Here is a 70,962-nt window from a genome sequence, read left to right on the forward strand (position 1 = left end):
CTCCGATGCTGCATCTTCTAGATTCAATGTTTTGGGCCTCTTAATCCTAATGTAAAATTTCATTAATCATTCTTAAAGAGTGATTAATCACACCCTTCTGGTATCCTGATATAAATATCCCAAATATTTAAGATATTTGTTCCTTTTAAAAATCTTCTTTTTTGGTGCTGGTATATATGTAATGAAATTTTGAAATGGTAAGAAGTTTCAGAGATGTCACTTCTTTCCCTGTAATCCCTTTCCATGGAATAAAGTAACCGGAGCGTTTCTAGGATAAAAGGTTGTACAGGTAGTCCTCAACGAACAATCACAATTGAGCCCAAAATTTCTACTGCTAAGCCAGATAGTTGTTAAGTGAGTTTTGCCCCATTTTATGACCTTTCTTGCCATTGGTGTCAAGTGAATTACTGCAGTTGTTAAATTAATTAACATGGTTGTTAAGTGAATCTGACTTCCCCATTGACTTTATTTGTCAGAAGATCACAAAAGGTGATCACACGACTTTGGCACACTACAACGGTCATAAATATGAATCAGTTGCCCAGCATCTGAATTTTAAGCATGTGACCAGGCGATGCTGCAATGGTCATAAGTAGGAAAAATAGTCATAAGTCTCGGGTTTTTATGCTGTTGTAAGTTTGAATGGTCACTAAAAAACTGGTTGTAAGTCAAGGATTACCTGTATACAGAAAGACACGGCCTGTTGGAGAACAGAGCACGTGGAATAAGGAACTGTTTTAGAAAATCAAAAGAGAGTCTAAATACAAGTAGTTACAATAGTTCATTTAGTGACCATTCAAAGTTACAACTGCCCTGAAAAAAGTGACTTATGACCATTTTTCACACTTGTGATCATTGCTTTATTCCCATGGTTACGTGATCAAAATTCAGATACTCGGCAACTGACTCATATTTATGATGGTCACAGTGTCCTGGGATCATTTGTAACTTTCTAGCAAGCAAAGTCATTGGGTAACCAGATCAACTTAACAATCATGTTATTAACTTAATGATTTTAGGGATTCATTTAACAACTGTGACAAGAAAGGTTGTAAAATGGGGCACAACTCATTTAGCAAAGGTTTTGTCAATGCTGCTAACATCGGATGTTCTTGCTTTAACAATATACGAAGATGCAGCCATTTTCTCTTTAACCTGTTTGTTACTTTTAGAGTTAGAATTAGATGATGCTGGGGAGAGAGGGAAGAACGTGTATGGGGATTAGACAGCCATAACAACATCGCAGTAGAGTATTCTTCAACGTTGTTTGAAATAAGAGATGATAAGGAATGGCCAGTTATAGAACTGGAGGGAAGGTTTGCATTTCAAACTAATTGGAGAATGTGATTTATGACAGTTAATTGAAGGAGGGAATTGTGCTTTGATACTATGTGTTTAGGGGAGGGAAATTCAGATTTTGGCTTCGACCATGTACGTGGCTGATGCCATATTATTTGAATAAAGATTCTTTAAGGTAAATAATGCCTCAAAGTTCTTTGAAGAGTAACATTAGGTTTCACTTAACACCAGAAATTTGTTGTTGTGGGCTCAATTGTGGTCATAACTCTAGGATTACTTGTACTACTCTCTGTTGTATGTCAAGGCTACAATCAAGACCACCATCGTCCATGTGCTAGAACAGTGGTTCTCAACCTTTTTAATGCCGTGACCCCAACCGTAAGTCGAGGACTACCCAACCGGTTGTAAGTCGAGGACTTTCCCTGTCCGGGAGCGCCACGCACGCATGTTTCCGCCCCCTGCGCCGGCCGAGGCGTAGCTGGCAAGCGGCAGAGACGGAGCAGGCCGACCACCAGCTGGCCCAGCCCAAGGCACCCGCCGGAAAAGGGGAAAAAATGGCAGACAAAAAAAATGGCGGACAAAAAAAATGGCGGACAGCCTTGCTTGGCGACCCCTGTGAAATGGTCGATTGACCCCAAATGGGGTCCCGACCCACAGGTTGAGAACCACTGTGCTAGAAGGACCAAAGTATCCAAATATGGAAGTATCCTGTCTTCTGGCCAGCCCATTATGATACCAATAATCTTTTTGATATCTGCAAGCATATTACTATCTATCCAGTGTCTGTTCTTAATGTCAGTCTTAGCTAAATTTGTCATAAACTGTGTCAAAAAAATGAATTACTTGGACACATTACTGAGTAAGCATGGTGAACTATTTATAGTTGCTTATATAAAAAGGGAACATTAAAAGCCAAAGTTATTCTTAAAGATGGAGCCTTCTGTGATGCTGACATCATATTAACGTAATTTCAATTCTATTTATTTTTGTCTTCCCCCTCCAGATCAATGTTCTGTACAACCGCATCAGCCACGCCCAGAAGTTGTGAGTAACCTGTGTGTGACTGGGAACAACACTAATCCAACCCCTTTTCTAACTCAAGTTCCCTTCCCCTTATTTTTATACATTTTCACCAGTGGAAAGCCAATATTTTTAATGTAGGAATAGACAAGCCAAACTAGACACTGCCTGTTGTGTCCCAAGACAAACTGTGTATCTTTGTTCAATTACAGAATTTCTAGACTACCATGTGCTTTGATTGCTATATTTTCTTTTTTTCCTTTTTTTTACTTTCCATGTTTCTTACAGACTAATCAATGGCACTTTTTCCATAGCCACAAACAGACATAACAGAGACTATTAACTCTAAAACTTGTGGGAAATGAAGTTCTTTTTAGAACTACCTATACAAAACTCAGGAGGAAAACTTAATTTCCTATCAGCTATTGGGCTCATCTTGCCAACCTCCTTCTGATTTGTTTGGGCATGAGAAAAATTATCTTTTTGCTTACCCCTCCAAGGTCACATTGCTGGATGCTCTAAAATAAACATTGTTCCTCCCCTTAATGTTGGCTGAAGATTGTGTTAGTTTAGTCTAGCGTTTCTCAACCTTGTCAGGTTCAAGCTGACTGGAAAATTCTGGGAGTTAAAGTCCATGCATCTTTATGCCAACAAGGATGAGAAACTTTAGTTTACTCCAACCTATTGAAGAAAGCTGAATTAGGAAAGTTTGCCCTAAGGTTCAGGGGGGAAAATGAACAGATTACTTTGTTCTAATTCAGATGTTTCAATTTTTGTAAAATGGGTGTTTAAATGTCAAGGTCCCCATCATGGAGATGTGAATGAAGCTGCAATTGAGTTATTAAGTTATTTTGCTTCATTCTACTGTTTAAAAAGAGAGAGATGACTCCAACGTTCTAATGCATTTTCCCTGTCATATATCCTATTAGCTCCACTAAATATATGCATTTTTGCATTTACCCCAGGGGTAGTCAACCTTGGCTCTTTTATGACTCGTGGACTTCAACTCCCAGAATTCCTGAGCCAGCTATGCTGGCTCAGGAATTCTGGGAGTTGAAGTCCACGAGTCATAAAAGAGCCAAGGTTGACTACCCCTGATTTACCCAATAGAGCGTTATCATGGCTCAGCGGTTAAGATACTGGGCTTGTTGGTTGGAAAGCAGGCAGTCCAGGTTTGAGACCTGAGCTCCACATGATGGGGTGAGCTCCCGTCCTTGTCCCAGCTCCTACCAACCTAGCAAATGCGAGTAGATAAATGGGTACCACTTCAGTGGGAAGTTAACAGCTCTCTGGGATGCCATGCTGGCCACATGAGTGCCGAAATGTCTTTGGACAGAGCTGGCTCAATGGCCTTGAAATGGAGATGAGCAATGCTCCCCTTTAGTTGGTATTGACTAGCGCAGGGGTAGGCAACCTTGGCTCTTTTATGACTCGTGGACTTCAACTCCCAGAATTCCCGAGCCAGCCATGCTGAGGAGAAAAGGAGAGGTTTCCAAGCTGAGCCATGCTGGCTCAGGAATTCTGGGAGTTGAAGTCCACGAGTCATAAAAGAGCCAAGGTTATCTACCTCTGGACTGGCGGAATAAAATCTGCAGGGACTCCTTTACCTTTATTTATCCAATAGGAAGGTGTTTTTCCCCTTCAAAGTATTTGTGTATGGATGAGAGAATATTATATTGTGAGAAGAATAAAAAATATTAAAAGCGAGCACCAATAAGTGGAGGTGAAAAAGGCAGCAGACATAATTTTGAAGATGAATCTCTTTGCAAATTAGTGGTCATCAATGATTTGGGAGGCACAGCTTGCCTGGTGAATTTTAACCCTTAATATAATGGTTAAACTGGGTTTTCCCATTCCTCTTGCCTCCTCTCCATCTCTTGTTCTCTTATTTCCCTTTTCTTTTCAGTATAACTATTTCTTTGCTCCCTCTCCTCCCTCTGTCCCTTCCCTCTTCTGTTTTGCTAAAGAAAGAATGGAAACTTGAATGCTTGCATTTGTGCCTGCAGCGTATGAAAATCGATTATTGTACAGTATATATAAGATATAATAGTAGGATATATAGATAAAGGATCAGTTATTTCTATAAATTGAACTATTTATGTATTTACTGTTTCAACATGGCAGGGAAGCCAGGTATTGCAAAAAAAAAATAAATTCTTCGTTTATATGTTTTTTCTTCTACTTTTCTTGTGTGGCAATTATCTTAAATGCAAATCCATCTTCTGTTCTACAACTTTCATGAATAAATGCATATTCATATATTAGAATTTTGGTTTGAATTTCACACAAAAATTATACATCTCTGTGTGAATATTGTACAAAAATGTTTGCTGTTAATAACCACACATTGTAATGTGTGTGTGTGTGTGTGTGTGTGTGTGTGCATGTGCGTGTGCGTGTGTGCATGTGTGTGTGTGTGTATTCTCCTCCACAGCAAAAAGGGTGCTGGAAAAACCAGGCTTGGTGGTCGCTGGAAGTAAAAGGGAATCAACTCAGCATGTGGAGCCCAATCTGAAAATCTCCCTGGCAACAGAAGTGACTGCTGATTACATCTCATCCTTTCTTTCCTTGTGTTGTTTTGTGTTGAGTTGAATGCTTTCCTTTCCCACTCCCTGACTCCTCATGTGCGTCTCTGACCAGTCTTCTGCCACAAGCCACACAATAAATCAACCTCTCTTCTTCATGAAATCTCTCCAGTAATTCAATTTCTTTCTGATATCAATGATTGGTACTAATGGAACCAAATAATTATTTAATTGTTTAAAGAAACGGAGGGGGGGAGGGGGGAGAGGTTAAAGTTGTAAAGTGATGGGAACTGGGAAAGTGTATTGACCTACCTGCACACATTTTTTCGGCCCAGTTTTAGCAACATCTTTTTGTGAAACTGATCCTCTTCTGACTTCTGGTGGAGATGCAGTATCATTTACAGCAGTGTTTCTCAACCTCAGCAGATTCAAGATACACATGGACTTCAACTCCCAGAATTCCCCAGGCAACATGCTTAAAGTTGAGAAACAGTGTCTAGAGGAGTGATGGCGAACCTATGGCACGCGTGCCACAGGCGGCACTCAGAACCCTCTCTGTGGGCACACCTGCCGCCGCCGCCAGCTCGTGCAGGTCCATTAGGCCACCGCTGGCACCTGGACCGGCAGCCCCACCCAGCACAAAGGAGGCGAAGCAACTGGCTAGCAAGCTCCAGTAGAGGTGGTAGAGCACGCCCCCATGCGCTCGCTGGCCTCTTTGTGCGGGGGCTGCAGCTGCCCCTGCCTCACCTTGCCCCATAGCAATGGCACCCCCGCCCTACCCCTTGCTTCACCCTGCAAGACGAGCCTCCTGCCCACCGCCCCACCCACCAGAAACCCCCTGGATCTCCCCCAATCCTGCCCAGCCCCCACAGGCGTTCCCCCACAAGCAACATCAAGGTGGCCATGTCCACCCCGGCCATGTCCACTCAGTCTGCCATCACCACCGCAGCCACTCCCACCCAGTGGGCCACACCACCTGCCCCCCCCTGAGGGCACCACAATGCTGATGCAGCCCTGGCACTTTGAGATAAATAATTGGGTTTTGGGTTGCGGTTTGGGCACTTGGTCTCTAAAAGGTTCGCCATCACTGGTCTAGAGGTTCTATTTCCAACAGCAGCAGCAGACCTTTTTTTTTTTTTGCCCCTTTTGTTTATATCAGGAGTGAACAGTTTATCATCTCAAAGTTGTCTGAGATCTCGAAGCTCCAATTTGAGGCCTCTGGATCGCACTCCAATTATAACCTCTCCAAGACAGAGGCACTGTTTTCTAGCAGAGGGGAACTCAACAAAAATGGCAAAGGAAGGAAGGAAGGCAGGAAGGCAGGAAGGAAGGAAGGAAAGAAGGAAGGAAGGAAGGAAGGAAGGATCCTCTCTAGCCTCCCTCTCCCTCAAAAATCAAATATTAATATCTATGATATGGCATTGTCTATTTGGAACCATCCTTCTGCCATCTCTAGACACCTCTCCACCCACAAAATTAAGAACAGTCCCTGAGCCATCAAAAGCTTGCCTACTTCTGCTTTGTGTTTCCCAAACCCATATTAAGATAATGCTTATCAGAAAACAGAAGATTACAAAATAGCATAAATTTTTTTGAATGTGAAAATACATCCAGCAAATGGTTAAAAATCCAGAAGAAATAATAATAAAAAAAAAACAGGGAAAGGGAAGATGTGGCTGTTAAATACACCCTGCCTTCACCTTCATTTTTATACTGATGTGAAGTGGTACCTGATGTTACAATGCCATCTATGGCAGGGTTTTTCAACCGGTGGTACGCGTACCACTTGTGGTACATTAATGAGTGGCAGGTGGTACACAGCCCTGCCTAGCCAAGTGTAGTGGGGGAGGCGCAGGCAAGGACTTACAGTGAGAGAGTCCTCTGGAGCTGCAAAGGCCCCAGGCTCACCCTCCCCCATGAGAAAGGAGGAGGGGGGGCGGAGACAGGAGAGGCTATAAAAGGAGGCAGTTTGGAGGTGGGGGGAGAGAGAGAGAGAGAGAGAAAGCAGCAGCCTTGGGAGGAGGTGGAGTCAGCTCTAGCTGCACCGAAGGGAAAGAAGGAGGAGGACCGCCCATGAACCAATCTACAACTGCTGTGGCAGCCACCTGTGCTGGCAGCAGCAAAAAGGCAAGAAATGCAGTGGGGGGAGGGGTCGCCTTCCAAGAGGAATGAAAAAAGGCAGCAATGGCTGGAGGTGAGGCACAGGGGAGGGAGGGAGATGGAGTGTGGAAGGATTCTTATGTACTTTTGTGACTTTGAAGTTCTGGGATTTGTGCAATGTGGGGGTTGTGTTCTTAAGGAGTGTTTGGCAATTTCTATTTGGCTGATGGCTGATGTCTCGTGTTAGCTTCTATTGCTCTGCTATTGTTAGCTGTAAGTTTTGCTGCAAGGGATTTTGAAGTATTTTTCTCCTAAATGGATTTTGCCTGTAGCATTCCTTTACTTATGAATGGAGCCATTTGGGGAGGCTGCCTTAGCCGGCAACATTGTTTTTTCTTCCTTAAGTGCCGGCTATACACCTTAACTTTCCTTTCTAGCCAGTAGCTAATTCTTAAAGGGGAATGTGCCTTTTTAAGCTAGTTCATTCAGCAGTTTGTCTTTTCTGTCTCTGGAGGCTTTTCCTTGTTTGATGAATATATGGAAGAGGGAAAATACGGGGGGGAGGGGGAGGTTCAAATTCTTCCTTCAGAAGGAGATGGGAATGAGAAAAAGGAAGGCAGGGAAGGGAGGGAGGAAAGGAAGTCCCGCCTTAGCACTTGGCCACCAGCAACTCTGCCATTGACTTTGCTTGTCAAAAGGTTGCAAAAGGGGATCACATGACCCTGGGACACTGTGATCATCATAAATATGAATCAGTTGCCAAGCAACCAAATATAAATCACATGACCCTGGGCATTCTGCAATGGTCGTAAGTGTGAAAAATGGTCATAAGTCATTTCAGTGCAATTGCAACTTTGAACAGGGTTTTGTTTTTTTTTGGTCATCAAGTTTTTGACACCTTGCTAGGTGGTGGTACTCGAATATTGCCATATCCTAAAAATGGTATAGTCGGTGAAAAGGTTGAAAAGTCCTGATCTATGGAATTCCACTTTCAAGGTTGCTGGTATCATGCTCTCTCATAACAAGGCAAGGATCACCTTTCAGATCCATCTTATCAATCCCTTGAAAAAGTGAGGAGGGTCATGATATGGATCATAACCGGCAGAACTTACGTAAAAGGTCCCTTATTCACTTGATTCAATCCATGGATAGAGAGGAGTCCCAGGTAATAGCACAAGACTCTTTACAATTGTTGCTTCAGAACTGGCCCACAAAGAGTCAAGACTTGGGCAATTTGTAATTGACTTTATTAGCAAAAGGTTGTGTGAAAAGGTCCCAAGAGTCTTCTTGCCCATTTCTTTCCAATGTGGAGAGTCATCCTGGATCAGTGTTTTTCAACCTTTGCAACTTTAAGATGCATGGATTTCAACTCCCAGAATCCCCAAGTATCCAGATAAAAGTCCAAGATTATAGGGTTTATGAAGTTAGCATGATTTTCACTCTTGACAGACCCACCCAGCTGGCTGGAGCACTAAGTTGAAGTCCACACATCTTAAAGTTTCCAAGGTTGAGAAGCGCTGTCTTAAATGGTGCTATTGCATGACCATCCATGGAAGCAATATCAGGGGGAAAGTATTAGTACTGGTGCTTTACTGCCATATAGCCACTGTGTAGGCTCAAGTGGATCAGATTCACTCTGTCTTTCTTGCTTGCTTGGGATTTCTGGGTAGCTTATATAAATTAAAAGTAGTTGTCTCAGGCTTCATACAAAAGAGTTTTTAATCTATGTGTGTGGGGATATTTGTGTATATGGAGAAAAAAGGAAAAAGCTAAGGAAAACAGACTAGGAACTGCATAAATATGGAAGAAGAACAGAGATTATTTAAAATTTAGAAAACAACTAAGTAATCCGGAACTTCCAAAATCTGGAAATTAAAGGAGGACAAAGAGATACTGAACAGAAAAGAAACCTCTCTTGGAGGCCCCCAATGGTTTAAAATGAGCAGCCCAGAAATACTAGCTTTACACTGCTCATTTCTATAAAAAATTATAGTATAAATAATATACTATTTTAATATTACATTTATATAGTGTAAATAAACAATATACAGGTAGTCTTCGACTTACAACAATTCACTTAGTGACTGTTCGAAGTTACAATGGCACTGGGAAAAGTGGCATATGACCATTTTTCACACTTATAACCGTTGCAGCATCTCCATGGTCAGGTGACTTACATTCAGATGCTTGACAATTGACTCACATTTATGATGGTTGCAGTGTCCCAGGGGTCATGTAGTCCCCTATTGCAGCCTTCTGACAAGCAATGTCAATGGGGAAACCAGTTTTACTTAAAAACCGTGTTACGAATTTAACAACTGCAGTGATTTACTTAACAACTGTGACAAGCAAAGTTGTAAAATGGGGCAGAACTCACTTAATAAATTTGTCACTTAGCAATATAAATTTTGAATACCTATAGTTAGACTGCTCGCTTAGAGGGACCAACCAGAGACAATAAAAAGCACCCTGATGCTATACTTTTTCCAGTTCTATGGGTATTCGATGACATCACCCTTCAGAGTCTCTCTGTCAAAAAATATTTAGGGCGGGGACCCATAGAGACATTCAACTCCGCCCCATCTTCGGAGAACCTTTAGAAGGATTTTCAATGCTAAATCGTAAATCCTATAAAAGCCATTCTAAACAACTGTGGAAATTGTAAACGACTCGGTAGGAAATTAGGTCAGAATCTCCCTCCGGAATTAGAGCGTTTGTATAAAGTTACTATTGAAACTTTTCTCACTTCTTATGGACTTCATCTCCCAGGAGCACTTGCGGGAGAAAAGGATAACAATAGCCGCCAGGCTATTGTTAAAAAAAGAAAAAAGAAAGTTCCATAGAGATAGGAAATAGAGATCATGAACAATGGTGATACAGTTCTTAAGAGGGAATTCTGCTCCAAAGGAAAGGGCTGTAAAAGCATGTGGCGTGTATATAAATAATAAAGTTTAAAAGGCGCTTGTTCCGCTTTCACAGAAAGTTATGATTAAAGTTATAGGAAAACGAAGAGTAGTCACTCCCGTCACACCGTGGGGAGGGAAAGAGGAAAATAGGGGAACTAGGACTCCATTTCCCGTGATGCCCCACAAGCTCTTTCCTCCCTCCCCCGGCTTCATCTTGCTCCCCCCCTTCCCTTCCCGTCTGGATACGGAAGCCGAGAGGCGTTTCTTCGGCTGCTTTTCAGCCTACCGAGGAGCTGGGCCGGGAGGGCCGCCCAGCCGGGCTGGCGGCGGCGGCTGCAGCAGAGGAAGAAAATGGCGGCGCCGCTACTCTCCCTCTCCGAGGGAGAAGGCGCCCGAGCGCGCCGGCGGGAACAAGTCCGTGCCTGGGCCGAGGCCGAGGCGGCCGCCGCCGCCGCTACTCTTCTCCCGACCCCGCCTCCCGCCGATTCCGCGCCTTCACCCGCTCCCGCTGGGTTGCCGGCGTCCGCGGACGAGGCGCTGTCTCTCGCGGCGCCAGGGATGGGCTCCGGCGGCCGCCCGCGCGCGGTCCGTTTCGACGCGGCCGCTGAGTTCTTGGCCTGCTGCGCCGGCGCCGAGCTAGAAGCGGCGCGGGAGATGCTCCGGGCCGATCCGGCCGCCGTGAACGGCACCAACGCGGACGGCATCAGCGCTCTCCACCAGGTAGCCACGAATGCCAGAAGGGAGCCCCGCCGTTCGCCTCCTGCTTCTCCGCTCTCTTCTTTTGTCCTGGCTGGGCAAATGCCTGCGGAGTGGGCCCCAAGGAAAGGGTTTCTCTGAGCTTGTACAGAGTGTCTTTGTCTCGGGTCGGAGTAGCAGGAGTGTCTTTTATGCCAGGGTCAACTCTCTGTCAGGAGAGTTTGCAAAGCTTCTTCGTGCCCTGCGAATCGCTAATCTCTGGACTCGGCTCTGGGGTGGATTCCATATGGGCTTTGTAACCTGTTTTCCAAAAATGCGGTATTTCCCAGCCCGGGCTGTAGTGGTCTTTACGTGACCATATCTAGAGGAATAATCTATTCCTCCTTCCACTGAGCTGTTGCTATTAAAAAGCCATCCCCATCCTTGCAACATATTTGGCATCCCAATTGGTAATTGGAATTTTATTAGCCAGGTGGCTGCTCTTTGCAAAGTGATGGCAACTCCAGCTTGGCTAATGAATAATGTATGCAGGCTGCACGTGCAGAATGAAAATGAAGGCATGTTCCTCTGCCGTAGCGGTTTGGAAGAAAATGTTATTTTGGTGCAGGGTAGTTGCCTCCAGTGATTTACCAAAAAGTGATGGGCAAAAACATTTCTTGGTCACTTGGCAACCTAAGGGGATATTCTTCTATGTCTAATTTAATAACTGCCCTAGTATCTTGTCTTCCAGTGATTATGTTCCATCGAGTCTTTTTCAACTCCTAGCGATCACAGACAGATGTTCTCCATGACAATCTCTAGCCTATTCTTTCCAGTCTCCTGGTGACATCACCATAACTGAGTCTGTCCACTTTGCGGCTGTCATCTTCTCTTTCCTTCCACCTTTCCCATCATTATTACCTTTTCCAGAGAGCTGGTTCATAATGTGCCTGAAGTAGGATAATTTGAGCCTGGTCATTTGTGCCTCAAGTGAGAACTCTGGGTTGATGTCTTCCAGCACTTGAAGAAAAAAATCTTTCCATGCCTGTTTGTCTGTTAGATTTTTATTCTGCCTTTATTACTTTATACTCAAGGCAGTGAACATGCCATGCCAGCCCCTTAACCACTACCCCAAACTGGCTCTCTGTAGTGATCCCATTGCTGGAGATGTTTGGGGATTTAAACAAATCCTAGCCTCTTGGAATGCAATTCCTCATTTCCTCTTGGTTTTAGAAGTCATTTTCCACACAGAAAGGACAAGTGATTCATTCTGCTTTCATCCTTGAAAGATCAAACAATGCCATCTCAGGATCTGCATTGGAGGGTTCTCAATGTGTTCCTACACAGACCCTGAAAGAGTGGAAAGGATCTGCCTTTACACCACTCTTTAATTTCCACCACTGTTTGCAGAACATTGGAACCATCCAACTGCCAACTTGTAATCTCAAAGGCTGAGTGTGCTGAGCCAAATGTCTTATCGTGGCTTGGTGCAGATTGTGTAATCCGGTAGGATTGGCTTCCCATAGTGTAGTAAACCCAAAGGCTTTCTGAGTAAAAGAGTTTCTGCCTTTCCCTGCAGCACTTGCTGTTTTCATGATGGCTAAAGAAGATGCTGTTTGGCAGGTCCTGAAAAAAGGTCAGTCGAGAAAATATGAATTAGAAACAGGAGGCCTTTAAGGCTTAGCCAGTTCATTATATTATTTGTCTAGCTTCCTATGATATCAGTCTTGTACATAAGCACATGTTACTTTATTGTCCCAAGGTTTTCCCCAATCTTACATATTTCTGTATTAATCTTCTGTAGCAAAGTTGAAGCTAAAATGTGTTGGGCTCCTTTTATGAGACATATTTACATAATATATCAAGCTACAGCATGCCAGAAACTGGCCTGCACAAATAAGCAAAGCCCCGTCCACGGGATGCAGGCAGCACATGAAACCATGCCCCCTCCGGTCCACGGAAAAACCTCTCCACAGAACCAGTCCCTGGGGGCCGCTGATACAAGGTATGGAAATGAAAACTTACTATAATGTCTGAACTCAACTCTAGCTTATAAAGAATTAAACACTGGTGTATTCCAGGTTTGGACATTATGGCAAGTCTTTCCTTTTAGGTGAGTTTCACCACTAGTAAGAGGACTAAAGGATGAATGAATGCTGAATTTTCATGTTGTTTTACGCCAGTGTTTCCTTAATCATGGCACGTTGAAAAAGCTACAACTGATAAAATACATACTTCGTTGCTACTGGTGCGGTTGTTTTCACACAATGCACTAACTCAAAGAAAATGTTTTACTATGATAAATGAATCTAGCTGTTGTATGCTGACTTTATTCATGGCAAGCTAGGTTTCTTTAGAATATTAACTGTTGTTCTGTTCAAAAGTGGCTAGTCATTCTTTTTGTGAACACGGTTTGCGATCATCCAGACCACGCTTCAAACTCCTACAATCCTCCTTTTCCTCAAGGTCCTCTTTCTTGGTGCTCTCTGAGGTTGGTGGTTTTCTTGCAGATGTTTCATTATCAGATTAGGTAACATCATTGATGCTACATGATGTCAGGTCTAGCACTGATGATGTTACTTAGTTTGGTTTTCTGCAAGAAAACCACCAAACTCAGAGAGCACCAAGAACCCCACAGTTCAACACTGAGCTACATATCTTCTGTTGGTTCTCTTTCTTGTTTCTTGGTCAAGTTACAATTGCTGTTTCAAAGAGAATGGTAAAATACAATCTTCCTGAGTGAGGGAGAGCAACACAATCCCACTCTGGCCAACAATGCTTGCGATCGCAAGTGTGTTTAATGCTGCCCTAAGTCTTGATCTTCCTGCAGTGTAGATGATGGACTGAAGAACGCTCATCATACAAGTGGGTTCTGATTGGTTGGATATCTGGAAAGGGTGGCTTTATTTCAAGTGGCAGGAGGTACAATTACCTTGCTTCTCTTTCCCTTGACAACCGAGGCTGGTAACCACCAAATTTAACCAGCAGTCTTTATATCTATGACCTTCACTGCACTGAAATGGATCGCAAGTCTGAATATTCTCCCTTTGTACCCGGCCGGGGTGGGTTCAGCAATCAATACTAGGACTAATCTGGTTAGAACTGAGTATCTATCAAAGCGATCCAGAAACATGATTGTCTATATTGGGTATACATTTATTAAGGAGTATTCAGGTATTGGCTCATTGGATTGCAGTTTGTTTTGGATTCCTCCACCAAGTTCCCATCAGAAGCAAGGAAAAGTTATGCCTAAAATAAATCTGTCTTCCCTGGGTTTCTCATTAGAAGGCACTGGGGCAGCTGTCTCTTCTGTATGTTCACCCCCACCCCTTTTAATTTTGCTCCTGTGAAATTTTCCATTACTTCATTTTCTTGAAGCAGTTTGGCTTCTTGCCCTGTTCCCCATCCTCCCACCATCTCCAGATACCAATTTGTCAAACTGGCTAGGTAGTTGGGGAGGTCTGGGTTCTGCTTTCTTCCCCTGTCAGGTTTACTGTTCCAGACTTTAAGGCCAGTAATTGGCAGGGGTGGGAGTCATGAGGAAGTGCTTGGTTCGGCCATGACATGATATTGTGATCTAGAGGCTATCAAGCTGAGACTTGAACCCATTATTCCATATACTGCACTTTGAGATGAGAAAAGGGTTTTGTGAAACATGCTTTCAGGTACTTGAGGAGTGCTATGATATTCCCCTTCAGTCCTCTCAAGGCTAAAATTGTTCTTTTTGTGGATCTTGTGATGTGTGCCTTTTCCTAACCCTCTTCCATTATATCTGACCATTAAAAAAAAAAATGCATACTGCCATTTAAAGGTAGAACGGTTAAGAAAGGTTTGTCCAAGCTGGCAAATTGATTGGTGCTGCCCATTATCCTTGGAGACTTCAGATCTTCACCCAGCCATCAAGCTCATTGGGTGACATTGACCTGGTCCTTTTCTTTCTGTCTTCAGACAATTGTAAAAAGAAAATGAGATAAGAACCAAGTACAGGTAGTCCTTGACTTATGACCACAATTGAGTCCAAAATTTCTGTGGCTAATGGAGAGATTTGTTAAGTGAGTTTTGCTTTGTTTTATGACCTTTCTTGCCACAGTTGTTAAGTGAATCACTGCAGTGGTTAAGTTAGTAACACAGATTATTAAGTGAATCAGGTTTCCTCGTTGACTTTGTCAGGAGGTTGCAAAAGAGGATCCCATGACCCCAGTACACTTGAACTGTCATAAATACGACTCAGTTGCCAAGCATCTGAATTTTGATCATGTGATCATGGGGATGCCACAAAGCTCATAAGTATGAAGATTGGTCATAAGTCACTTTTTTCAGTGCTGTTGTAACTTTGAACGCTTACTAAATGAACTGTTGTAAGTTGAGGACTGACTGTATGCCACTTTTTCTTTCGATAATGAAGGGAAGGATTAAAGATACAGAAGAAATTAGGGAATGCTGATGTTTTGTACATTGCACCAAATGTTTATGTTTTCTTCAATGTTCTGGAAAATGTGAGTGTCGCCTCCGGTGTGCCTGCTTTTGGAACCCCCCCAGCCTTAGCGGCATTCCCTGGATTGTTCAGCGTAAGCAAGAGACTGCTTGGAGGTGATAGAACTGCCATCTTGAGATAAACTGAAGGCCTCGCCTCTAGTTCAGCTAACCACCAAACTGGTGGCCTCCAGATGCATTGGGACTGGGAACTTTGCAAAGTTGCATCACAGCTGGAAAGTGTCACGTTGGGGAAGTCAGCTGCAGAAGGCTGGAACTGATTAAGAGATTTAAAATATAGAAAAGGAAGATAAATGCTAGGAAGAATTCCAGAATCCTTTTTTTTTTTTTAACTTGGATGATCACTGGTCAAAAATATGGTAGTTGCTGTCATGGGATTGGGGATAGGTAGATTTAATGACCTTTGAAAACACTTCTACCTCTGTTTTATGCCTAGAGCTAGCTGAAACTAGAGCATTAATAGATAAATGGATGCCTGTTTTACTCTGCAAGGATGTGCCTCCCTTTTTTTAAATTGAGAGGGGGGCCACAATTGACTGTTGGGTAGTTTCAGTGTCAGATAATATCACACAACACGAAGATGGTAGAAAAGGTGACAAAGTGAAAGAAACCAGGAGAAAGCTAATGATCTTTAACTTTCCCCTAGTGCCAAATTAAAAATTATAATTCAGGACAACCTGTAGAGAAGCTTAAAAGACCACATCAAAAGGCAATGGTATATGGAGCCTGGAAAAATCTAATTTTTCAAAAGAAGCTGCTCTACGTAGCTTTACCAGTTCTCCTGTTATTAAAAATGCTCATCTTGTAAGCAGTGAACACAAAAGGTGAACCTACAATATAGCCCTGGGCAGGGGGCAATTTGGCCCTGTTAAGGTAGTCATTTAGTGCTCTTCATGGAGCTGCAACCTGTTTTACAACTGTTCCCATGATTGGCTTGGGATCTAGTTACTCTCAGAGCCCAAGGACTTTCTCCTTCGCCATGAATTGCCAGAAGCCCTGAATGCTTATTCTTTGTGCCAGGTTTGCCCTCTGACTTTCGGCAAAGCAAAATTTAGAAAGGCTGTAGGAGCACATGACCTGTGAACATCTGGAAATATGCTGCAGAATGAGGCCTGTTTCTTCAGTTTCCCTTGATTCTGAAAAAAAAAATAAAAAGCCTGGGAATTATGCATAGAACCAGTTTCCAAAGTATAGCCATAAATACTCAGAATAGTGGGCAGGTTTGAGACCGATGGTTGGATATTCGCATGGCTTTTTTTTCAAAGGCAGTGTGTCCTTCTGTTTTGGAGGAGGACTAGGTCTAGCTTCAACTGAGAATTTTAAAAGATTAAAAATCTAAGAACCTGCGAACCCATACAGCAGTGTTTCTCAACCTTGACCATTTTAAGGCATGTGGACTTCAACTCCCAGAATTCCACAGCCAGCAATGCTGGCTGTGGAATTCTGGGAGTTGAAGTCCTCATGCCTTAAAATGGTCAAGGTTGAGAAACACTGCCATACAGTATCTATTGAATATATATAGTCAGTGTGGTTACAATTTAAACCAGCTCGTGATTTTTTTCCCCCTTAGTCCTTGCATTTTTGCTAGTCTTTGCATTTTTGAACAAATACTTACGTTGAGTATTATCCTCCCAGTGCTGAGAGACTTTAGTATCCAGTAAAGTTTTGCAATGTGATGGGAAATTTGAAAGGATTCTGGTTTAATCAGAATTCAGAGGTTACAACATTTTTCAGGTTGCAAACATTCCATTTATGAGGGAACTATATATATTTAGATGCTGCAGTCTTTGGAACAGGCAAGTAAACAAGAACGTTCTTCTAAAAATACATGATTTCCCTGAGGCAGGGGCATTTTGCAGGTGGGTGGTTCATGAGAGAAAATCTTGGCACATGGCCATAACAAGCCTGGGATCCTCATCTCTTAAAGAGTCTTGTTGCCATTACTCATACTCTCAACTGTTCAAATGGACATGCGCTGCTTTGGAGGAGGATCAGGGTCCAGGTTCCTGGGCTCGTTAGATAGAAGCAGGGCCTAAGAAGGAGACATGGGGTGGTTTTATGGTCAGTACAAGAATGTTTTCTGAGGAATGTTTCTACAACCAAAGTAAATTGTTCTCGTATGGTGGGAATTAAATCTTTGCCTTCTGAGCAGAGGCTACTAATGTTGGTCCTCACTTGGCTTGTGAAACAGACAGCATCTCTCTCCCCCCCCCTTACCTCCTGTGCCATCTCATCCAGTAGGACTCTTTAAAAAGTCATGTCCTGATTTCTCAAATTGATCTTTTTGATTCAAATGAGAGCAACAGCAGAAGATAAGATCTTTTTGTGGTAATGGAGTCTTATGTCTGGGTAGAAATAATTTGAATCCATGTTCTCAAAAAACAGCCCATGGTTTTCTTAACCTTCAGGAAATCTTGAAGAAGTGGAATCTGGCATTTAGCCCCAGCTAAGCTGTCTTGGACGACTTCCTTTTCCAGGCAGTCCACCTGTCCTGTCACCCAGCGTAACTAGTCTAGTAATTTGTGAAAGGCAACCAGTGTGATACAGGTAGTCCGCAACTAAAAACTGCAATTGAGACCTGAACTACAGTTGCTAAGCAATGAAGTTTTTAAATGAGTCGTGCCTGATTTATTACCTTTTTGCCATGGTTGTTAAGAGAATCACACAGTTGTTAAGCAAATCTGGCCTCTCCCCCCTCCCCATTGACTTTGCTTGTCGGAAGCCCCTGAGAAAGTCATAACGGGAATAAATAGATGTTGGTTGCCAATCACCTGAATTTTAATTGTGGGACCATGTGGATACTGTAATGGTTGTAAGCATGAGGACCATCATAAGTCTAGGACCCTTGTAACTAAGCCAAGGACCACTTGTATAAAAAATTAGGAGAAGTCAAGATCTTATCAAGGTACACTGGGTGTCTGGGTGTTATAAATTGCTCATACATAAACCTAGAAAGATAGGGTTGAATTTATGAAGGAATATTCAAGAGGAAATCTCTAACTTTGCACTGGTAAGGGGGGCAGATTTCGTGTTCTACGAACCTCTCTTCTCTGCCTTCCAATTTGTGACAAACCAAATATATGACACAATACAAACACATGTTCAAAATCTGCACAGTGGCAGCGCACAAATTGTTGCATTGAATTTCCACAATCCAAGTTGCTTATATTACAGCATTCTTATTTTCTTAGCATAGAATTTTGAAGCATTTTATTTAAAGTGTAATGTGTTTAGCAGGGTGGGTTGATTTAAATCACACTTTAATTCATGTTTTAAATCAACCAACAGGAAATCTGATTTAAATGTCTGGTTTAAATTAAATTTGTCATTGGCTGTTCATGTTTTTTTCAAAGGTGTGAATCTGATAGCTGAATTGTGTTACTTGACAACCTGGTATTGTATTTTAGAGTCTACTTTAAGCCATATGCAGTGCACAAAATAAATGTGTGTTCTGTAATCTGTGTTTATCAGCATCAAGCTGCAGATATTGCTGCAATCTGTCAGGAATGTTAATACTGCTCTGCTTTTTTAAAAAAAACTTTATTTCCTATGATACAATGAGCCTGAGTTTGCCAGCATTCTGCAATCACTTTTGCCTGGCGCCTTGCACTTGTGACTGACAAACCACACCCTATGTTTTGTTCTTTTGCAGTTCAAGGGAAGAGGATTTCGCTCCTTTCACCAATTTGGATGACACTAATAAATTATAAATGGGGTCATTTGTGGGTTAGACACACCTGTTGAAGGCAGGAGCCAGTGGAAGTATTTTGGGCTTATTAGTTTGTGTAAACTGGGATTCTGGAGGATTGCTGTGTCATCTGAATACTTAACTAATTCCTTAACTAACTGCTGTCCTACACCCAACTCTATAAGCATTCAGTAACAACCCTTTTATCCAACCTGTATCTCTATCTTTTCCAGTCAGATAAATGGTGACTGAAAGCCCAGAACATTTAAGCAGCAGATCCAGCCGGCTGAGCTAGAATTATTTTTTGAGAAAAAAACTGAAATGAATAGGATTAGTGACCCCCGGGGCCAGGATTATTTTCTGTAAAGTGTAACATATCCAGCCATGCTATAATGTGGCTTGTTTTGGCCATGGTGTATAAACCCAGCTGTTCTGGAATAGCATTATGTACTGATTAGACCACCTTAGTGGGGAATGCACTAGCTACAGTATGCTTATGATATGATGTAGTTATTATTTTTGAAATTGCTTAATATTTTTCTTTCTCTACCATATCGCTTGGCTGGGAGGTATCAAAGATCTGGATGACCATTAAATGGCTGCAGAGATGAACAGAAATCTGTAATCATTTGCTCTCGTTTAGGGGCCATCTGGATTTTTGCAGCCTAGATCTTCGAGCGCTAGCTAGATTTGTGTTTGTATAAACCAGATATGTCAAACTTCCGACGTCATGTGATGTCGCGCGACATATCGGAACTTTTCCCCCATTGCCGGTAATGGGGTGGGAGCTGTTTCCTCGTGAGGTGTCCGGCCCACGGGCTGGCAGTTTGACCCCCCTCCAGTATAAACTCTCGGTTTCAAAACTTGGCACTTCTATCTGTGGCATGGCTCAAATTGGCCGTAGAGAAATACAGGTAGTCCTCGACTTACAACCACAATGGAGCCCAAAATTTATGTTGCTAAGTGAGACAATTGTTGAGTGAATTGTGCCTCATTTTAGGGTCTTTCTTGTCGCAATTGTTGAAGGAATCACTGCAGTTATTAACTTTGCCACTTGGTTGTCAAATGAATCTGGTTTCTCCATCGACTTTGCTTGTCAGGAGGTGGCAAAAGTGATCATCACATGACCCCAGGACACTGCAACCGTCATAAATATGAGTCGGTTGCCAAGCATCTGAATATTGACCCCAGGATCATGGGGATGCTGTCACGGTTGTAAGTCTGAAAAACGGTCATAAGTCACTTTTTTCAATGCCGTGGTAACTTTGAATGGTCACTAAACAAACTGTTATAAGTCGAGGACTACCTGTAGGAATAGGGGTGAGAATAGCAGTGCTTTGGAAGTAGGCAAAATACATGGCTGTTCATTGCGACGGCTACTCCACTTATTCTTGGCTTGGATGGTGGCCTGGATTGACGCATTCAGCAAACGTGCTCATGTCCTTGGGGAGTTGCTGGAAATCGAAGAACACCAAAAAAGGCAGGGTGGACAATGATGCTTTAATGCAGGGGTAGTCAACCTTGGCTCTTTTATGACTCGTGGACTTCAACTCCCAGAATTCCTGAGCCAGCTAGGCTGGCTCAGGAATTCTGGGAATTGAAGTCCACGAGTCATAAAAGAGCCAAGGTTGACTACCCCTGCTTTAATGGATGCAAAGCAATCTGTTGAAACTCACAGGAGCCCTGAGACCCTTCCTCTTTGACTGCCTTTTAAGGGGGATCCTCTATCCATTCCCCCTGCCTCAGCATCCTTAGTTTTTTCTCTTTTCTGAAGAATGTCTCCTCTTCCGTGGCTCTTTGATATCATACACCCATCTGCTGTTATTGCTTCAGTCAGTTTTATTTTGCATGGGTTGACTGCAAATCCAAAACCTGTTATTAAAGGCAGATGAAAGCAATGAGCAAAAGCAGCTGCCTTCAGTTCTGACGTCTTTTGTGCCTGAAAGAAGAAAAGTAGCACAGCTGCATTTTCCTGGCATTATAAGAAACATCAAAGATTTACTGGTCCAATTTTCTTCCTTCTCTCCCCTCCCCCCCCCTCCACCTCCCAGGTTTGGTAGGTGATTATTTTTTGACATATATACCATCTTGCAGCATATCTAGTGTGAGATGCAAAAGGAGCCCTTTGAGATTTAGCACTTAAAAAAAAAAAAAATCACCGGCAATTCCTTTGCACATAATATCAAACTATGGCTTTCCATCTAAATCAGAGATGTCCAGCCTTGACAACTTTTAAAACTTGTGGACTTCAGCTCCCAGAATTCCCCAGCTAGCATTGTTCCCCTGGCAACAGACTTATGAAATTCCCCTCTCAGAATTCTGGGAGTTGAAGTCCACAAGCCTTAAAGCTGCCAAGGTTTGACACTAAATAATAAAAGCTCTTCATGTGTTTCCCCTGCTTTCTCCCCTCACTTTTACAGACCGAAATACTTCCTTTTTGCCATAAACCAGAGTTTGCCTTTTCATCCAAGCCATAGTGCAGCTTCCTACACATTATGCCGGAACCCAGTCAGATCAATCAATGTGATCTATCCATGTGGCCCCTACTCGATGACACATAATCAAATCAGATCAAACATGGTTTGCTATTAAATCCAAATCAGTGGGCTGGACTTTGAAGCAACCTGAAACCACGACTTATTGTCCTGGTTTCAAGAAAAAAAAAATCAAAAGTTTCCTTTCCGATGATAAAATTTAAGAAACCATCCAAGACCTGACTTTTCCAGGCTTTGGGGAAGGGTGAAAGTTGAGCCGCTGCTGGATGGTTATATGTTGACTTTAGGTTGCTCATTATCTCCTTTTTGTCTTTTTTGTTTTAACCTTTTAATTGTAAGCTGCTGGAATCATTGGCAGATGGTGACCTATAAGTTATATAAATAAATAATAATTTTGCTTCATTGTGTTTTGGGTCAGACACAACATTGCATGATATAGCTTTCCTTGGAAACTACTGTAAGTGATCATATCTGTTGCCTATCCACTCATATCTTACCTCTAGAAATAAAGTGTAAGTTTTCTTTTCCGGCACTATACAGGTGGATTGAGAAGTTTGGTAGGTTGAAGAATTCTATTCTAGCTGTTCTAGCTATTCCAGGTCCTTCTGACTAGAAGTTAGATCAAGAGGATGCCTTTGGAAAGGAAAAGCATCTCCAGATGGCCATATCAAGTTTTGGGTAGACTTCAGACCTGAGATAAACCCTCCAGTTGCATGTGCACATGATTTTTTTTTTTTAAAAAAAGAAAATCTTATAATTGTATGATGACAATAGTTGGAGTAGTAACTTCCCTTCCCCTGTCAGTACAAGCTGTGCTTCAGTAGTACAGATGTTCCCAATCTGATATTTTTCAGATGCCCTACTACAGGTTTTCCCTAGGAATAATGGAAGTTGTAATCTAATTTATCTGAAGGTCCCCTTCAACCTCCAGGTCTCCTCACCTGGACATTACAGGTAACCCTAGATTTACGATTGTTTGCTTAATGATGGCTGAGTTAACGAAAGGCTACTTTCCAGTCAAGTGACGAAAAGGGATTTTGGCAGGGAGGATTTTGGCAGGGAGGATTTTTAGCTCCTGAGCCAAAAGACACTCGTGTGCGTCCCGAACCGAGCTTCCCAGAACGTCCCCTAGCCCCCCCACCCCCACCCCAAAACATTCTCCTTTCTTGGAATTCCATCCATTTAATGAATCACGAGATCACTTAACGACCACAACCGGGGGTGCCAAGACTTTCAGTCACCGGGTAAAACAGTGACTTGACTGCTTTGCTCAACAATCCAGATTCTGATCCCAGTTGTGGTCATAAATCAAGGACTACCTTTATTGGTTCCAGTTTTGGTTTCGGGTCTATTAGTTATGTTTAGGGCAGGGATGGAAAACTGGTAGTTCTTTTGTTCTCAAAAACAGTCCTAGCATCTCTCTCCTTTGGGCATTCTGGCTGGTTTTATTAGGGGTTGTTCAGAAATCTCTGGAGAACCGCAGAGTTTCCATCACTCGCTTAGATTACCTCCTCAAGGCTCTCCTTCCCAATAACCCACATATTTCGTTCCCATCTTAGAAGCCTATTGCAGCTTTTCATCAAAACGTTCTGTGCTAGAGATTTTATTCTGTGGCCTACTGGGTAATTGTGCCTCTGCCTCAATCTTCTTATTACTTGAAAACCTTGTTTATTTCCCTGTCAAATGCACAATGCGCCCTGCCCAGTTGGGATAACATTTTTGGTCGCCAGCTGCACTGAAAGCAAGACAAATATTACAAAATTCCCAGGGGCTTTGGTTTTTCAGTCCTATTCTCTAGTCTAGTGTAAAATCTATTACATGTTTACAGTGTTCTGTTTCCCCTTTCAAGGGTTGCCATTTTAACCATCGTCCACCCTGCATGGCCCAAACGCTGCCATGTTACTATGGGGTACGTGTTTGTGGCACTGGGGAAGGAATGGAGGGGTGATTAATTTGATGAGGGGAATTGGCTTTTCTCTTAAGGCAGGTGAAGACTTTTGTATTACAAATGAGAGAAAGATGGGGTTGGATTTGTTTGATAATGAAGCTTCTGGTTCTTCCAGGCCTGCATTGATGAAAACATGGAAGTGGTTGAATTTCTGGTGGAAAATGGAGCTGATATAAACCAGGCAGACAACGAAGGCTGGACTCCGCTGCATGTCGCTGCCTCCTGTGGCTACATTGAGATTGCACAGTGAGTTTGGGCTGGGTGAAGATTTGTGCATTTTTTTGCCTAAGGCTCCTAGAACAGAGGTCCCCAACCTTTTGGGCACCAGGGACCAGTTCCGTGGAGAAAGGTTTTTCCACGGACTGGAGAGTGTGTGGTTTTGTGTGCTGCCTGCATCCCACAGATGGGGCTTTGTTCGTTTGTGCGGACCGGTTGCTGGCATGCAGCGGCCCGTACCGGTCCACAGACTGGGGGTTGGGGACCCCTGTCCTAGAACATCAGATTTCTCAGCCAGCCATACAGTTCCTTCTTGGTGCAGGTGACTGCAGTGTGTCCTTTCACACCCTCCACTTGGTCACTGAGCTAGTTCAGGCAGCTACTCTCCAGCTGTAGAAACTTCAAGAGATGCTATGTCTGCTGATCATAGTTGGTACATTTCACGCTCAGTGAAAGATGCTGGATGCATTTGGAGGACTGTAACCTTAAGCAATCTTTTTTTAAAGAGGAAGAGTCTTGGCTGCATTTAGTGTGGAAACTTGCAAAATTTGACTGTATCTTCTTGACTTTCATCTTCAGTGGAATGGGAGGGGGAGTTTTCGGTGTATAGGTCTTAAAGTTTACAGTCTTTGAACTTTGCATTTGACACCCCAGCAGACTAGGTTATCCGAATTAAGCTTTGCTGGAAGCTGGTTATGACAACCAGATGGCCCTTTTCTGCTGGGTTGTAGAGATTGTAGGCCTGATATGGGGCTGGGTGGCCCATGGATCTGACTGGGCTTAACTGTCTGGCCCAGATACCTCTTGGACCACGGTGCCAACATTGCTGCGGTGAATAGTGATGGGGACGTGCCACTGGACATTGCTGAGGCTGACAACATGGAGGCCTTGCTGCGAGCAGAAATTGAGAAACGAGGTAAGAGACACAAGCAGCCACAACAGATGCAGCTCTGCTTCCTCTAATGACCTATTAGCGGGTTCTCCAGCTAATTGGCTATGGCAACTGTTTGAAATTTTCACCGTTTTAAAAAAAAGGACACACTACAGGTAGTCCTCAACTTATGACCGCTATGGAGTCCAAATTTTCTGTTGATAAGTGAGACATTTGTTAATTGAGTTTTGCCCCATTTTACAATTTTTCTTGCCACAGTTGTTAAGCGAATCACTGCAGGTATTAACTTAGTTAACACAGTTGTTAAGTGAATCCGGCTTCCCCATTGAGTTTGCTTGTCAGGAGATCGCCAAAGTGGATCATATGACCCCAGGACCCTCATAAATATGAGTCAGTTGCCAAGTTTCTGAATTTTGACCACATGATCATGGGGATGCCGCAACGGTTGTAAGTGTGAAAAACAGTCCTAAGTCACTTTTTTCAGGACCATTGTAACTTGGAACAGTCGCTAAATGAACTATTGTAAATCGAGGGCTACCTGCAGTGGCTTTGTTTAGATTACCTAGCTGTAAAAATCGATCTATTGGATTCTTTTATATACACATTCCTGTATATAAAAGTACATATATAGAGAGAACAGAAATAGGCTAAATTTAGGTCTGGTAAATTCTTCAGAGCTGCATTGCTGTTGCTGCTGATTATAATTTCCCAAAATTATTAGCATGAATTCTTTCTGTGTGGACTGCGACATCCACCGTGCATTTGAATCCAAAGAATATGAAGAGTTTCGTTGCACAGGTGTGTCATAAAACCGTGGATCATAAAATATGTGCTGGTCCTATGATGCGATTCCAGCTTTTTTTTTTTTTTTTCTGAGATGGAAAGAAAAGTTCCAAAGATCTGATTGCTATGATTTCATTTTTAAAAAGTATGTGTGTGTGTGTGTTTTCTACACTATAATGTGGGCACAGTCATTCAGAATTTTTCGGCCGCTTCACGTCACCGTTTCCTTTGCTTTCAGGGGTAGATGTAGAGGTAGCCAAGCGAGAGGAAGAAGAGATGATGCTTCGCGATGCTCACCATTGGCTGAATGCTGGCAAAATATATGACGAGCCTCACCCCAAAACCGGGGCCACTGCCCTCCATGTGGCCGCTGCTAAAGGCTACGTCGAGGTCATGAGGTGAGATCCTCCCATTTCCTGAGCAACTCTTGCCTGTGGTTAACCTCACCATTAACCGGTATGGATTGTTAATGGCTTTTTGGAGGGGAAAACGAGAGCCTCTTCCGCCTTTTTCCCAGTTGCGTTTGGAGGGACAAAAGCACAAGTCATTGGATCTCCTAGCCCTCTCTCTTCCCTCCCCTTGCCCCCCCCCCAGCAGGGTTTTGGGGAGGACTGGTTTTCTGACCCCATCCACTTTGCCACACGTCCTCCAAGCACAGGCAGGGCTTATGGAAAAAGGAAAGCCAAGCAGATGTCGGTCCCCACCTAGCCATCTCTAACCTTCTTCAAGCAAAAAGGAAAATCACCAGATCTTGTCTATGGAGGTTCTCAGTCATCCAGATGTTGGTTGTTCCAAAGGTGCTTTTTGTTTTCAGGAGGCAACTGGACTTCCTGGTTTTTCTTTGAGGACGTTTCACTTCTCATCCAAGAAGCTTCTTCCAGCTCTGACTGGATGGTGGGGAATGGCAAGATTTATATTCCTTGCAGACAGCTGGGCATGCACTACTCAGGTGACCCTGAGGACACAGGTAAACCTCCAAATAGCCTCAACGACTCTCTAAAAGAAGGCAAATGACCAGCTGTCTGCAAGGAGTATAACTCCTTCCATTCCCCATCATCCTCTCAGAGCTGAAGAAGCTTCTTGGATGAGAAGCAAAACGTCCTCAAAGAAAAACAAGGAAGTCCAGTTGCCTCCTGAAAAAAAAAAAAAGCACCCTTGGGTCAAGAGATCTTGGATTTCAGCTGTTTTTCTTTAACCTGGGATTCTGAGGAGTGGCTCATGAGATTAGAATGGTGGGCTGACTGTCAGCAGCCTTGCGTTTGAGACCTGTTGCTGCTGTGGGACAGGGTGAGTTCCCGTCACATGCTCTAGCTCAGGGGTCCCCAAACTATGGTTCGCAGCCCTGTACTGGGCCGCGGCCTGTTGGCCACCAGGCCCCAGGAATAGCTGGTGAGCCCCACCCCACTCATGGTAGCACCACTGCGCAGCCCCCAGCAGCCCCATTTGCACATGCACGGGGATGCTAGCACCGCCGCCAGCCTCACACGGGCGCCAGTGGCCCGTTTGCACATGTGCACCTGCGTGCGTGCTGTAGGTGAGCGTGACCTGTTTGCACATGCACATGAATGCTAGCGCCACCATCATGCCTGTGCCCATTTGCGCATGCACCCTCAGGCTACCCATATGTGCATTTCCCTGCTGCTCCCTTTCCTTCCGGTCCACCAAGCCGGAAAATTTGGGGAACTCTGCTCTAGTTACTGCTGATCCAGCAGTTCAAAAGTGAGCAACTGCAAGTAGATAAATGGGTGCCACTTCAGTGGGCAACTTCATGGGGGTGTGAAAGAGCCCTCAACGGTCTGTTTCCCAGGCAACGTTGATGTCAGTGGCAAATCCTTTCAGTATGGAAGCACTTTGGTGCCTCCAACATGGAAGTATTGGAACCTGGGATTTCTCTTTTCAATCGGGAAAAAAAGGTGGGGAAAGGAGTTCCAATAAACCCCACTCCTCACTTTACTCTTTTTTTGTTAAGACCTGGGGTCTTAACTCCCACCCCTACCTGGCTTTTTCTTCACTAACCACACTTCTTGTTCAAAAAAATCCTACCTCAGTTCAAAAATGTCGATGTTTTCCATTGGAATCTGCCCCTAACAGTTGTGGGTAACTTGGAAACCTGAATTCTGGTCTCCTTTGGTCCTTTTATTTGTAGAATCCTCTCTGCCCAGTTTGCCTCTGATGTGCCCCATTTGTTCTGCCACAACCCAGTTCTGTTCTTCCAGGAACAAGGGAGCCCCAGAACCCTTACCCTACCTTGCTTTGCTGTGTTGCAGGCTGCTCTTGCAGGCTGGCTATGACACCAATGTGCAGGACAAAGATGGCTGGGCACCCCTACATGCAGCAGCTCACTGGGGAGTGGAAGAGGCCTGCCGGCTTTTGGCTGAGCATTTCTGCGACATGGAGGCTCTCAACAATGTGGTAAGAGAAGCTGGTTGAAGGGCAGGTAGCAGGATATGGAAAAATTGCATCTCCCATTAGAGAGAAACTCCTAACCACAAGAGACAAATGGGGAGCTCACATTGATGGCAGATGCTTGTTCAAGTGAAATCTCTGCCTGGAAAGTTTTAATTTGGATTTCTGCATGGAGCAGGGTATTAGATTTGATTGACTCCAAGTGGCCATCAACCTCCAGTACTGGAGGTTTTTAAGAAGAGATTGGACAACCCTTTATCTGAAATGGTACAGGGTTTCCTGCCTGAGCAGGGGGTTGGACTAGAAGACCTCCAAAGTCCCTTCCAACTCTGCTATTCTGTTAATTATGACAGTAGCACTCCTGCCTCATTGTGGTGGTTCTTTAGGCTTCTCGCAGGTCAGTTGCACCAGTAAGCATGAAGTGTGCTCACACAAAACATCTGCAAACCTCCCACACTCCTGGCAGCATGGGGGTGGTTGGGGGTGGAACATAGTCACTATCCCACTTCTCTTCACTGTTTTGTTTTTTTAAATGGGACCAGTGGAGGGGAATCAATCACTGCCAATTTCAGGGCCTCTGGACAGAAAATGTGCTTTGCATCCACGGCCCCTCCCTGGCCCACCTTCTTTTGGCTCTTTCTAAAGGAAAAGGATGACCTCATTTCTGCCCGATTGATCAACTGAAAGTTGCACAGAGTAGAAAATATCGAAAGGATTAGGGAGATGTGGGATGGAAAAATCTGAAATTGATCACTGGAGCCTCACGTATTTGCTGACCTCTCTGGCAGAAATTCATGAGAGACCAACTGCACTGGATTGAAGTGGAGTAGTAATGGAGTCTGGCAAAGGAGAATGTCCCAGAGAGGCCACACATTTACCTTGTCTCTCTTGCTCATGCTTTCTCTTTCTTGTTTTTCTCTCTCTCTCTCTCTCTCTCTTTTTTTAACCTCTAAGTTTCAGGCTGTACTCTGGACTCCATTTTTTTTCAAAGGCCAGAACATCCCCGTGGGGAGTTTTTTTCTATTTACAGAAAAGCTGAAGGATCAAAACAAGTGCTGTAAAGGCATTCATTTCATCCTTTAGTTTAGAAATTCCTACCCAACATCCCAAATTTCACTCTCTACAAACACACACACAACACAGAAATTCCTACCCAACATCCCAAATTTCACTCTCTACAAACACACACACAACACACACACTCCCCCTAACCCAGGGGTAGGCAACTTGGCTCTTTTATGACTCGTGGACTTCAACTCTCAGAATTCCTGAGCCAGCATGGCTCAGCATGGAAACCTCTCCCTTTCCCCTCAGCACGGCTGGCTCAGGAATTCTGGGAGTTGAAGTCCACGAGTCATAAAACAGCCAAGGTTGGCTACCCCTGTGCTACACCAAACTGACTTGTTTCTTCACTGACAACTACAGTGGCTGGAAGCTAGCAGATAGGAGCACTCTGAAAATTAGACCAGTCTTTGGTAAATTAGACCAGCTTTCTTCATATCACTTGATCTTTTTTCCTGTATTTGGTTTAGTCAGGCTATAGTTCTGTTAACAAATTCAGAGGAGGAGGAGGAGGAGAAGGAGCAGAGATTTGAAGACATTTGCAGTTGTTGTGCCCATTGTATTTTTTTTATCTTCTTTTGCTGGCTGGTAGAGTTTTGAGGCAATTCTGCTGTGACGCCTCTTGTCCCCCCACCCCGATTTTCTTTCTTTTCTCCCACAGGGCCAGCGTCCCTGCGATCTTGCAGATGAAGATACTTTGTCGCTGCTGGAAGAGCTGCAGCATAAACAAAATGATGTGAGTGATGGGTTGTTGGAAGCTTTTTTTTTTTTTGTCAATTTCATTTTTGTTGTGGATAGAGAAGGGCATTGTGATAGACTTTTGTATTTGTACAGAAAGTTTCTAACATCTGAAGATCTGGTGCTTAGGCCACTTTCTGTGTGGGATTCTTCCAGGTTTGGAAGACTTTTTAGGAGAGAAGGCCTCTGCAGGAGATCTTGCAAAGGGTAGTTTGGGGAGCTGAGTTCGAGAAGATCCTCCTTGTGGGATGATCCCAGGTCTTCCCCCAAGCCACTCTTCCTTACAATCACTGACTGGAAGTCTCTGAGTGAACAAAATAATTAAAATAATTAAACAGTTTCCATTTTAAATAATATATAAACAACATCAGATTAAAATTAGGTCGTTGAGGCAGTCACAGAGCATGCCTGGTTTTACAGACGATATAACAAAATTTAGCCGTGTGGTAAGAAACGAAATTGATAAAAAGAGGTGAAACCAATGGGAGAATTCTCCTATCAATGTGGATCAGAGAGACTGTTTTTCAGTTCCAGTGGTTAATTCTAGATTCATGAAGCCCCATAACTTGAGGGGGGATGGGATCTCTTATGTCCCCACTGCTATTGATCCATTGACAGAGGAAGGAAATAACCAGGGAGTTTTGCCCAGCTTGTGCCGGTTACATCCCTACCTGTACTGGGAGGAACTGGTAAAGATAAATTGCACTCTTTTTACACATCTAGTCTACTACATTGTGATTTGCACAAGATTTGCCTTTGAAGACCACTTGGAAACTGCCCTTTGCTGGCAGGTAAGAAGTGCCCTAGTCATGTAACATTGTTGCTGCGTTGGCTTCTAACAGCTTGACAACTTGGCTGATGGGACTATCTTTTCCAACCAGAAATGATCCCACTTGGTATGTGTATTTCTAGAGAATCTGCTAGTAATTCCATAATTGTAATATGAGGAGACAGCTGGGTTTTTCCCCCCAATGATGTCATTCCCCTCCAGAAGTTAGATTAGCTCCCATTCTAATAATATTCCAAAAATGTGTTAAAACAGCTTTTCTAGACCGCACTTGGAGAATTGGTGGAATGGCTTAGCACAGTGTTTCCTAAACTTGGCAACTTTTAAGATGTGTGGATTTCAATTCCCAGAATTCTCCATCCAGCCATGCTTGATCTGTGATTTTTTATTTATTTAACTGCTTCAGCTTCTATTGTTGTATTTGTGTGCTTTGTATTTCTTTTGGATCTTTTATATGCTCATTGTTAACTATCAGGAGCCCTTAAGGATTCAGGGCTTATAATAGTTGCAAAACCAATAAAAGCATTTTGAATCAGGACTGTAACTTTTTCAGGCCCCTCATTGGCGGAATTCAGCTTTAAAGAACTATTTATTCCACATTATTTTAGCTACCTTTCTTTACAGTAATTCATTTCAGATTTCTTGCACAGTTATATGCTTGCTGATACAATTTATCCTAATAATGATCTAATTATAGGGATTCCTTAAGATGTGATTTTTTTATGTTTTTATGCAAGCTGCCTTCAAAGGCCTTTGGCCCTGAAAATATATATAAGATGATAAACCCTTGAGGGGTATGGAGAAGACCAGGTCTGATATGGCTAACAGATCAATTTTATACCAAAATTGTCTGAATAGAATAAGTTCTTTTTTGTGGTGTCCTGTGATTGTAAAACATTTTCGGTTGGTGCCTTGCCTGATGAGTTTTAAGCTCTAATGTAAAATTTGTGTATTTGCCTGCGCATTGATATATCAGAGTTGCCTTAACTACTACAGCTTGGTTTTTTTTAATCACGCTTTAGTTAAATTTGACAATCATTGTATATTGCTGAGACTTTAATCTTATTTTTTAAAGGTCAGCTGTGTAAGCTTGCCTATGCCAATGTGTACTTTGTCCTAAATATACCATAATCCATTACTAAGAAATGCTAATTTGCTGTGTGTGTGTGTGTCTATTGCACAGATCAGGCAACCAGAAACCCTGCATTTGCTTTTTGTAACAGTTTTGGACATTTGGTTGATGTGGGTGAATGTTTTTTTTAGCATTCCAGTGCATTTGTTATTTAATTGACACATAAGGAGATACACCACCCAAACTCTGTTCCTTCCATTGCCTTTTTGCATGGCCCTCAAGAAGTGTTGCGAGCTGGAAGGCTAAAGAAATACGGATGGCCCTTAGGGCAGAAGGTCACGGAGGGAGGCCAGCATGCCTGTCAACTTGAGTTTTGCCAGCCTGAGGGTTGCATTTCTGAAACTGCCGGGTGGGCCTCCCAGAGGCGGCTGATCTGGGGAAGCCGATCAGCCTCCCTCTCCATCTGTTTCAGGCTTACGGTAGAGTGGGGTGGGGATGGGGGGGGGGGAGGAAGGAAGATAAAGAGAGAGAGAAAAAAGGGCTGGTTCCCAAGGGAAAGCAGGCAGGATGGGCCTCCCTCCTGCCTCAGCTTTCTGCCCTTTCCAGCTGTGGATTGGAACCAGATCAGCCTCCAAGTCCTTTGCAAAGCTGAAAGGCGCTTTCTTTGCATTCTTTCTTTTTGTAAATCGACTTGGAAGTTTTCCTATGAGAACCAGTTGAAGGAGCAGCCTGTCCCAGTAAAAGACAGGAGGGGGAGAGGTGTGTGGAGTGGGTGAAGCTGCATCTGAAGGGACCCAGGGTTCAAGGTCCTGTCCCACCTTCTGAGCGATAAAAGATAAAAGCCAAAGCATTCACAGCTTTTTCAGTTGCAAAAAAAGTACATCTGAGGGGGGAGGAGGGGGGGAGAATGTGATGAGAAACCAGTGGAATGAGGTGGGGGGTTCCCCTGTTTTCTTTTGCTCTTTCCCCGGCCATAGGAATCATAGGCTGAAGATTAAGGACTGACTTGGGGCCTTCTACAGTTAACTTATAGCATAAAGTATTGCAAGTCAAAGCCTCTGTTCTTAAAGGGGATGGCCCAGATTGATATTCCTCCAGTGGCCGCCATCTTATTAAAAATAATAATAGCAATAGCACTTGGACTTATATACAGATCTACAGTGCTTTACAGCCCTCTCTGAGTGGTTTACAGAGTCAGCATTTTGCCCCCAACAATCTGGCTCCTCATTTTACCGAACTTGGAAAGATGGAAGGCTGAGTCAACCTTGAGCTGGTCAGGATCGGACTCCTGAGAGTGGGCAAAGTTAGTCAGCAATACTGCATTCTAACCACTGTTGTCCACCATGGCTCACTAAAAAAGCAGTATTTTTTTTTAAAAAAAAAATCCTGCCTTTATTATTTTTATAAATAAGATAGCGAACATATTCCTTTTTCTTCCTCTTTTCCCCACAACAACCAGAGGAGTTGGGCTGAGAGATTTGCAGGATCATACATTACAACACTACAACCCCAAAGCACAAGGGCCATGCTGGCTGTTGTCCAACACATCTGGAAGAGGATACTAGTTAGGGAATAGGTGGTTGGTTGAGATCTGGCACATCTTTCTAGATCAGGGGCAGACAACTTTGGCTCTTTTATGACTCGTGGACTTCAACTCCCACAATTACTGAGCCAAGCTGGCTCAGCAATTCTGGGAGTTGAAGTCCACAAGTCATAAAAGAGCCAAGGTTGCCTGCCCCTGTTCTAGATGTTGCTCATACGACTTCTCCTCTGCTTCCAAGTATCATACTGCAGAGGGCAAATAGTCTTTTGCACTGCGCTGAAAAGCTACGAATGGACCTATCTTTTCAAAGCGGTGAGCACTTCTCTAAACTTAGCAGTCACAGTTTCAGTTTGATTCCTGTTGCCTTTTTTGTTGTGAATCACAAAAATTTGCTACTGTCCTTGATCTTGACCAGTCCAAGATAGCAGTAGCTGCTGAAAAGTTTGTTTGCCCCTCTGGTATCTCATATACAGAGGAGCAGATTTTTGTCACATTCCACCCGAACAAAAACAATGAAGGCTGCATTTTGTGCAAGTGGAATAAAAGTTTTGATTTGCTTCTCTCCCCTTTTATCATTCAGTTGCGCAGCAAAAAGGAAGCCCATCGGCAGGCTGTGATTGACACCAGTTTGGAACAGCCCCCCTCGTACACAAGCAAACATCGAAGGTCAGCACTAGAAGTATTATTAGATATTGTACTCTTATGGAAAATACCAAGTCTTCAGTTCCACGTAACTCCCTCAGCCTTTGTTTTCAGACATTGGTAATTTAAGGTTTTAATCTAGGTTTTTTTAGCCCTGGAATCAGATATGTGAAATCCACGCCATCACACCTCCAGCAAAAAGTGGCAAGACAAGTTTGGAGGGAGAATCTTTACTTGATGTACAGCAAGTCTGACAAGAATTTGCCGAAGAAATGTTTATGGTTTGAAATTGCAGCTGTCAGATTCGTCTTTCTGTTTGTGGTTCATATGTTGAGCCTGTGCCAATTACAAGAGTCTGTTATCCGGAAAGAAAATCTCCTAGCAAGAACCGTCTGCTGTCGTGCTCGGAGTAGGACTTCGTTGGGCACATCATAGAGGGGTTTGGGATTTGTAAGCGGATTGTAGGGGTGCCATTTTCTCAAATGGCTTTTGCCTTAGGAACCATTGTAAATGTGAGTCAGTGGCTTAGTTGCCAAGCATCCAAATTTTGGTCATGTGACCACGAGGATGCTGAAATGGTCATAAGTGTGAAAAATGGTCAGAAATCACTTTTTCCAGTGCCGTTGGAACTTTAAATGGTCACTAAATGAATTGTTGTAAGTCGAGGATCACCTGTACATACATAATTTGTGGTATATATCTGTGGCAGGGTAAGCAAGCAAGATCCTCCCAGCTTCTCCTCCTGTCCATCTCTTCCTTTGATTCTCCTAGGAGCTCCGTGTGTCGCATGAGCAGCAAAGAAAAGATCTCGGTCCAAGACCAGTCAAAGGAGCGGAAGACCTTGGGTACCATTGCTGTGGGCGAAGAGGAGACCAGTTCGGCTTCGGAGGGGGATGAAATACCAGAGTCCAATGGTGAGGGGGGGGGCGGAATGCAGCAGCCCAGGCCCTCATTCTAAGAGGTCACAATGGGCTGATTGCTAATTGCTTCCCCATCTGTTGCAGAAGTGAAGGCTGTTCCCCCAACAGACAGCAGTGCAGTGAACGGCGTGTCTGTGACTCCCGTTAGGCCTCTGTCCCCATGTCCTCTTGGCCCAAAGGTAAGGCAAGACATTGTGGTGGCAAAGGAAGTCAGGTGTTTTTGAACTTCCTCTCTCCGTTGTCTCAATTTCCTTCTCCAGTTGTGAATCCAGATAGGATCATTGCAGGTGCTGTGATGTAGCTAAGATCCAACAATTTTACTAGAGCCCAGGATAGAGGGTGACAAGCCCTGCAGGGGTTCCAGTCACTTTGCCATCCCAGTTCATTCATGCCACTTAATATGGGGATTGCAGGTATTCATGTGCCCCTGAGCACAGGCTGCATATACAGCAGAATAATACTGGACTGTAACAAAGGTGTATTTTCAGGAGGCAACTGGACTTCCTTGTTATTCTTCAAAGTTGTTTCACTTCTCATCCAAGAAGCTTCTTCAGCTTTGACTGGATGAGAAGAAGCTTCTTCAGCTCCAAGTGGCCCCAATGACTCTCTAAAAGAATGCAAATGACCAACTGTCTGCAAGGAGTATAAATCCTTCCGTTCCTCACCATCCAGCCAGAGCTGAAGAAGCTCCTTGGATGAGAAGTGAAACGTTTTCAAAGAAAAACAAGAAAGTTCAGTTGCCTCTTGAAAAAGCACCCGTGGGACAACCATGACCTGGATGACTGAGCATCCTCATAGACCCTGGACTGTACCATTTCAGAGTACAAGTACAGTAGTCCTCAACTTATGATCATAATTGAGCCTGCAATTTAGAGTCGTAAGTTGTGATGGTCCTAAAGCAGATTACCACACGATCACATCTGATTTTATTACCTTTTTTGGATGGTTATAAAGTTTTATTATAAAGCAAACTCTATGGTCATTAAGCAAATCCATTGTTCTCTATGGGATATTTGCTGGAAAGGGGAAGGTTTTTTTCAGTTTCCAGCAAAAATGTCGTAAATCAAGGACACATGATGCAGATGGCCGTAAATGTGGGGCAGTTGCCAAGCATCCAAAATCCAGCCATGTGGCCATGGAGGGGGGGGCAGACGTCAGAACTTTGAATCTAGGCTTTAAGTCCCTTTTTCAGGTTCCTGCATAATTTTGAATGGTAGCTAAGCAACTGGTAGTAAATTAAGAAGTACCTGTAGACCAGGGATGTTAAGTCCAATCGCATTTGTATTGTGATGTATCGGGATGTTTTTTTGCCCTTGTGGGGCTGGGGTGGGTGTGGCCTGCGCAGGCCGCATTTGGGCCGCTGGCAGCGTGTTGGACATGCCTGCTGTAGAGGAATTTCACTAGCAACATTTCTGTCCTCAAGGAGATAAGTAGCACAGCTGAGGCTAGCAAGGCCTAAATATTGTGCCTCGGCTGGTTACGTTTGATGAATCATATAACTTTCAAATACTCAGCAAAGTTTTCCACAGAGTTTTTCTTTGCAAAAGGAGCCCCTGAACTCTTAATTTCACAGAAGAAATAGAAAGAAAGAGAGACCTTAGTAGTCCTGCACTTGGTGTAGTCCACCTCTAAATAAGAAATAATCTTCCCCTTAGAAATGTCACCTTTTCTTTTCTTCCAGCCCTCCATCAGTTCTCCATGGTTGCTTGCTCTTTTGCACAAAGCATGTGATGAATTCAACTTAGTGCACTTTTTCTTTTTAGCATGCCTTCATCTAGCATGCTTGATTAACCCTTTATTGCTCGCGTCTGACTTTTCCCCTGCTTGGGATGCTGCCACAAGCAAGTCTCAGGGACTACATTTGCAAAGAGGCCTTTCCGTTCCGTTGGTCAGACCTCCTCCGCCTCTGTTCCCCATCTTGTTGCTGTCATCTCTTATCTGTATAAAATACCTTGAACTTTCTGTTTTCTTTTCCTCTTTTCCCTGTTTTGACATTTGTTCCTGTGTCTTCCGTCCATTGTGAAATGGATCTCCTTCCTCCTCCTTGCTTTCTCATCCCACCTGCTCACTCCAGCCACAGTTTGCCTTCATTTTGCCTCTGCTGCCTATCCCAAACCCTCTGGTTCCTTCCACGTGGAAACAACACTTGCGTAAAACGGGGATCATTCTGGTGCCCCAGAAGGGACAAACGGCTGCTGTGAGTGTCCCACCTAAATGAATGACGGAGGAGCCAAGAGGGGTGTGTCTTTGTGTGGTTGCCTCCAGGAAGCCCAAAGTAGGGCTTAAAATTCTAAATCGGCAACCGATTGAGTGGAGTGGTGAGAGGCTTCTTCACTGGAACCCCAGCCTGCTGTTCTCTTGGCTGTTCATCCCTTTGGTATGCATAAGATTAAAGGAAAATACTGACTCTGTCCATGCCACTGTGGGAAGATTCTGCAAGCATCTCCTGGCTACTGTGTGAAACAGGATGCGGGGCTGTGGATAATGCTGCAGTTTCCTCTCTCTGCACGGTGGGGAGCTGTGTTTTACTTTATCTGTGCATTATAAGGATGCTAGCATTTGGGAAGAGAAAATAGTTTAGCAGCTTAAAGACGCCCGAGGGAGGAAATGAAGAGGGCCGCTAGGATTATAAGCTACTGGGGTCAAGTAGTACTTCAGTAGGGAGGTTGGCCTTGGGCTACAAGAACCATGAGCTTGAATTCTAAAGCCCAAAGCAGTTTGTCCCTTCTCTGGAAGAAGATAGGGGGAAAGGAGGGAAAACAGTGTGTTACAGATAACACAACTGGGGAGGGGGAAGGACAAAGAGGGAAGCACATTGGTCCCATCTCCTGCTTGCCACTGGCATTCTCCAGCATTACTTTTGAAGGAATGTAGCTCTTGATGGGGCAGGCAGGAAGATTGCCTGCTCTGGTGACAGGATATCCAGATAAGAGTGAATCATAGAGCTGGGCTGCAATATCTGTGTGAAGCAGACAAGGGAATCCCATCAACCAAGGTGAAGTTCTTCCAGAATGGAGAGCCTGGGAAATGTAGCAGACACAATTTTTCGGAAACTTCCTGAAAAATGTGGTGATGCAGTGAGGCAGCTTTCCAGGACTAGCTGCCCCCTCCGCCCTGATGGCATTTTGAAATTCTGTGCTGATTGCGATTCTGGGCAGCTCTTCTTGACACGAGCATTGGCTTTTCCATTTTGGAGTTTACATGGGCAAGGGCTTCCTGATGGGACGAGAGGAACAGATCGCCTCATCTGGCAAAGACTCTGGACTATCAGAAGTGGGAGAGGGCAACCTTGAGGTTCTCTGTGGTCCTTTATGCTGTGTTCGTATTTATGTAAACTGCATATTGGGCAGCCCTGCTTGAGAGGTTGCTTGCTAACGACCCCAAGACTGTTTGCTTCTAAATCCTATTTTAAGCAGCTGCTTATATACTAAGGCACGGGTCCCCAACCTTGGCAACTTTAAGACCTATGGACTTCAACTCCCAGAATTCCCCAGCCAGCTATGAACAGGTGGTGCCCCAAAGATCTTGTCCTGGCGCATAGAGGCTGTTAAGAGTCTGGATGGGGGAAGCAGGCCAGGTTCAACCTAGGAAGGGCTGGGAGATTGTGGATTCAAGGGCATTTCAGTTCCAAGGACCTTCCTACTTCAGTTATTGATAAGGTTGTATCTCCTTAAGTGGAACTCACCTATAATTTGTGGGACCTTCTCGAATTATAGGAAGAAGTGGTAGCCAGGAGAGTTTGCACAGATTCATCTTGACCAGAAGACCTTCTTCACAGTCACTCATGCTTTAGTCGCCTCTTGTTTAAATCAGGGGTCCCCAACCTTGGCAACTTTAAGACTTGTGGACTTCAGCTGGGGAATTCTGGGAGTTGAAGTCCACAGGTTTTAAAGTTGCCAAGGTTGGGGACCCCTGTACTAGGGCAATTCCTTCATTATTTCCCCCCTTCATTTGTTTATACAAACAATACTTTTTACAGTGCCCAGAGGGACTTGAAGCAGTTTACAGTGCAATAAAAATGACAAAATTGATCCACAGATCTTATCTAGCTAACTAAGCAACCAGGAACTGCCAGCACCCATGCATTCTGCCAAATGTAAAAGATTTTAAGGCCTTTCTGAAGATTGGGAGGTTGGTGGTAGTCTTCATCTCAACAGGCAGGTGTCTGGAAGCACGTTTTAAGAGAGATGTTTCCAGGAAGAACTGCTTTGAGAAGACTGCAGTCCTGGCTCCTTTCACCTGAGGTATAGTTCAGCCTGAAATCCTACCGCTGTGTTTAGTCATGCTCTGGAACTTCTGAGGATGTGCCAAGTAGCTATTCCTTGGTAATCTCTAAAAGCTTTCATGTGATAAAAAGGGGTTTTCGGATGCTTTGACCTTTCCTTACACCACCTGCTTTGGAGAAAAAAATCAGAGCCCATAGCTAGCTGACTGGAAGTACTACTGTTCTTGCCTTGAAACCCAACCAATTCTGTTTCTTCTCAGTTGGCACCCAAAGTTTCATGCCCACAGCACTGCTTCTCCTGTAATTCCTCAAGAGAGAGAAGAAAATGGAAAGTTGCCACTTTATTACCAAGTTAAGAATCTGATGGATCTATTGCAAACCAGAATTCTGGGCTTGTTTCTTCTCTTAAGGCAGGGGTTTCCAAACCTGGCAACTTTTAAGACTTGTGGACTTCAACTCCCAGAATTCCCCAGCCAGCATGGGGAATTCTTAAAGTTGTCAAGTTTGGAGGCCCTCTGTCTTAAGAAATCCTCAGTTATTCAGGTCTTGAATTCCTTGGTCTAGCCCAGGGGTAGGCAACCTTGCTCCTTTCACTTCCAAATTCCCTTCATCCATCCTGACTCCCTTCCCTTCCTTTTCTCTCCGCTTCTTCTGTTTATCCCTTTCTGCTTTACCCCTCCTCTTCTGTTCCTCTCCACCAGTTCTCTGGAGGTCCCAACCGCATCACAGAGCCAGGGAGTTTGCCAGATCCGGCCACATGGAGACAGAGTCTGCGCAAAACAAGCAGCTTTGGAGTATTGCAGGATGCCAAGCTGGACGAAGGAGTCCACAAGGGGGGCAGCGGCATCAAGCGCTCGGCATCCAGTCCCCGGCTTGATACAGAAGAGAAGGTGAGTTGGGCAGACACAAAGTTCATTGAGGCAGGTCAGGCATGGCCAGCCTCACCATTAGGTTAAAATATATCATTTGTCTCAGGTGGTTGATTCTGAGAGTTGACGGCAGCCAAGTGTTGTTGGAAACACCTTTGTAACACTTGGCCCGCCCTGCACCTCTAAGATAGCCTGCTGCAGTCAGGTGTAGAGGAGGGTGGCATCAAGAAATAGGAAAGCCTTGGATTGCTCTCCCTTCATACAAGGAACAGGAGAGGGGTGCCAACTGTTCTGGTCTTCAGGCAGCACAACTGTCCCTAGTACCGTAATGTATTTGAACAGTAGCCTTTTTTGTCTTATCTGAATCCAGTCGGGAAGATCTGTCAGTTTGTGGGGAAGAATTGGTAAAAGGGTCAGGCTTACATTTGACAGTTTTGGTTTTGGTTTCATTTCCCCCCTTTTTCATCAGTTGTCCAATTAGATGACTTTAAATAAAAAAAAAGTGCAGAGAAGAGCAACTACGATGATAAAGGCCTGGAGCTAAAACATATGAAGAATGGTTGCAGGAACTGTGTATGGATAGCCTAGAGAAAAGAAGGACTAAGGGTGATATGATAGTATTACTCCAGTATTTGAGGGGCTGCCACAAAGAAAAGGAAGTCAGCTTATTTTCCAAAACACCAAAGGGCAGGACAAAAAACAATGGATGGAAAGTAATCAAGGAGAGAAGCAATCTCGAATTAAGGAGAAACTTCCTAACAGGGAGAATAATTAACCAGTGCAGGGGTAGGGAACCTTGGCTCTTTTATGACTTGTGGACTTCAACTCCCAGAATTCCTGAGTCAGCATGGCTGATTCAGGAATTCTGAGTATTGAAGTCCACAAGTCATAAAAGAGCCAAGGTTCCCTACTTCTGAACCAGTGGGACAGCTTGCCTTCATTAGTTGTAGGTGATTCATCACTGGCTGTTTTTGAGGAGACACTGGACAGCCACTTGTCTCAAATTGTATAGGGTATCCTGCTAGAGCAGGGGGTTGGACTAGAAGACCTCCAAGGTCTCTTCCAGCTCTATTCTGATTGATTGACTTCCTTAAAGCAATAGTACTTAGACTTAAGTACTACTTCATTGTGCTTTACAGCATTCTGTGAGGGGTTTACAAATACCAGCATATTGTCCCCAACAGTGTGGATCCCCATTTTACCTCAGAAGGATGGAAAGCTGAGTGAAGGGCGATTTACAATTTAAAAAGGAGGTAACATCAAAGGAAACAAATAGGCCAAACGAGCCCACAACCAGAGATAAAAATCTAAAGTAGCTCTAGATTTTATCTCATAATTCTGGGCAAAAAAGACAAGATTTAACCTGATCTTTAAAATCTCAATTAGCTACCAACTGAGTCATATTTAAGGAGAGTATTTCATCATGGAGGCCTCTGCGAAGAAGACAGTATGCGGAGTAAGGCACCAGCAAATGATCTTAATGTTCAGACAAAAGATGTAGACCTATGGTGATCCTAGGAGGAACTGTACGCAAGGCAGCCATTTTGTCATGGGTGTGTCATGGACATCAGGACTTTCTGATTTGCCACTTTCCACTGGTTTTGGTAGAACGGTCTGGCTTTTATTCTTGAAAACCCATGAACAGCAATTGGAGAAATGTCGCTCAGGAGGAGGAGGAGGAGGAGAACTAGAGCACTTTCATATCTAATGGAGAGAAAGTACAGGTGGTCCTCAATGTACGACCACAATTGAGCCCAGAATTTCTTGACTGTTGTAAGTCGAGGACTACCTGTAAAGATGACAGATGCTGCAGCTCTGGTGCAGGAGATCTCTTGCTTGTGGGCAATATTTGGCATTTCCACTTACAGGTAGTCCTCGATTTACAACATTTCGTTTGGTGACTGTTCAAAGTTATAACGACACTGAAAAAAAAGTGACTTAGGACCATTTTTCACACATATGACCGTTGCAACATCCCCATGGTCACGTAATCAAAATTCAGACCCTTGGCAACTGACTCATATTTATGACAGCTGCAGTGTCTCTGGATCATATGATCACGTTTTGCGACCTTCCGACAAGCAAAATCAATGGGGAAACCAGATTCACTTAACAACTGTGGCACGAAAGGTCATAAAATGGGGCAAAACTCAACTAACAACTGTCACTTAGCAACAGAAATATTGGGCTCAATTGGGATCGTAATTTGAGGAGTACCTGTATTTAAAAAAAGGTTGAGGAGCAGGACCTTTCTTATCTTTGGAAAGCTTCTGCAGCTTAGAGGAGATGATATTGACTAGATCGGGGGGGGGGGGGTGCGAGACAGTATTCCAGGGCGTGCAAAAACTTGGGTTTTCAAAATTATAGTGTATAGGCATAATTTGTTGCCATTATTTCGAACTTTTGTAAGGGGTGCGAGAATATATCAGACATGTTCTAGGGGTGCGGGGTATAGAAAAGGCTGGGGGCTGCTGAACTAGATCAGGGGTCTTCAAACTTGGCCCTTTTATGACTTGTGGATTTCAACTCCCAGAATTCCTCATGGCTGGCTGAGGAATTCTGGGAGTTGAAGTCCACAAGTCATAAAAGGGCCAAGTTTGAAGACCCCTGGACTAGATCAGGGCTAGGCAACCTCAGGAATTCTGGGAGTTGAAGTCCGCGAGTCATAAAAGAGCCGAGGTTGCCCATCCCGGACTACATAATCAGTGAGCAACTTCAGCCTTCTAAAGCAGGGGTCTCCTACTTTGGCAACTTGTGGACTTCAACTCCCAGAATTCCCCAGCCAGCCATGCTGGCTGACCAAAGAGTGGCTAGTTACATTTTTTTTTAAAAAAAAACTCTAAAATATCAAAATAGTTAATACCCCAGTAGACTGTACATGCTTGAAGAAAGAGCACCCTACTCCTTCTAGTGACAATACCCTGTCAGTCCCATAGCATTACAGCCCCCTAGGTGCAAAATAACTGCCCGGTCCTGGCTTAGATAGAATGGATCAGGTCTGGAACAGTTGAAACTACCTGTTCTAAGGTCAGGATGGGTTATTTTAGGATGGGAAAATTCTGCCATGCCACACTTCGCCCACCTCTGAGAACACACCACACAATGCTGCCTTGCATTAAGTTTTCAAAAGCCGGCCTTATCGGTATTATTTCTGAAGGTTTAAGTGGACCCAGCCTTGGTCAGGTGCAGATCATCTGTGTATTTTTTTTTTTTCATGATGCAAACAAAGCCAAAGGAAATACCGCAGTTGAATCTCAGTTTCACATTTAGCTCTTTTTGGTCAAAAGCAGAACACGAGGGGTCCTTGGTGCTCTGTGAGCTTGCTAGTTTTCTTGCCGACATTTCATTACGCTAACTAGGAAACATCGTCAGTGCTGGGTAATGAAACGTCGGCAAGAAAGCGAGCAAGCTCAGAGAGCACCCAGGACCCCCTCATGTCAACCCTGAGCCAGAAATATTCTCCTTTAAAAGCAGAACTTTCTTTTTCTGTGCTTTCTATTTATTCCCTTCTTTCCTACCTCAGATCTAGCAGCTTTGCACAGTCTTGTGAGCTCTGGTGTGGGTTTGTTTTCCCTCCAGTGGGGCGGCTTTTCAGCGTGGGGATTCAGGACACGAATTTTGCCACCAGTATGTCTCTGCTGTGCCCTCTTTTTCTTTTCTTTGTCTTTCCCTCCCTCTCCCTCCCGATCCTGTCATTGCCTGTATTATCTGCAGCAAGACATCCAGGAGCTCTTGAAGAAGTGGAGCAAGAATCCCATTGGCCCATGGTTAGCCAATAGGAACACAGCTTCTGAGCCACCTGGTGACCCGGTAGGAGTCTCGACCCCTCAGAGAGGGTGGCTGGATACCTTGCTTGCTAGCTTTGCTTTATTTGGGCAGGGGAGGGTTAAATGTGTGTGGGGGGGGGTGCTGAGCTTGAGAGGCATGGACGTGTAAAGGGAAGTGCATGCCTAAGGGCACCAACAGCATCTGGTGGGAACCACATATGGGTCCTTTTGTTTCAGTTCTCCTTCCACCTCTGCTCTTTCCCCACTCTTAACAATTTTTTCTTGTTCTGTCTGGGCCACAGCTACCCTGTTAGAGAGGCAGTGTTGAAGCTTTCTGTCCTTCTCCATCCATTAGCAGTTCCTCTAGCATTAAGGGAGAGATGCTCACACTCTCCCTTTTACAGAAACGCAATGCTCACATTAGTGGGCCCCCAAAGCCTCCTGAATCTAGCTTCTGAGCGCCCCCATTCCTAGCCGGAATAGAAAGTAACGGTGGAACAGCTGTCAGTCAAATCTATATTTTCTTTCCTTTTTCCATCTTTTTTTACAGAACAAAGAGCCACGCCTGGCACGAGTAATCCCAACCCCCACTCGCCGGATATTTGCCCTCCCAGACACAGAACCCCACCGGGATCCCCGACGCGCGTGAGTAATCTACCATGGATAAACTAAAATAGCACGCTTCGACTTGAGAGGCCTAGATTGGAATCTTGCTCAGACAGGAAGCTGGTTAGCTGAGACAGGGCAGTTGGCTTTTCCCAGGCAGGGTGGATATTCGCCTCTTTCTCATCCTCTAGTGAGGGTGCATCTCTTGACGTTCGTGAGTGGAGAAAACCACAAAACTAACATGGATTAGGCGATCTTTGATCCCCCAGATGTTAAGTTTCTCTACTCCAGCTATCGCCAGCCATTGGCCGTATTGGCTACGGCTACTGAGAATTTGAAGGAACTTCTGGAAAGTTTGTCCTTGTATTGGAAGATCTTTTTGTTAAGCGATAGGATCTGTTGGGTCTACTTTTAGTTTTCAGAGTGGGAATGGGAAAAGAGATTCCCAAGATTCACTGGAGGATAGAAATATTTGGAGAAGTGAAGCTGTTGTGCTTCAGTAAATTTATTTGGTCTTTTAAGGCAGGGCTTTTCAACCAGTGGTACGGGTACCACCTGTGGTACATTGGCACCTGGCAGGTGGTAAGCGACCATCCTAGAAAAGTGATAGCGGGGGAGGGGAATGAGCTGAACCGGTGGCAGCACCGCACAAGCCTGAGCGAGAGACGGCTGGAGCTGCAGGGCTGGAGCTGCAGGGCTGTCAGGGCTCAGCGGAAGCGCCAGGATCAGTGCCGCTTTCCAGTGATCGGCGCTTCTTTGGGGTTGTCAGGGCTCAGTAGAAGCGCCAGGATCAGCACCAGGCTCCAGCTGAAAAGCGGCACTGATCCTGGCACTTCTGCTGAGCCCAGAAGAAGCACCAATCAACTGGAATGTTGCAGCATCTCCAGGGCCTTGTGATTTACGTTCAGATGCTTGGCAACTGATTTATATTTATGACGGTCACAGTGTCCCAGGGTCATGTGAAGTGACCAAAACCTGCTGCAACCACCCAGCAGACGAGGGGGAATAAAAACCAAACACCACCCCCCACCTCACCCCCACTGCCAATCCTCAACAGAAATGCTCACAACAATGAAAACCTCGGACATGAGGAAGAGCACCGCTAGGTGGGCAGGCAGGTGTCTTGCTCGGCTGTGGCTTGGGGGGCACTTTTTTCAGTGTCATTGTAACTTCGAACAGTCACTAAGCGAACTGTTGTAAGTCGAGGACTACCTGTACTTCATCATCTTTTTCCTTTTGGGGGGGGGTCATCAGGTTTTTGACACCGTGCTAGGCGACTGGTGGTACTCGGATGTTGCCATATCCTAAAAGTGGTACAATGGGTGAAAAGGTTGAAAAGCCCTGTTTTAAGAGCACCCTTATCGACTTTGAATAAGGTGCTATATCAGTTTGCTTTTTACCGTTTGCAGTTTAAAAGCCTAGCAATACTGTTGTGCCTTTGCAAAAGAAAAAGGGGCCAGAACGTTTGCTAGATGTTTTTGCTAAAGTGGCAAGCTTTTGGAAGAGGAGGGGGGAACTCAAAATTAATGCAGACAAGACCTTCCAAGGGACCATTAGCCTGAATTTTAGAGAGCAGTGGATTGGTGTCATGAAATCTCACAGAAGCCAAGGAGGCCCCTCTAAATATTCTCTTGCGCGTGCTCTCTCTCTTTCTCTCTCTCTCTCTCTCTTTCTCTTTCTGTCTTCCTGCTCACTCCCCGCAGAAACTTAGAAGGTGGCCTTCAGAGGAAGATAGATACAGCCCCTGCCCCACACCAGCCCCTCTCTTCCACTACCATCAGCTCTAGCATGGATCCCTGGGACCGCCGAAGGTGAGGGTTGGCTGGGCCAGGGGCAGGCAGTACGGAAAGCACTTAGGGCCACGATAGACGGGTGATCCTGAAAAGGCATGTAGGCTGATCTCTGTTGATGCAGTTATTATCCTGATCTTCTGGGCCTTAAATTTCTGTGAGTTGCTTGTATTATTATTAACTTTCACCACTGATAACACAGGCGTCCACTTCATGGTGTCAACGGGAGAGAATTTGGCCAGACACTTATGCCCGGTGTCTGTTTGATCTTGTCTATCACTGGGTCTAATAGAAGAAGGACGGCCTTTCTGTGTTGTGCTCCATGCTCCATACAGGATGCTACCTGTATGCCATCTTGATAGCTCTCTCTGTCCTGTTGAGTTTGGCAGAATTAAAAGGGCTCTGCCCACTGCCTTTTTTTCTTCCTCCTCCACCTCTTACGTTTCATTCCACCTCTCTGGTCTGACTAACTGCTTTCCTTGGCAAAATGGAAGGCATTGTGTTTGGCCAGGAAAAGTCAAAAGAAGCCAAGCAAAAGTTACCTGACACACTTGCAAAACGTAAGAGTTTCCTCTCCTTTCCTTTCCTTTCCCTATCCTGACGTCCTGCCAATGCAACAGCTCTACGAGGCTTGGCAGGAACTAACCGGGGCTCCTCGAAGCTGTAAAAAGCATGAGGAAAAACCTTTTACGTGCTGCCTAACCACCAGGGTCATCCTGCTAGGTCATACCAGACGCCCGTGCGAGATGAAGAATCTGAATCCCAAAGAAAAGCCCGTTCTAGGCTCATGAGACAATCCAGGCGTTCCACACAGGTAAGAGTTGGTGCACCCCCCCCCAAAAAAAAAACTGGCTTGAAGGTGATGCCCCACAGGTTGGGGTGCAACGGCTTCCTTGGCTTAACTCAATGCCTCACAAGAGTTTTGCTGTCCATTGGCCACAATCCCATCAGCATCTTCTGAAGGGTAAGGTATTTTCCTGATGGATACACTCTCTCTCTCCCCTCCATCTTCATGTCCTCTCCCCCCCCCCTCCCTTTTCTCTCTCCCTCCTTTTGCCTCCCTGTGCCCGTTTTAGGGAGTGACCCTTACGGACCTCAAGGAGGCTGAGAAGACCATGGGCTGGACCGGCGATTCCAAAACTCCTTCAGAACAAAGGAACAAGGAGGATGAAAAACGGGACAAAGAAGGGGAACAGCAGTCTCAGGAGACCACGGTAGGGATCCTTTTGAGGTGGATGGGTTGTATTCAAAGCCCCTCCAGCATTGGCAGGAGGAGAGAACCTGATCTAATGATAAATGGATCAGGGAAAAGATGAGGCCTGATCTAAGGGGGGGGGGGGCTTACAGGTATACGTGCCTGCTGCTCAGGATGCAGATCCTTGCAAAGGGCCTCTAAAAGAAAGACGCAACTGGCCATTGCCAGGCTGAGCAGGATAGTGACCCTTTGTGGCGGGATGGAGAGGGAGGTGGCTCCTGGCACTCGCAATGTGCGGCTTTCCTTGTGCGTCTCTGCCAGCACTGGGTTCAGTTGAGGATCTGGTGTGTTTTGGCACGTCCTGTGAAGTAGGGACACTCATCACGCCACCCTTTTCAGTCATCCCAGGCTTTAGTTTGGCCCTCTGCAAAATGGCGGCCCTGTTGCCTTGAGCAGGTTTGTAACTGGTCTTCCTTCTTATTCTCCCTAACTTCATTCTCCCAACGCCTCATTCCAGGACTCTGCTAGGCGCTTCCGGCTCCCCAGTTCAGACAGTTCTTCAGTTTATACTGTGAATCCGCTAGTGGTGAATTCGCAGCTCCAGAAAGGTAACCCTTGTGTTCAGGTGAATATTTCCTTCTTTCTTTTTCCTCCTTCGTTTTCAGTTTGCCTGCTTGACATGTTTCACTGTGGACTGGCGCTAGCTCCTTCGTCTCCTTCGATCCTGACTCGTTTCATTCTCTCCCTGACTCGTTTCATTCTCGAGGAGGTCTTAAAGCTTTCGTCTCCTCCGTGCCGCGTTGTTGACACTCAGGACTTGGGAGGTGGACAGCCCAGACTCAGCTGCCTGTCCTGTTTTTTGTTTTTTTTTAAACCGCAGGAACGGAAGTCGATAAGGCTGGCTCTGAGCTGGATACAGACCTTCGGAACAGACTGGCTATCCGAGACCGCAGGAAAGGCCGGCGAGAGAGGCGCATCACTGCTCTGGGAGGAAACTCAGAGGTGAAGGAGAGAAGGGCACCAGAAGAAGCGGGCTAGTGCACTGGAGGAAGGGCGGAGTTCAGGATACAGATAGGAGGTTGCAGTAAAGGTGGTGGATGCCTTTTACCTGCACCCACCTTGACTGTGAGAACCTCTGAACCGCATTTTTTTTTCTTCCTCTAGGGGGAGGAAGATGAAGACACTGAACAAATCCACAATGAAGATCCATCTGTACATAGCAGGTAGATTCCTCTATAGCAGGGATGGCAAATCTTATAGGCTGAGCATGTCAGAAATTCAGAAAACACCTACGTTGACTCTGCTGGTCTCTCTCTCTCTCTCTCTCTCTCTCTCTCTCTCTCTCTCTCTCTCTCTCTCTCTCTCTCTCTCTCTCTCTCTCTCTCTCTCTCTCTCTCTCTCTCTCTCTCTCTCTCTCTCTCTCTCTCTCTCTCTCTCTCTCTCTCTCTCTCTTTCTCCATCCATCCATCCATCCATCCATCCATCCATCCATCCATCTATCTATCTATCTATCTATCTATCTATCTATCTATCTATCTATCTATCTATCTATCTATCTATTTATCATGTCTCTCATACACACACACATACACAATACATACATACATACATACATACATACATACATACATACATGCTGTCGTTATAAATATTTTTCAAAACGCCCATCCAAGGCAGCTCTGGATTGCACGAGGCCTGGACATTTCGGAGAAGGCTCTTTTGTGGCCTTGTATCTTCCAAAAAGCGTGGAAAATCACACCCGTGATTTTCAGAGGCTCCAGAGGCCGTGTGAGAGCAAGGCCCTCTTGCACAACTTCCAGAGTGTCTAGAGCAGAGGTCCCCAACCTTTTGGGCACCAGGGACCGGTTCCGTGGGGAAAGGTTTTTCCGCGGACCGGAGGGTGCTTGGTTTTGTGTGCTGCCTGCATCCTGCGGATGGGGCTTTGTTCGTTTGTGCGGACCGGTCATTGGCATGCCATGGACTGGGGATTGGGGACCCCTGGTCTAGAGGCCTGGCATGTCACCAAAATTGACATGGCCTGTGACCCATGACCCACGTGTCAAAGATTCACCGTCATTGCCCTGTAGTGGAGCAACGAACTGTGATCACTATGTGGATAAAGATTCTCAGTCATCCAGATAGAGTTGTCTGGAAGTTGAGTCTGGAAGAAATGGGTTTCTTTTAGCCTGGGACGAGGCTGCTGAGATTGTAGCCAATGACAAACCTAACATTGCTGGAATGAAACAAGCTTCAGGAGGGGACAAAGTGGAAGAAGCACTGGGGGGAGGGATTCCATAGTGAAATGAGTGCTTTTAACAATGCTCTCTCTAAACGACCCAGATACACAACATGGATCAAGCATTTTAGCCTCCAAGGGAAACTTTGGCAGCTACACAGTCCAGGGCTGCCTACACATGATTGCACTTTCTGGAAATTGAGTCAGGGCACTAGGACTTCTTTTCTTGTTGGTCTGAAATGTTTCACTGCTTCTCCAAGTAGTTTCTTCAGTCTAACCCTAACCCCCCCCTTCCCCTACACAATGCTTCTTCCGTTTTGTCCCCTCCTGAAGCCTGTTTTATTCCAGCAATGTTAGGTTTGCCATTGGCTACAATCTCAGCAGCCTCCTCCCAGGCTAGAAGAAGCCCATTTCTGCATGAACACATGAAACCGGCATATATTGCTGTTGTTTTGCTAAAGCACCACTGGCCTTTATGTTTTCCTTTTCAGTCTTTTTCTCCCAAGTTAATATTGTGCCTACCTAAATTGTTATTATTACTTTTGCATCGTGCAAAGGAGCCAGCAGAGGGCAGTGCTCACCGCCTCCCTCTGCTGCTTCTTTTCAGCGATCACTTAAACAGCCTTCTGCCAAAACGGACTGCACCTTCGGGCTGCCAAAGAGGGAGCAGCGCACCTTCGGGCTGCAGAGAAGAACCGGACAATTATTACAAGAAAGTTAGTGCTTGGAGAAGGAGGGTTTCGCACTCACTGGGGCAGGCAAAAAAAAGCAGCTGCAAAGAGAACGCTGCTGTATCTAGCACTTGCTTATCTTTCTCATTGCCTCCTTTTTCTTTTCCTTCCCTCCCCCACCCACCCACCTGCGTCTTTAAGCTGTATGAAGATCTCTTGATTGAGAATGAAAAGCTGAAGGAACAGTTGCAGGAGGCGCAGCTCCAACTCACGCAGATTAAGCTGGAGCTGGAAAGAGTGACCCAGGTACGGGGCAGGGCAAGGTGGGCCCTTCATGGGAGAGCTGGAGGGGGAAGGGGGAGGGCTGAAGAGGCATATTGGGACTGAGAGCATTAGCAGGCAACTCTGGTGAAGATTGGAGAGAACGTAGAGCCAAAATCTAGGGTTAGAGTTATTGGGATACAGAATGTGGGGTGATGTGCTTAAGATCTAGGAGCAGGAGCAGGGGATACTCAGGTCCACCCTATGCAACAGAAGTTCTCTAAGTATCCAGGCCAATTACTTTTCTTTATTTATATCCCACCTTTATTATGTTTACAAATAACTCAAGGCTGCGAACATACACAACACACCTTCCTCCTATTTGCTCCACCACAACAACCCTCCGAAGTAAGTTGGACTTGAGAGAGAGAGAGAGCGACTGGCCCAAGGTCATCCAGCTGGCTTTCATGGCTAAGGCAAAGCTTGAACTCACGATCTCTTGCTTTCTACCTCTTAGGGCTGTTGTGGGCAAATGTGGGAGGAGGGAGCACCGTATATGCCTCCTGTTCAGCCTACCAGGTAGGCCAGAAAGGAAACAGGCCAGATAATCTAATGCCACTTTATTGAAAAGCTCCGTTAACAAAATCTTGTGCAAGTCTGAAAGTACAATTCTCCCGCTGTCACCTTTAGTGACATAAGGAGGGTCCCTTTTGAGCTTCTTGCTCTGCCCACTATGCAGCTGTGGGCTATGCTCCCTCTTATCTAACTATTCCCTAGGCCAGGGGTAGGCAACCTTGGCTCTTTTATGATTTGTGGACTTCAACTCCCAGAATTCCTGAGCCAGCATGGCTGGCTCAGGAATTCTGGGAGTTGAAGTCCACGAGTCATAAAAGAGCCACGGTTGCCTACCCCTGGCCTAGGCAGCATCTCCTTCCCCCCCCCCCCATCATTCTTACATGCCATTACATTATTTGACCTCCAGAATGAAAGGTCAGCTATAAAGTTAACAAATAAATAAAATACATAGCTTTAGTGTATATTTGCTTTAGATTTCCATCTTTGCAATTAACCTGGAATGAATTTTTTAAAAAAAGTCTCAGTAACTGTACTGAGTAGTCTTGGTTGACTGCTGTTTTTCCCAGTATTTGCAATTCTGGTTCACCTGTGGAAATCTTTAAGAAAGTGACTTAAGGACCGACAGATGTAAAATGGTTTGCTAGAAATGCATGCATAGCCCTCCTCCTAGTCCAGACGACATTAATCCAGCCTTTCCATCTATGAACTTGCTTGTAGAGTGTGATCTTCAGATGAGGTGCATGTCTGGATTTTCAGTGATGCCCCCCCCCCCAATGATAACCCACTTCTGTCCCTGAGGTTCACGTTCCTATCTTCTCTAGGTTGTGTATTGCTGTATTGTATGGTTTATTATTATTTTACCAGTCATATCCTGTCTTCAGATCTGCAAGGGGGAGGGTTATAATACATGTTTAAAAAGTAAGCACAGAAATGATTTTGAGTCTTTTTTTGTATGTTGTCTGCCCTGGCCAGAGGCAGGAGCGCTTTGCTGAACGACCGGCTCTTCTAGAACTAGAGAGATTTGTAAGTATTTGTTCCCTCCTCCCTATTCCTTCCCCTCTCCTGCATTGCCAGAACTGACCTATCAAACAGGTTGATGCCACCTTTGGGGAGAAGCCTGTCAGTGAGGCAACTATGCTGTTGAGGAGAAGGCAGTAACTGACTGGGCATTTTTACACGTACTAAAGCAGACATGTCAAACACAAGGCCCGGGAGCCGGATGCGGCCCGCGAAGTGGTTTCATGTGGCCCGCGAAGCCATCCTGGAAACAGTGAGGGAACGGCCCCCGCTGCCTTCACCCTGGCCCAGGCCAGCCGAAAGCTAATGTACAATTTTGTGGTGGCCATCTTGGCACTTGCCCCAGTGGACCATGCCTTGGCACTTGCCCCGGTCCCACCCCCTTCTGCCAGAGACCCTTGGATCTGTTCCACTCCTGCCCAGGCCCCCACAGGCACCCTTGATGCGAATGATGTAGAACTGGCCACGCTCACCCAGTAGGCCACACCCACTCCATCCACGCCCATCCAGTAGGCTGCACCCACCCTGGCCACACCCACCCGGTCCCCCAGAGGGCAACCGTAATGCTGATGCGGCCCTCAATGAAATTGAGTTTGACACCCCTGTACTAAAGGCTGGGGTTTCAAGGAAAGAGTGTACACTGTTAACCTAGATTATTTGCATCTCCCCTAGAAGGAGAGCAGTTCCTGGCTATCTCCTCTTCTGTTACAAAAAATTGACCAGTATGTATGGCCTGTAGGAATTCTAAAAGGCACAAGATTAAACGCACCCAGTTTTATTCTACAGAGATTGATTTCTCCCCTCTCAGCATAAAAGCATGCTTAGGATTCCTTTCCTGCATCCACTCTTACTTCATCTCTTTGTCCCACCTGTCCCAAACCAGGAGCGTCGAGCTTTGGAAAGGAAAGCTGCTGAGCTGGAGGAAGAATTGAAGGTGATTCTTCTCTTGTTGAAGGAGTCCCTGCTCTGGTTGAATGGTAGCCTGGCTGGGAGCAAGGAAGGAGGAGTTGGCAGGGAGGAAATAGGTTTGCAATACAGGTATAATTCAGTCACAGTCACACCACAAGGTATAGTATTGCTCCTACCTGCCCCTTTGAACAGATTATTCCTAAAACCCTGGAGCTGGAACGGAACCCACCACCAAGACCAACAATTTGCACGTAGAAAAATGACCGATCCTTAAAACTCAGAGAAAGTGTGTGCGCGTGGCATTGTGCGTTTGAACAAGGAACAGAAAAAAGTGCTCCTGATAAATGGGCGTTCTTGGAGTTCTCACACTGCGTACTGCTTTGTTTGCACCCATGTTGGCCAAAAGGCAGGGTGTCCGTTTTAAAAATGAGAAAAGAGGCTAAGAGACAAGATTGGGGAGTAACACCAAAATGCACACCGTAGCCTTAAATTCTCTGAAGGAAGATACAGATAGTCCTCAGCTTACGACCACAATTGAACCCAGCATTTCTGTTGCTAAATAGGACCATTGTTAAGTGAGCTTTGCCACATTTTAAGACCTTTCTTGCCACAGTTAAGTGAATCACTTCAGTTGTTAATTTAGTATCATGGTTGTTAAGTGAACAACTTCTAGCTTCCCCACTGACTTTGCTTGTCAGAAGGTTGCAAAAGGGGATCACATGATCCCATTATTACTGTAACCCTCATAAATACATGCCAGTTGCCATGTAAATTTTGGTCATGTGACCATGGGGATGCTGCGACGGTTGTAAGTGTGAAGAGCAGTCCTAAGTCACTTATTTCAGTGCCGTTGTCAGTTTGAACAGTCATTAAACGAATGGTTGTAAGTCAGGGACTACCTGTAACCAGAAAGAAGTGCCTTGGGAGTTTGACTTCGTATCTGCCTTTCCCCTCACAGGCTCTTTCAGATTTGAAGGCCGACAACCAGCGTCTTAAAGACGAAAACGCCGCTCTTATTCGTGTGATCAGCAAGCTCTCCAAGTGACCACCAGCTGCTGTCACTGTCCCCCGGTTTCTGTGTGAAGCAGGGACCTTCCTCCACACACACCACCACCACCACCACCACATGTACCAAGATCCTGAGCAGGGGCAGGAGAAATACAGTACGTGAGGATAGGGTTGGTCCCCTTCCTCTCACCACCCAGACACTCCAGACGTGGGCTGTTCTGAGGCTCGGCCAAATAGGCCCCACCAACTATTGTTTTCCCCAGAAGTTTGTCTCGACGCCTGCTTCTCCTCCCCCAGCCCTTCCCCTTCCCAGAGACAGTATTTATTTTGTGGCTTCCTTCAGTGACGCTCTTTGCTTTGTTGCTTTTTCCTCCAGGGAACAAGGGGCATAGGGATGATAGGAACCAGTCTTTCTGGGAAACCATAGGGAGCCGGGTGGCCAGCGTTGTTGCTGTGGGGAAGTGGGATTAACAGGCCTTCTTGACAACCAGGTCCTTAGGGCAGTGGTTCTCAACCTTTTTAATGCCGCGACCCCAACCAGTCGTACGTCGAGGACTAAACCGGTCGTAAGTCGAGGACTAAACCAGTCGTAAGTCGAGGACTACCCAACCGGTCGTAAGTCGAGGACTTTCCCTGCCCGGGAGCGCCGCGCATGCGTGGTTCTGCCCCCTGCGCCGGCCGAGGCGTAGCTGGCAAGTGGCAGAGACGGAGCAGGCCGACCACCAGCTGGCCCAGCCCAAGGGAAATAAGGCACCCACCGGAAAAGGGGAAAAAAATGGTGGACAAAAAAAATGGCGGACAAAAAAATGGCGGACAGCCTTGCTTGGCGACCCCCGTGAAATGGTCGATCGACCCCAAATGGGGTCCCGACCCACAGGTTGAGAACCACTGCCTTAGGGTGTCCCTTACGGTTAAGCTTGGCAGCCCAAGAGACAAGTTAGCCAGTAGTGGCCATGCCGTTGGGTGGTCAGCACCATCCTGACCAGCAAAGGCTGCAAGAGGCTGGCCAGCATTAATGGATCGGACGGAGGGTGGCATCTGGTCTTTGCAAAGCTAAAAGAAGTGAGCAGCCGGATTGCAGCAGCGATCCATGGCAGTCTTGGCCAGGCCAAAGCTGTGAGAGAACCTCTTGGTCATTCATCAGGGGAGGCTTGAGAGTCATGCCTGATCAGCTGTGGAGGATGAGGGTGAATGTCAGTGGTGGGGCGAGAGAGGCAGCAGTGCTGTGGAGTTTCTGCTCCTTTCTCTTTGCATCTTAACACTTGGGTGCAAAGATTGGGTTGTCCCCTCTCTGGTCTTTGAATGTCCATAAAGTTAGGTGGGTTTTTCAGGATTGCACCTAACTCAGGCCAAAGGAAACCTGCCTCTTCCTCCCTCCCTCCTGCCATTTGGACCATAGCCTTCTGCCCACACCCAGCCTGGTGATGCTGATGCTGCTGGCACTGTCGCGGTGAGGTTTGAAGCCAATAAGAGAGGCCATAGCCAAAGCCCACACTTGACACGGTTACATAAATTGCCAGCCTTCACTCCTGCTTCTCCAGGAGCTGTGCCTCCTTGACCTTTCATTTTCTAGCTCCCTGGGCACCATTTGTCTCCCAGAAGTAATCTGGAGTTCCAGCTTAGTGGCTGTCCCATATTTTGCTTCCTGCACGCATGCAATCCAATACTTTCAATGTTAAAACTGAGGGCTAGAAGTACTTCAAAGTGAAACTGAGGGCTAGAAGTAACTCCAAGAGAAAAAACGGGTCCAAAGTACTACCCTGAAAATCCTGTTTGTGTGTGTGTGTTTTTTTCCTGCGCTATCATGAGCCAAGATTCCTTTGCCAAAATAAATAAATCCCTCCCTCTTCTGCCATGGCCCCTTCTTCCCATTCCCCCACTTTTCTTCCCTCCACCTGTCCTAGTCCAGGGACTCCCCTCCCTCCCTCCCTCCATAAATATCTGTACATAACAGAAGTATTTTCTATATGGCTGCATTGCCAACAAAAACCAGAAGAAAAATGCAGAGAAACTTAAATGTGCAATATCGCATGAGTATTTTTTTTCCAAAGAAGTCTCTATATTGTACTTGTTTATTCAGCAGCGCAGCTGCCATTGTTTTAAAGAACAGGGAATTTAAATTACCGTGTTTGAATATAATAAACACAATTTTAAAATTGGTATTTGAATACTATCATTTCTCCATCAGTTACCCAATGCCTGTCTGAAGGTAGGGATACAAGAGAGCTGTAGGTGGTCCTTCCTCAACCATGTGCTCTCCAGTTGTGTTGGACTTCCATTTCTGAAAAAGTAGAGGGTTAACATTGAGTTAGATCAGGGTGGGCAGTTATGGCGATTTTACAACCTATGGACTTCAACTCCCAGAATTCCTGAGCCAGCCATGCTGGCTCAGGAATTCTGGGAATTGAAGCCCACAGGTCAGAGTTGCCATAATTGCCCACCTGAGTTAGATAAAACCCTGGAGGACACATCTATTAGTGGTTCTACAGACTCTCCATAGTCAGAGGTATTTTCAGCATGTGGTAATTGTGGAGTTGCCGTTGAAGAAGATCGTTGCGTGGATGTGCTACTTAGGTGTGGCCACTGAGATTGTTCCTGGTATACAGTACTATAAATCCATCCCATCATCTCCCCATCTTCTCTCCATGGCCTTGACCTCCGGAACCCAACTCAAAAGAGGCTTCCTTAATTTGTTTGTTGTGTGTTAAGCCTTCTGGCTTAATATAGCACAGCCCTTGTCCCTTCACCCTCAGGACAAATACAAGATAATTTGTTAGACTGGAAGCTGATTTAGAGATGACTCAGTGACCTCTTAAGCTCGTTCTAGATCTAAAATTAGAAGTTAGGGTTGGCCCCATCCTTCCTTATTCACTTCCTTCTCTGGACACATTTCAAGAACAGCCAAGATGTCACAGCTAGGTGTTGCCCCTGGGCAGGAATGACTCATGACCGTTTGACATCCCTCTGGGCATGACAGAAATGGCCTCCTCCCATTTCCAGTTCCCAGAAGCCAAGAGGCTTGGCTTTTGATTTTTTTTATCGGCATGTATGTGCCTTATTGCAAGGTTTAGAGCAGGCGTGTCTACCTTTTGCCTTGTCTGAATTGTCTTGGGCTGCATACAAGCAGTCCTTGACTTATGACCACAATTGAGCCCAAAATTTTGTTGCTAAGCAAGACAGTTGTTAAATGACTTGTGCCCCATTTTATGAACTTTCTTGCCACAGTTGTTAAGTTAGTAACAAAGTTGTTAAGTGAATCCGGCTTCCCCATTGATTTTGCTTGTCAGAAGGTTGCAGGTGATCACGTGATCCAGGGATACTGTAACTCATGAACCAGTTGCCAAGCATCCGAATTTCGATTACGTGACCACGGGGATGCTGCAACAGTTGTGTGATAAAACAGTCATAAATCATTTTTTTGGGTGCCATTGTAACTTTGAATGATCACTAAACGAATTGTTATATGTCCAAGGGTAGGCAACCTTGGCTCTTTTATGACTCGTGGACATGCTGGCTCAGGAATTCTGGGAGTTGAAGTCCACGAGTCATAAAAGAGCCAAGGTTGCCTACCCCTGGACATATAGTTAATATATATAAATAACAAACTTCGGGGCTGCATTACTAGCTATCCAGGGCTGCATGCCGCCCATAGGCTGCCAGTTGGACACACCTGGTTTAGGGGCAAGGGATCATCTTTAAGGTGGTAGCTATCACTTAAAAGGCAAATTTGGTTTCAGACCAGATCTTTAAGTGTGTTTATTAAAACTGCAGAGTAGCCAAAGCTTCCTTGGGGGTGGGGCTCACAATATTATGCTATGGGCCCTGGGCCATAGATAGACCCTAAAATTAAAGATTCAGTATTTTCATAAACATGAGTCCATTTATATCAGAGGTGTCCAAACTTGGCAACTTAAGACCTGTAGACTTCAGCTCCCAGAATTCCACTGCTGGCATGATTGACTGGAATTCTTGGAGTTGAAGTCCACAACTCTTAGAGTTGCCAAGGTTGGACGGACTTGATTCATATAATATTTTTAATTTCTCCAAATACTACTGTTGAATAGTAATTTAAGTGGTTCTGAGGGACACAGATTGTACACTCATCTATATAAATAAAAATGTAAATGTTCGTTTGTTCAAAATCTTAAATCTCCGAAAGTTCTTCACTGATTGCTTTGAAATTTTGACACAACGTTGCATTCGAATATGTGCGTGTTTTTATATACCTATATTATATAGATGTCACACCTGTGACAGGTAAAAACATGCTTTTTTAAAAAACAGCACCATCCGTTGGACGTAAAAGCAACACACGCTTTTACCAGATTGAGCCACAGCAACGCGTGGCCGGGTACACCTAGTTTTAAAATAAAAAGTGGCAGCAAATTTTGCTCCCTGAATTTGTTTTTTTCAAAATCCCCGTTGATACTCTGCTACATAAGGAAGGAAGTGCGTTCTTAGTTAATAGAAGCTACATATTTTTAAAATAATAGGCTAATTAAAATTGAAGATGATTTACTACATATTTAATATAGATGTCTCTTATGCTAAGAATCTGGGTACAGAAACATGTAGATGTTTGAACTCCAGAATAATTCAGCAGCGTTTGGGGTTATAAAGATTTTTTTTTTCCAGTCCTACTAAAAGTTCTGTCTGGTGAGATTTGTTTTGTCTCCCATCTTTTGTCTCAGATCTCTTTAAAAATACTGCAGTTATGTGAGATGAGGGAATAACCATATCTCCGAAACTATGATTTCCTCCTTTGTAAAAAGAGACTGGATTTGTATACTTCCTTTTCTAATCGCTTTTGGACATTGTTTGTTAACTTTCTGTCATTAGGAACCTTTGAATTGACACGTTTTACAGCACTAGGTTTGTTTTCAGCAATACTTAGTGAAATAAAATTTCAATATATGTTTAAGGACTAACTTTTTTTCCTTTTGAAATAAACAACTTACTACTAGATAAGATAGAAAAATGTGGGTTAGACAGCATCACCACCAGATGGATCCGTAGCTGGCTGACCGGCCATACTCAGCGAGTGGTCCTCAGTGGAACTGCATCTACATGGAGGGAAGTGTGTAGTGGGGTGCCCCAGGGCTCTGTTCTGGGCCCAGCGCTCTTCAACATCTTCATCAATGATTTGGACGAGGGAATAGATGGGGAACTCATCAAATTTGCAGATGACACCAAGCTGGCAGGAATAGCCAATACTCCAGAAGATAGGCTTAAGATACAGGAGGATCTGGACAGACTTGAACATTGGGCACTATCTAACAAAATGAAATTCAATGGTGAAAAAAGTAAGGTTCTACATTTAGGCAAGAAAAACTAAATACACAGGTACAGTATAGGTCAGTGATGGCGAACCTTTTAGAGACCGAGTGCCCAAACTGCAACCCAAAACCCACTTATGCATCGTCGGGTGCTGGGTGGGTGTGGCCCATTGGGTGGGTGTGGCTGCAGTGGTAACAGCAGACTGGGTGGGACTAAAAAGTTCAGTTAATTCCAACTTTGTAAGATCTTTTTTTTCCCTGTGAGAAGTTGAAATTGATTGAACCTTTTTTTTTTTTTTTTTTGCACACGGCAGCGGAGGCCTAAAGCGAAAAGGTTTATAAAACCCAGCTGAAGGCCTAGGACTGGGGTGACAGCGCGCGTGCCCACAGAGAGGGCTCTGAGTGCCGCCTCTGGCACCCGTGCCATAGGTTCGCCACCACTGGTATAGGTGGTACCTCAATAGTAACTGTGAGAGGGATCTCGGAGTCCTAGTGGACAATCACTTAAATATGAGCCAGCAGTGTGCTGCAGCTGCCAAAAAAGCCAACACAGTGCTAAGCTGCATTAACAGGGATAGAATCAAGATCATGTGAAGTGTTAATACCACTTTAAAATCCTTGGTAAGATCACATTTGGAATACTGCATCCAGTTTTGGTCACCACGATGTTAAAAAAGAAGTTGAGACTCTAGAAAGGGTGCAGAGAAGAGCCAACAAAAATGATCGGGACTGGAGACTAAAACATACAAAGAATGGTTGCTGAAATTGGGTATGTCTAGTTTAATAAAAAGAAGGACTAGGGGCAGGGCTTTTTTTTTTTTGTCAGAATGCACCAGAACAGAGTTCTGGCACCTTTCTTTGATGGATTTTCCAGAGTTGCCTTGAACAAAATCCTAGTCTTTTTGATACACTAAAAATTGAAGGGACTTTTTTTCAACTATAAAGGTAAACCTTGTAGGGTAGGCAAAGCGGGTTGTATGACATATGTGAGTTCTGGCACCTTTTTTTTCCCCAAAAAAAGCACTAACTAGGGGTAACATGATAGCAGTGTTCCAATATCTCAGGGGTTGCCACAAAGAAGAGGGAGTCAAGCTCTTCTGCAAAGCACCTGAAGGTAGGACAAGGAACAATGGATGGAAACTAATCAAGGAGAGAAGCAACCTAGAACTGAGAAGAAATTTCCTGACAGAACAATTAATCGATGGAACAACTTGCCTCCAGAAGTTGTGAATACTCCAACACTGGAAGATTTTAAGAATAGATTGGACAACCGTTTGTCTGAAATGGTATAGGGTTTCCTGCCTAAGCAGGGGGTTGGACTAGAAAACCTCCAGGGTCCCTTCCAACTGATTATTCTATTCTATTCTACAACAAAAGGGTGATTAGAACTTTGATTTTGGAAAGTAATAGATTAAGGGTCCAGATATATTTAAAATTGGATTTTCGAATTAATTATAAGAATCCTTCCTGTGGGGAAATGTTTTTTGTTTTGAATTCTGTTTTTAAAAAGTGATAAGAAACTCTAAATAATAAGGGGAACCAAAAGAAACTGAAGATTACAATTAAAGAAGAAGACTTCAGTTTGACTTACTAATACAGAATGAAGCAAAATATTTAAACATTTAACTATTGAAGGATATGGACTCAGAAGTCAATTTTAAAAGTGTCTGCCTCTAGATTGACTCATAAGATTGACACTAATCTGAAAGTGGATTTAAAAATGACAGATTTAAGAACGATAAGGAAAACGATGCTACAATGAACATACAAAAGAAACCATCTGATATCTTAATAATTAAAAGGGATATTGTAGGAGAAGAACTGGCAGAGTCGAAGGGATTAAAAAAGGCATCAGTTTAGAATCATTACATCATTACAACCGCCACCACTCTCAAATGCCATTGGCCTTTTTCTATCCCTAAACTAGGTGCTGGCTATTATTTGAGAAGATTCCCGGGCATAGGCTTAGTAATAAATCATTTAATTTGAACCTTCACATGTGGACCTGATTTTTTGTGCCGGACAGATACAAATCAAGAGACTGGCCTGGACAATTTTCCTGTATTGGGTTTACAAAAGAGGCTTGTTAAAACTTTGAAGTATTTTGTGAGAAGAAAAAATGAAATAATACTTTAGGACATTTGAAATGCGCAAAGATCAAGATTGTTAAAAAAGAAAGAAAAGCAATATAAAATTGGTTTATTTGATCAAGATTAAAATAGATAACATTTAACCCTCAAAGGACTTTTGCTGATCAGAACTGAAATGGTGACGCTTTAAGGATTTTGTTTATAGATAAGAGATGGGATATGGGAAGAAATTATTTGTTTTATTTTGGGAGGAGATTAAGTTACTAAAATTGTTTATGCACTATTTGAAGGGAAACTATTTCTTTAATTTCTTATTCTTTACTATATTCTTATTTTTTTCTATTTTTTCCTGTGCTTTCTATTTTTTATCCTTTCATTTTTTTTAGTTTGTATTAGTTTTTCTCTTTTTAATTGTCATTTTTAATAAAATTACTATGAAAAAAGGGGAAGTAGAAAAAGTCTGCTTTTAGCAGAGATTTGATTTGCATGCTGAAAGCGCCAGATGTAATCACTGCCTCTCTGTGATTGGAAGTGTGCCACCAAGAGCCATCTGCTAGCAGAGTAGGTAACAGAGACCTGGAGGGATAAGCAGTCTGACCTGCTTCTCCAGCCTTGGCATCTAATAATAGACTAATCTGGAAATAGCTGCATTATGAATAAACAGAATGGGAACTGTGCCTCTTTTATTACATTATAAAAAATATTTTGTGTTTGTATTCATACCCAAAACTGAATGAATGGAAACTCCCTTGTGCTGAGGTGTCAAACAGCTAATCTTTTATTACAGGACGAAAAGAAGCAGTTCTCCTTCATTTTATTTACTGTGATGATTGTTCTGCATATCCAACCCGGAGCCCTACACAATGTACAATGGAGACTCTGGTTCAAGCAGGCCACTGCTCTTATCTGCCTAGCTGCAGGGCTGGATCTTCTACCTCAAATCATCCTTTGGCCTAGGGCAGGGGTAGGCAACGTTGGCTCTTTTATGACTCGTGGACTTCAACTCCCAGAATTCCTGAGCCAGCCATGCTGAGGGGACAGGGAGAGGTTTCCATGTTGAGCCATGCTGGCTCAGGAATTCTGGGAGTTGAAGTCCACAAGTCATAAAAGAGCCAAGGTTGCCTACCCCTGGCCTAGGGATAAATAGCTATCGGTAGATGGCTTTTTCTGATCCATACCAAAGGAATTGATGGTTTCTCTCTCTTCAGCTACCTCCTCCTACCCCCATCCCCAGACAAGGGCCTTTCAGTATTCCTTAGAACAGGGGTGTCAAACTGCCGGATGCGTCCTGGTGAAACCGCACCCACCCCATTGCCGCCAATGGAAAAAAAAGTTGCGATACGTTGTGACACATCACGTGACGTTGCGAGTTTGACACCCCTGCCTTAGAACCTCATGACCATAAGATACAAAGGTAATCTCATCATTTCCCATAACAACTTGCTTGTCTGGCATCAGTGTCTATTGCATGTTATAAAAGAAGGCAGAAAGATCATTAAAAATCTCATTGACACAACCAGGTTTGTTTTTTTCCAAATAGTCTACCCTTTTTATTATTTTTAAGGAAGCTATAAAAGAATTTTCATGGGAACCAAGACTGGAGGCCATTTCATTTAATGAGAAGTTTCAACAGCAGCCTGGAAGAAGAAAACTATGCCAACAGCTCTAAAGAAAGCCTGCCTTTCTGCGTGGCCTGAGTGAGGAAAGCTAATTTATGTCTGCTGGGTACACCAATTCATCTTTATTGCAAAGGAAGAACCTAAAAGATCTGTTCTTTTGTCTTTCGTTAGTCATCCCATGATTTAATAGAAAGTACGGGACTCTGTATTTGAAGTGATGGCTTTCTGTTTCACAAACTCCATGGGATGTATTAAAAAATCCACCACACACCATGACTGCATTTTCAGGTGTGTTGTGATCTGTAGGAGGCAAGATAAGAAACAATGGATGGAAACTAATCAAGGAGAGAAGCAACCTGGAATTGAGAAGAAACTTCCTAACAGTGATGGCAATTAACCAGTGGAATAGCTTGCCTTCAGATGCTGTGGGTGCTTCATCACTGGAGATTTTTAAGAAGAGACTCGACAGCCACTTGTCTGAAATGTTATAGGATCTCCTGCTTGAGCAGGGGGTTGGACTAGAAGACCTCCAAGATCCCTTCCAGCTTTATTCTGATTAAGACAAGTGCAGGGAGTACAGCCACAGTTCTCCAATGTGCATGCATACATGTATTTATATATATATAGTCAGGGCTTTTTTTTGTCATAGAACACCCAGAACGGAGTTCCAGCACCTTTTTTGGATGGAACCTTGTAGGGTAGGCAAGGTGGGTTGTATAATGTGTGTGAGTTCCGGCACCTTTTTTTTTTTTTTTTTTTTGCAAAAAAAGCACTGTATATATTTATATATCACAGAATCTCTGCTTGTGAGATCACTACAGTATCTGTTTTCAAGTGGTATGCTAATCCACGTAGGAAATTTGCCATTTAGAAGAGGCCCACCCCTTCATGCATTTTAAGTTGTGTTTCAAGTGGTTTCCGTGCCAGAGAGGGTGTAAAGTAATTCACCTCAGCAACTAAACCTCTACTAGCTGTCCAGGTATGCAAGGGGTGTGGCCCAACTGGGAGGTTTGCTCCTAAAGGGACAAGTAAGTCTCTCAAGTCATACAAGTAGTTCATAATTTCTATGTGCCAGTTCAGATGTTCCTAGTGTTGTGTCCCTAGGAGAAATGATAGAAGCAGAACCTAAGAGCTGAGAAGACCGGAGTTTTGCGCAGTAAGTAATTCCAATAATATTGGGGATGTCCAAGATAAATTCCTTGGGATAGGTCTGATGGGTACGACCAAAAGGACCTCTTTGTGAATCTCTTATAGTGAAGGGAGATTTGGGGAGCTGGTTAGGAACCTCACCACCACTTCCAGGGACCTTGATGGTATTTTTCTGAGTATTGAAACTGGGAATAACAGAAGAGCAGTTCCGGAATCTGGGCTTTGAATTGAGATCAAAGTAGTTTTCCTTCACCCCGTGCTTCCAGGTAGTTGAAAAGTGCAGATTTGAGTACATCGCCTATCTTTCTGGAGGGCATCAGATTTGAGGAAAACTGATCAGAACCATCAGCATTTCAACAGAAGTGGACATCGCTTCAGAAGCCAAGGGCAGCGGTTAATATATCTAGCAGGATTGTGAGTCATAATGGAGAGACTAATGATACCCAAATAAGGGTGGAATAGGCAGGCAGGAGGAAGGCTGAGGCCATATAGAATCATACAATCACAGGCCTGGAAGGGACCTTGGAGGTCTTCTAGTCCAACCCCTTGCTCAGGGCAGGAGTCATGCAACTCTGTGTGTTTGTGTGTCTGTGTGTGCGCGCGCGCGCGCACGCGCATACACACACACGCCGGGATGTCCTTTTTTCCCTGAGTTTTTGGGGGAAAAGGGGTCATCTTTTTAAAAAAATGTGCTGTGTGGTTTTGGGATGTTCTCTGCTGCAAAATTGTGGGAACAGTGCTATCAGTGGTTAGCAATTATAGCTAGAAGAGTTACCAAAAAAGGAAAATATTTGTAGCTCAGGGTCTAAATGAGGCGTCCTTGGTACTCTCTGAGCTTGGTTGGTTTTTTTGCAGATGTTTCATTACCCAAACTAGGTAACATCTTTTGGGTAATGAAACATCCGCAAGGAAACTGCCAAGCTCAGAGAGTACCAAGGGCCCCTCAGCTAAAAAAGTTTCTGTGCTCACCGCTTATCTGTTCCACATTAGAGGATAATCCTCTGCATTCCCTGAGAAGGGCACTTGAATCATGGAAACTTAATCAAAAGCTGACTCTGAAGTTGAGCAACCAGGAACTCAAAGAAAGGTTGAAACGAAGTGTGATTGTTGCAGTCTGATAATTCATTGTGTAAGGTGGAGACTGAGCTGGTCAGGAGCTCCTAATGTCCTCTCTTGATTGAGGCTGTGAAAAGTTATAATTCAGTCACAATCACACCACAGGGGTATAGTATTGCTCCTATCTGCCCTTTTGAACAGATTATTCCTAAAACCCTGGACTGGAACTGAACCCACGACCAAGACCAACAATTTGCACGTAGAAAAATGACCGATCCTTAAAACTCAGAGAAAGTGTGTGCGCGTGGCATTGTGCGTTTGAACAAGGAACAGAAAAAAGTGCTCCTGATAAATGGGTGTTCTTGGAGTTCTCACACTGCGTTCTGCTTTGTTTGCACCCATGTTGGCCAAAAGGCAGGATGTCCATTTTAAAAATGAGAAAAGAGGCTAAGAGACAAGATTGGGGAGTAACATCAAAATGCACACCGTAGCCTTAAATTCTCTGAAGGGAAGATACAGATAGTCCTCAGCTTACGACCACAATTGAACCCAGCATTTCTGTTGCTAAGTGAGACAGTTGTTAAGTGACTTTTTACTCATTTTACAATCTTCCTTGCCATAGTTGTTAAGTGAATCACTGCAGTTGTTAAGTTAGTAATACAGTTGTTAAGTGAATCTGGCTTCCCCATTGACTTTACTTGTCAGAAGTTCGCAAAAAATGTTCACATGACCCCGGGACACTGGAGACCACCATAAATACATGCCAATTGGTACAAATTCGCATTATGATCATGTGACCATGAGGATGCTGCAATGGTCGTAAGTGTGAAAAATGGACATAAGACACTTTCTTCAGTGCCGTTGTAACTTTGAATGGTCACTAAAAGAATGGTTGTAAGTGAGAGGACTACTGGTAATAGGAACTAAAACTAAATGTGGAAAGCAAAACTGTAGTAAATGATGTTGGGAAAGTCCATACTGTGTGGTCAAAGGGGTTTTGTTACTTTTGTGGGTTCATTACAACCATCCTTGGATTAGGGGCAGGTTCAAAATGAAGAATAGATTTTGGGCATAATATCCAGAACTCCTAATAAAGAACCAATATCTAGCCATGGTTTAACAATGATTCAAGCCTCCTTTGGTCAAAGGATTACCATTCTATGCTTTTTTATTACCTTGCATGCCAGAGAAAGATGTAGCATCTGTGTCATTGGAAGTACAGGGCGTCCTTGTCTTACGACCACAATTGAGCCCAAAAATTATGTTGCTAAGTGAAACATTTGTTAAGTGAATCTTGCCCCATTTTACATCCTTTCTTGCCACAGCTGTTAAGTGAATCACTGCAGTTGTTAAGTTAATGACACGGTTGTTAAGTGAATCTGGCTTCCCCATTGACTTTGGGTGTCAGAAAGTCGCGAAAGATAATCCCATCACCCCAGGACACTGCAACGTCATAAACACGAGTTGCCAAGCATCTGAATTTTGATCACGTGACCATGGGGATGCTGCAATTGTCGTAAGTGTGAAAAGCGGTCCTAAGTCACTTTTTTCAGTGCCGTTGTACCTTTGAACTCTCACTAAATGAACTGCTGTTAAGTTGAGGACTAGCTGTACGCCACAGCTACCTTTGAACATTTGTTCCTAAAGCTGCTCAAGGACAGGAAAGATGGTTGGCTGTTCTTTAAAATCCATCTCATTTGGATAGCTAGCAGAAGAAAGGGGAGATGGTTAAGCAGTGGCCCTTCTCCACCCTGAACCTGAAACCCAAAATATCACCTAACTGGAAAAAAATCAACATTTCCCATCATCACCAGCCCTTCTATATTAATTATTGCTCATAGTTGCTAGATCTGTGTGGACAAATCTGTGGCTGGATCTTTTATGTAGATTTTGCAAAGAACTGACAGTCCAGCTCCCTTTTCTCTCCTTGCCTCAAGTAAAGAGTATTTTAAGCCTTTACTTCAGGCTTTTAGCCCAAAGCACCTTGTGCAAATTTCTCTTTCCCCAAAGAACATTTGTGGTATAAAACAAGGGAGTGGTGACATTGATCAGCCATTGAAGAAAATGGCAACCCACCTTTAATAAACAAAATTGTTACCCCGTGTCATGTAGAGGTGTGGCAATTTGCAAGATTCTTAGGAAGCAACTGTGCTAAGTTATTTTCCTTTCTTTAACAGGCAGGCACACAAAAGTACACACCCTTCCAAAAAACGCCCGATGCATTGTTTTCTTATTTGCAGCACATTGCGTACATACATATGGTTTTTATTGAAATTATCATAATATAAAATACAAGGAAAACAAATATAAATGGGGAAGAGGAAAGTGGGGGAAAGAGAAGTGTGGTGTGAGGGGAAAAAGAAGAAAAAACCCCATTAACTTCCAACTTTTTCAGCACAGATAAAATACAGCCTCAACTTTTACTTTTACATACTTAGTATATACTAGCCATTTCTATAACAACAAACGTATCTAATTAAGCCTTGTTTTTAACCATGTCTTAAATAGCAATAGCACTTAGACTTATATACCGCTTCACAGTACTTTACAGCCCTCTTTAAGTGGTTTACAGAATCAGCCTATTGCTCCCAACAATCTGGGTCCTCATTTTACCAACCTTGGAAGGCTGAGTCAACCTTGAACCTGTGAGGATCGAACTGCTCGCAGTTGGCAGTCAGCAGAATTAGCCTGCAGTACTGTGTTCTAACCACTGAGCCACCACTGTTAAATGGTGGCTAGTTGTTAGAATACTCACAGTTTATTGCTAAATGGCACTATTAAAGACACAATTGCAAAGGTCTACTGATACCTTTGCAGGCTTCCTCACTAGTAAATAGATAATACATGCATGCAGCAAGCTGACTGTTTTTACTAGCCTCTCCACCAAAAGACAACAGGGGTTGGTCTGATAAACTAAGAGTGGGTGTGGTAAGAAACAGATTTTAGTTACATACCTTCCAGATACTCTGATATGGATTAAAATGCTCATAGGTAACTTATGCATTGAAAAGTTATGCTGATAAATTTTTCCTTAATGGATTGACTTCATTTTGTGTTAAGCCTTTGTACAATTTGTTTGTTTTGGCTGCCTGATTATGTGAACTCTACCAACGCTGATTTCTACACTATGGTTTACAGTTTTGCATGTTGGTGCAAAACAAGCCGTGATTTTGAAATCATGTTTTATAGTTTTGTATTGTTGATGCAAACCTAGCCAACTCTGGTTTCTAAAGCATAGCTTTCAGTTTTTCATGTTGGTGTAGAATCAGGCTACGATGGTTTCGTCAGTTAATGTACAAATAATCAAATAATAGTTTAGAGTGAGCTTTTAAAATAAACCATCGACTGCTTTTTACTCAATACTATTACTGTTGTTTAAGGCACTGCTTTCCAACCTTGCCAAATTTAAGATGTTTAAACTTCAATTTCTGGAATTCTCCAGCCAACATGCTGCTAGATTTTGGGAGTTGAAGTCCACATGTTGGCCAGGGGATTCTGGGAGTTGAGGTCCACAAATGCTGCCTAGAGGATTCTGGGAATTGAAGTCCCATATTTTAAACTTGCTGGAGTTGGGAAACACTGGTTTAATGTGTGGCATTTTCAAAAAGGGTGAGCTTTAAATGTGTTGGACTCCAGTGTTTACTCCTCATGGGAACTGCACACCAACAAACTCAGAGGGTTCAAGTCACAAAAGGGTCATCTAATGGATTCCAGCAATGAGGAATTAATTATCTGTTAGTAAAGTAGAGTAATGTATTCTGGGGAGAAACAAAAGGTTATTTCAAGTAATCTGTTTTCCTGTGTTTCCTAGGCAACAGTAAGTTTGGGCCAGGCCCCACATCAGCAGTACTGCTAAATGAACTGTTATGTTAAGCCATGGGGTATGTTTCATCATGTTTTTGGGAACAACAAACAACCTATTAGCTGGGTTTGTACAAATTCAACTGTGAACTATTGTTTACAAAGTACAATGCTTCAGTCAAATGCATCAACTTGAAACCAAGCAAATTATGTTATGGATTGGCCTATTCTGTGAACTGAGGCTATATTTGACCAAAGCTGACAAGCTCAGAGTTTCGTTCATTGTGTAAAGTCAAGCCAGGTACAATTTCTCAATCTAACCTGTCATCCAGAACTGTGGTGAAATTAAAAGGAAAGCCGTATAAGGCAGTGATGGCGAACCCTTTAGAGACCCAGTGCCCAAATTGCAACCCAAACCCCACTTATTTATCACCGGGTGCCGGGTGGGCGTGGCCGCAGTGGTCATGGCAGGCTGGGTGGGCGGGGCCAGGGCAGTGGGAGCCAGTCCCTCGCCATCTCTGAGGCATGGCGCGCGTGCCCACAGAGAGGGCTGTGAGTGCCGCCTCTGGCACGTGTGCCATAGGTTCGCCACCACTGGTATAAGGCATCCTGAGCCTTTTGGAGCATAAAATAGCATGTAGATATGTAACTGAAGAAATGTAACTAGCCCATAAATCAATACAACTGATCAGTTAATGAAGACATTAAAGAAAGTGGAAACGAACAATATATCTTTTTGGCACTGGCATTTCCTGTTTTCCTCAGAGTGGGCACCTGAAATTAGAGTTTTCCAGGGGGAAAAGTCTTGGATTTAAATTTATGTAGCATGTTAGTCCTCAGATATGAAAAATTGATTTATTTATGTTTTATTTACATTTATTTATATCTCCCTTTATTATTTTTACAAATAACTCAAGGACGTGAACATATCTAACCCACCTTCCTCCTCCTATTTTCTCCACAATAACAACCCTGTGAGGTGGATTGGGCTGAGAGAGAGAGAGAGAGACTGCCCCAAATTTACCTAGCCGGCTTTCATGGCTAAGGCGGGATTTGAACTCACCGTCTCCTGCTTTCTAGCCTGGTGCCTTAACCACTAGACCAAGCTACGATGCAAAGTGACTCATCAAATCTTGCAGTTCCCAGATTGAATTTTCCATGAATATTATTTAGGCAACTTCAGTCCAGATGAAATGGACTGGGTAGGTAAAAATTGGGGACACAGCACTGAACAGAAAATGATCCCCAAAAAGCAAAAATCTATTGAATTTCTATTTGGAACTTTTGGTACTGTGGTTTGAGTTTGGTTTTATTCTGAATGTTGACACCATAATGTTCTTGCAGTGGGAGATCAAGGATTGGCTGCTGTTCTTTTAGCTGTGAGACAAAAGCCACCTGTGCTTGGAGAGACTGCTCGTTTTCTTCTCTTCCTTTGTGAAAAGGCTGTGGTGTGAATTTCAGATATAGTTGCTGACATCATGAGTGACTCAGGAAGGTAAGTGTGTAAGAAAAAAAGAATGTATATCTTAATACTAGCATGGCTGGCTCAGAAATTCTGGGAATTGAAGTCCACGAGTCATAAAAGTGCCAAGGTTGCCTACCCCTGGTCCAAGGCATTGCGTGATAAGAGGTACCCCTGTGATTCTGTATCTGATTCTTTCTGGTTACTTCTGCTGGTGAGATCCACTCTGTGAAAACTAGCCTTGGTTTTCAGTATCACAGAAGATCTCACAGTGTGTGCCCTATTCCCCAGAAGTGTGATAAAACCCTTTTGTTTAGTAAATATTTAGGATCTGGGGGAAAAACTTCTAAATGCTATCTGGAGAACTATCACACATTGGAATAGATAAGAGAATTGTTTATAGCAGGGCTCTCCAACCTTGGCAACTTTACGACTGGTTTGTAGCACAGACCTTCCCCAATTAATCCAATTTTCAGATTTGGCATGGTAACACTGAACCAGAAACTAACTATGTTGGATTTGTGCAACACGCTTGGCTAAAATAGCATTGCCTTTTTAGGGGTTCAGAGCAGCTATGATAAAATTAGAGGGACCAGATACTTCATCAGCAGGGCTATTGTTCCTATAATCCAGGCATCTTCCAACTTTGCAACTTTAAGACTTGTGGACTTCAACTCCCAGAATTCCTCAGCCTGGCTGGGGAATTCTGGCTTTCTGGGGATTTCTGGAAGTTGAAGTCCACAAGTCTTAGTTGCCAAGTTTGGAGAGCCCTGCTATAGTCAGATAGCTGTCAGTATGTTGGTGAAGATTCTCAGTCATCCAGGTAGAGTTGTCTGGAAGTTGAGTCATAGCAACTGGGCTTTTTTTTCTTTTCTTGTTTGAAACATTTTGCTGCTTATCCAGATAGCTTAAGAAGAAGACTGAATACGCTACTTGAAAAAGCAGAGAAGCTTCAAACCAAAAGAAAAAGAAAAGAAGTCCAGTTGCCATGATTCAACCTCCAGACAATAGCTGTCAGCCTTCCCAGGTAGTCTAGACCTGACATGTCAAACTCGCGATGTCACGTGACGTCGCACAACGTATTGGGACGGTTTTGCCATTGCTGGCAATGGGGTGGGCGCGGCTTCCGGATGATGCGTCCGGCCCGCGGGCTGGCAGTTTGACACCC

At 44.2% G+C, this 70,962-nt stretch overlaps 3 protein-coding genes across 3 annotated transcripts in view; all 3 read left to right on the forward strand.

Moving 5' to 3' along the window:
* Positions 1-5,007, forward strand: part of TNNT1 (troponin T1, slow skeletal type) — a 22,114-nt gene extending 17,107 nt beyond the window's left edge. Inside the window, exons 9-10 of the mRNA XM_015810334.2 lie at positions 2,303-2,343; positions 4,754-5,007. Of these exons, the coding sequence (XP_015665820.1) occupies positions 2,303-2,343; positions 4,754-4,799 (87 nt within the window). The 3' untranslated portion in view covers positions 4,800-5,007. The remainder of the gene's footprint in view (positions 1-2,302; positions 2,344-4,753) is intronic.
* Positions 5,008-10,201: 5,194 nt separating this feature from the next.
* PPP1R12C (protein phosphatase 1 regulatory subunit 12C) lies at positions 10,202-53,418 on the forward strand. Its single transcript, XM_029283012.1, has 23 exons — positions 10,202-10,570; positions 23,266-23,396; positions 24,164-24,282; positions 25,280-25,439; positions 27,309-27,453; positions 29,171-29,245; positions 33,230-33,315; positions 34,063-34,205; positions 34,296-34,390; positions 39,138-39,326; positions 43,020-43,115; positions 43,623-43,717; positions 45,382-45,489; positions 46,192-46,282; positions 46,545-46,682; positions 47,181-47,271; positions 47,544-47,665; positions 47,828-47,886; positions 49,507-49,615; positions 49,772-49,876; positions 51,380-51,430; positions 52,308-52,358; positions 53,292-53,418. The coding sequence occupies exons 1-23, from the start codon at positions 10,202-10,204 to the stop codon at positions 53,376-53,378; spliced, it is 2,715 nt and encodes a 904-aa protein (XP_029138845.1). The 3' UTR covers positions 53,379-53,418.
* A 9,866-nt stretch (positions 53,419-63,284) lies between these two features.
* The window catches only part of EPS8L1 (EPS8 like 1), a 44,042-nt gene continuing 36,364 nt past the window's right edge, over positions 63,285-70,962 (forward strand). Inside the window, exons 1-2 of the mRNA XM_015810255.1 lie at positions 63,285-63,482; positions 69,677-69,827. Of these exons, the coding sequence (XP_015665741.1) occupies positions 69,811-69,827 (17 nt within the window). The 5' untranslated portion in view covers positions 63,285-63,482; positions 69,677-69,810. The remainder of the gene's footprint in view (positions 63,483-69,676; positions 69,828-70,962) is intronic.

The sequence above is a fragment of the Protobothrops mucrosquamatus genome, unplaced genomic scaffold, assembly GCF_001527695.2.
Source record: "Protobothrops mucrosquamatus isolate PMUCROS unplaced genomic scaffold, P.Mucros_1.0 scaffold8, whole genome shotgun sequence".
NCBI lineage: Eukaryota > Metazoa > Chordata > Lepidosauria > Squamata > Viperidae > Protobothrops > Protobothrops mucrosquamatus.

Excerpts from the sequence above, each read along its gene's own strand:
- PPP1R12C (XM_029283012.1), top strand. The coding sequence starts at position 10,202 with ATGGCGGCGCCGCTACTCTCCCTCTCCGAGGGAGAAGGCGCCCGAGCG. Across the intron at positions 34,391-39,137 it reads CATGTCCTCTTGGCCCAAAG|TTCTCTGGAGGTCCCAACCG; the intron begins GTAAGGCAAGAC and ends CCTCTCCACCAG. Across the intron at positions 39,327-43,019 it reads GGCTTGATACAGAAGAGAAG|CAAGACATCCAGGAGCTCTT; the intron begins GTGAGTTGGGCA and ends TATTATCTGCAG.